The following is a 72,089-nucleotide window of genomic DNA, read 5'->3' as shown; positions in this document are numbered from 1 at the left end:
ACAACTAAAAAAGATAAAACCCAACTATAAATGAATTTGTAATTCCCTGATGATATAAATCAAAATAATTTAAATATTATTATTTTTGATATCTAGGATGTGTTAAAAATTATTACTATAGACAATGAATATATAATGGAATATTCAAAACATTTTATGGAAACTTTTAACCCTTGAAATTCAATACAATTTCACTATTTCCATTATTTTTTATTCAATTTCCAAGATATTTACACAATTTTTTTCCCACAGTTTTATGTTAATATTTTATTTAAAAAACAAAAAAAAAAACAGGCCGATAAATTAACGTACATCCCTAATGATGGTACACAAAATTACCACTTCTTTAGATTTCAATTAATGGGTGAAACTTTTGGACACTCAACTTGATGGACAAGCAATAAAAATTCAAGTCCCTAAAGTTAATAACCCAACGAATAAGAAAGCATTATTATAAAACTTTAATAATAAACAGTCAATTTTCCAACTTGTCCAATGTCTGCAGATTAATTTGACATGCTATTTGTCAACTGTGACTTTAGCTTCTACAGAACAAATTATTTGAGGCAGCAGCAATTGAATTTTCAGTCTTTAACCGACATATATCATATTTGGCGGCTATTTCTACAAAGTTTTTACAAAATAGTGGCTGGCTAGTCAATGGCTAAAGATTGCCCCAAATTGTTTTGACTGCAGGATTTAGAAATGAAATGACTGACCTACAAGAGTTAGCCTCATAATATTGAATTACTGACCTACAAGAGTTAGCCTCATAATATTGAATTACTGACCTACAAGAGTTAGCCTCATAATATTGAATTACTGACCTACAAGAGTTAGCCTCATAATATTGAATTACTCACCTACAAGAGTTAGCCTCATAATATTTAATTACTGACCTACAAGAGTTAGCCTCATAATATTGAATTACTGACCTACAAGAGTTAGCCTCATAATATTGAATTACTAACCTACAAGAGTTAGCCTCATGATATTGAATTACTGACCTACAAGAGTTAGCCTCATGATATTGAATTACTGACCTACAAGAGTTAGCCTCATAATATTGAATTACTGACCTACAAGAGTTAGCCTCATAATATTGAATTCTTGGGTCACAGTCCTCAGCTTTAACTGCACAATCACATTCACACTCCTTAAATATAGTTATCATTACTGGGTACTGGTAAGGACAGTCAGTTAAACAAATATCACTGCATATATTCTAAGCGAAAAACAAAGAAAATCATAGATATAGTGACGGAAAAAATGAGTTATAGTGCGAAGTTGTTTATATTGCCTTTAAAAAAATGATGTCATTCAATACAAACAAATGACCAATGATAGGCCAATACACCGTCTAAATTACCAATGGATGGCCAGTATGCCGTCATTTTTTATGGGCTCTATAAAAAGCTTCTCATAGAATAAACGTTATATAGGCATAAAAAGAGAGGGAGAAAAAGAAAGAGTGAGATAACGTTTTGTTAAATATAATATCTTTATCTCATACATCTAACATGGCAGACCAACAGACAAAATAAATTATATACTGAATGCTCATTGGTACAGGAAATCTTCTTAACAAATTTCAGTTGTTGCATTTTATATATAAAACTTACCCTGTCTTCCCTAACTTGTACTTTGGAACAAACAGTGCTATGCTCCCCATAGGGCCAAACATCCAGGGTTAACATCACATCTATGGATTTACTCGTGCTCTTTTTAGCCTACAAATATAAAAAATATATAAATGAAAACTAACTCAGGGATCTAAAGGGATAAAACAACGGCCGATAAATTGATATACATCCATAATGATGATTCACAAAATTACCCATTCTGTGGCGTGTTGCAAATTTTAGCAACATTGTGAGCATGCAAAAATGCACAGATTATAGATGAAAATTAGTGATTGAAACGTCTGAACACTCAACTTGACAAACCAACCAATCAAAATTCACTAAAGTCTCCAAAGTTGTTAAGCCAACTAATAAGAAAACTTTATTAGAAAACTTTGGGGATTAAACAGCCCATTGTCCCCTCTTTCTCTAAAACTAACTATTGAGGAGCTACTCTATATTTTACTTTGTCCGTCAATCCGTCTGTAACGGTTTCGTGGAAATGCAATTTTATCGGCTGCTATTTAGATTTTTTTTTTATTAAATAAGATATATGGGCGAAGAAACCTGTATTATATATAATATCAATAATTGTAAACTTGAATAACATTAAACATTTTAATTAACCTAAGTGGAATTAAAAATACAAAATGGAATTTTTTAATAAAATCAAATCAAATTTAATTGTCATTAAATTTAGGAATTAATGTATTTCATATTTTTAGTATTAAAAATGAAGCTTTTCTATAAATAGGGTCGGTCCGTCCGTCCGTACGTCTGAAACGGATAGCTTTTTACGTTAATTTAGGCGTGTTAGAATTATCCTATCGATTTCAATCGACTTTGCATGGTGATAACCAAAATGGTACTATAATGGTAACCAAAATGTCCGTACGTCAATTTTAAACATGTTGATTTTTAACTTATATAAAAACTAATTTTTATGTGATAAAATAATCCGATTGATGTTGTCATCCTTGTTTTTAAATATTTATTATTAAAAAGAGAAGAAATGTAGAAAATATTTTTATTATTTATTTAAAAAAAAAAATATGTTTTAAGCCTCCCAAAAGGACTAGAATAGCTATTTGTCGCATTTCTGCGGATAGTAAAATTAAAAACTATAAGGTTAATTCCTATTCTGTTGGCCCGGAATATCTATGTAAAAGCAGCAAAAATGGTGATGTTTTTTTTATCATTTTTATCATTCGTAAAAATTACATAAATACGATACCTTACGTGATTTTTCAGAAAAGCTCAGAACCGGTACAAATCTAGCGGATATTAATCGGTTTCATAGACATGCTGGAATATGGTTTACCTGGCAGGTGAAAGGAAAATTAGTTGAGCAGCCGCCAGAACAGCGGTCAACCACGGCATGAGATGGGATAACCTGCAAACATTTAGAACATTCGATCAACAATTAACCACAGTGTCTTTGTAAAGGAACAATGATGACAACATCCATAAAAGCGTAGGACAAACGAACATTACCAATTGAAGAGTCTAAGAACATTCAATTGCTCAAGGCGAAGCTTTTCTGTAATGTCCGTCGTCTGTAATGGATAGCTCTTATCGGTAATTTAGTCATGTTACAATTATCCTAGCGATTTCAAACTTGGCCTAATGATTCCTGTAACAGTCAGGTATATATTTTATGGCCTAGTTAATAATCTAATTCTTGAAGTATGATTACTAGGACAACAAGGTACAATTTTTTAAGCAAAGCATCTCTATAAACAAGTCCTAAAATTTAAGCATGTCCTTAAAGAGTATCCTATATGTTTATATATACCAATTTTGTTTAATGCTTAATACGTTTTGACACTCTACAAGTGCTCAAGTTCATTTGCTCTAAAAATACATTTCAGAGATTTGCTTTTTCTATTTTGTTAAATCCTTAAACTAAAGTAACAGGATGTCTATTTGTCTGTTTGTGTGTCTGTCTGTGTGTTTTTACCGAAGGATCTCGCTAACCGCTAAACCGATCGGGTTCTCCTTAACAAGGTAGCTTCTTATAGGTCCTGGGAAGGTTTATAACTATTTTTGGGGAGGGTACCACCACCCTCCCAAGAGAAATCACAATAAAATCGAAAAAAAATTAAATGTAGTGGCGCTGCGTAGAGACATGAATTTAACAGCTGATTTAACATAGACAAATTATTTCTCAAATTAGATAGTCAAAATAAAAAAAAATCATTTTAATGCCACTAGAGGCCTCTAGGGGCGTAGCCGCTAGTTTAAAATATAGGAATATAGAGGATCTATCACTAAAAAGCGTAAAGTATAAATAAAGAGTAAAATAGAGAAATAAAGTAAATTTTTTAGCAGGCGTTGTCAATAAATCACTAGGTATGACATATTGTTAATCGGTTTGAATAACGAATATAAACTATAAATTGTACCTTTTACTGCTACCTCAGGTGCTCGATATAATTGGTTGAATGCCTTGGTTCAAAACAGGCATATTCTATGTATTATAAATAGAGTTTTTAGATAAAGGTTGTGCAATCAAAGAGTAGATAATTGACGGAAAGGGTAAAAAATTCACCTGAACCACGTCAGTCATATTTTTGAAATATTGTCTGAGATCCACGACAGTCTGACGGACGGCACACTTGGGCCCACTAAACCACCTGCCATTTTACTAGAGTATACAGTAGCGTTGCTACAAGGGTGTTAGTCTGTGTATTTAACAACATGGAGGAAGGGGACATTGGGCTGTTTATAACACTAGTCCCCAAAGCTCTATGATTACTTGTACTTATTCGTTTGCTTAACATAGGGACTGATATTGAATTTTGATTGGTTGATTCATTTAGTTGAGTGTCCAAACGTTGCAATTACTAATTGTAATCTACAGACGGGGTAATTTTGTGTATCATCAATTTATCGGCCATTGTCATATATCCCTTTTGATTATGGTATTTAACAACATTTTAGAATGATCTAATTTATTTTAAAGAATTAAATATTTGAATTCATTAGAAATGAAAATTATTAAAATTTTGATCATATGAGAACGATGTAGAAAATGGCAATTTTTTTAATATATATAATTTTTGAATAGTTAGAGGTTCAGATTTATTTCCAGTAAAAGTGCATTCCTGTTAATAATACTGATTTGCTTAGCTCTATTGCACACCCCCAGCTCCACATAATCTCCCCAGCTTGGCATCAACATCGTGCTTGTCAACATCACAAATATCCTCACTAGGTACATCACATTCATCCTGATTATATAATATTTATTTATTGTATTATAGACGGCTTTCCGCGGATATTAAAATGAAATATAATAAGATCAAAACTGGTAATAATTGTATGATTTTTATTTTTATATTCGTAGAAAATTGTCCCTAATACAATGCTGTAAATTATTTTTCAGTATGTCTGAGAACCGGTTCTAATCCAGCGGTTATTGATTGGTTTCGAAGTCATTCTGAAAGAAATTATATTACTAAAGCGAAGGGTTGACTTGAATTATATGCATAAAAATTGTTTTGTAGAGCAGACGTTACGAGGAAAGGAAAGCAGAAACGAATTGTTATAAAACACACATTGTATGTTAAACTTACCTAGTTTAGGGAATCATAACTGTAAGAGTGGAGTACAATATCAGAAGCTTATCTCTCATCTGGAGTTTGGTTAAGGATCTTCAATGTCATTTATCCTCCTAAATACAAATCTTAATAATCAGGGACAATTGATAATTTCCCCATAACCCACTTTCTTCTAATTTCCTTCTCACCCCTTCCCCGTTTAACAAAATATGTTTAACGCCAACATTACGCCACAAAAATATTGAAAATTTAAGCAATTTCAAATGGAATTGATTTCCCGAATCACGGCCCTTGTTGATAATTAAGCGTCATTTTCGTATGTTACTTTTCAAAGCATACCCCTGTATATTTTTTCAATAATTATTTTTTTTTATCTGTTTTTGGTAGAATTTAAGATAGATTTTTTAAGTTTACTTAAAGAGGTAAATCTTAGAGTCTTCTTATTCCATGTACTTTAATTGTACAAAAACAATTGTTACTTGGGTCTTTTCTTTTGAGTTAACCTATCCAATTCCCATCCGGCCCCCATGTACAAAAAAAGCTTAAAACATGTATGTACATAAATTAACATTTTAGGAAAAGTTGGATTTTTCAACCCCTCAAAAAACCTATCCCTAGAGTTTAATTTACAAACATTAGGTTATTTACAAATAACTAAAAATCTCTACAATAAACATTTCAATCAATTTGGTGGGTAGCGAAATCTTAACTGACAAGAAAACCCAACCATAACAATTTATTCATTTAGCTTTATTTCATATATTTAAGAATCAAAAGAATTATTTTTTTTGATATTCTTTAAATGAATTTAATTACCTTGAAATGAATTGTTATTGTGTAAAAATGAATATCCGTATTTTTCAGAATTAATAATCTTATCTATAAATGTATTACAATACGGAACTTTTTATTACTATTACTACAACTTTTCACAAAGTAGTGTCGGCATGAATCACTTTTCTACTACTGAACTTACAACTAGCTGGCGCGCACACTTTTAAGTAAGTGTAACCCAGGCGATTCTGTTAGGCAAGAGAATATTTCCAGTATGTTTTAGAAACCGATTAATATCCGCTGGATTAGAACCGGTTCTCAGCCATACTAAAAATTTTGTATATCATCGAATTATAAACAGTTTTCCACAATTATTAACATAAAACTCATAAAATAATACCAGTTTTGTTAGGCCAGGCCTTCGGCCCATCTGGGCTACCACAACTAAATTTTATTTTAATTTTTCATATCCGTGGAAAGCTGTCTATGATACGATGCGATAAATAACTATTTTAATATATGATCTTTTTATTTACATTACACCCTTTCAATGCTTCCTTTGTGTGTGCGAATGGGGCGTTTGTCCATAATTAGGTATGGAGACCGCTCTTCTATGAGTACTACTAAAACCTAATTTTAATGCAATACACATAGACATTCTCATCGTCGGTTCGCTTGCTTAGAATGCTTAACCCTCTATTCCCACAAGTATAATACGAATTTGGTTGAGCTGGTGGAAGCTCAACAAAAGACCCACGCGAAGTATTATGTTGCTTTAACCTAAGAATAAATGGTTGGTTTTGATATTCGATCAGAATCATATAAGTATATTAAGGATTAAGGAGGGAAAACGTTTTTATAAAGTGTATTTATATCACAAGTGCATAAGTTAAGTATTGAAATATTTACAGGATAAGTGTTAAAATTATAAGTAGAGTAGGACAGAAATATGCCCTAAGTCCCAAGCAGTGAATTGTGCTAAGTGTTAGAGTTCTAACATAAGGCCTGAGCTCAATTCATGCTAAGTACTAAGGGGCCTAAATTTAAACTACAATGCATGCCAAACAACTAAGTCATTACCTTTTAAAGCCAGAAAGAGAAGTTGATGGTAGGAGAGTTAGTAAATAACTGAATAAATTCAAGAGGTACATGCTATAACATTAGCTCTGGACCAGGATTTTAGTGTTTGTCTGTGCAATTAAATATCTGTGTGTTAATATGTGACGTAAATCAGGCATGGTTGTAGGCATACATATATGTACTGGTTGTTTATATGATTACATTAACTATAAACATAATATCTTTAATAAACATATACTATTAGCAAATCACATACAGATTACCATGAATAGGCTGTCGTTACCTGTATATGGTGTCATATAGGTAGAGACAGGCCTATGAATGCATAAATTGATACAAATAATGCCTTGGGCCTAGCTAAAGTAATTGTGTCTTGCCCCTGAGTGCTACTAGTTAATTGCAGGGCACGTGTCAATCAAAGGTTCATAATATGATCTATAAAGTGTTGATTTTATATCAAGCATAGATAGATAGTTGTGGATGCGAAGCATTTCTGTAAAAGTCTCATATGTACGTTCAAAGAATTTGAAAATTGAGGATCGCATCTCCAATGGGGGTAAGTTATTAAAAAAGAAAAAAGAGAAAAAGAAAAAGTTTAGTAGTCCCAGTATATAGGCATATATAGTAAACTATAATGTATTCCAAGCTAAGTTAAATACGCTTTCCATTAAGAAGGTATGCTTTGCGTATTTTCATAGCTGGGTATACAAGATGATAAACCTCCCAAATAGAATACATTCTTTTCTTGAGGGGTTTAGTTTTATCTAATATTGTCACATCAATAAATGTTTTTGCGTTGGTTGTTCTGGATAGTTCAGCTTCTTCTGATGATGAACTAGGTGGTGAAGTGCTCTCGTTCGAAGTGTAGGTTGAGGTTGGGGGTGAGGTAGATATGTAGCCAAGGGCGTCCACTTGTGCTACCTCGTTTCCATTCTCGTCCAAGGTGATTGAGTGATTTTCCAGGTCATAGTAGAGTTGGTTGAGGTCATTGGTAGAGAGGGATAGTGTGCTGCTGGAGCTAGTGTCACTATCGGTCTCCACTCTACTATCTTCTCTGGTAGTCAGGGCTGTATTTAACAAGAAATTCCTGATAGTGATGGACAGGTTCTCTGAGAATCCATCGTACTCTGGTGTGGTGATGATGTTGTTGTTCTCGTCTATAGTGTCAAGGTGTTGACAGGAACACAACCGCAATCCGTCCAAGGTAGGGTGGTGGTAGGGCTCCAATACTCCATGATCATCTAGGTTATCTCCAGGCTGGTCCATGGTAGATCCTAAAAAGAGTTAGTGCGCGTGCTCCAACCGGTTCCTTGGGGTATCCTGGCTATGGTAATCTAAACAAAAGAAGTTTTAATAATCTTTTATTAATCCTTTTATCCCTGGGATATTCTAGAAATTCTTTCGTTACAGATAGACCTATAATGGATTGGTTAGTTATCTCTATTTCTGTTAAATATAACTGTTTCCTGAATATAAACAATATTTTATATAAAAATGTATAAATACAATTAGTATTTACATATCGTATTATTTTCTTTGGTTACATTACTCGTATGTATGTAAAAATATAAGATTTTACTAACAATAGTTGGTAACCCTTTTTTTGTATATTTTGTATATGTACATATGGTTTATACCATTGTTGGCATTAACTGTATTTATGTTATTTTTAACATGAATAAATTTTAATCATTTTAAAGACTAATATCTTACATTACGTCGTTGTCAAGTGTACCTTATAGACTTAATATCTACAAAATATATCGTTCGACGTCCGTAATTAAATTTTACGTAACAATAAGTTGTCAACCCTTTGTTTATGTTTGGGCGGTCAAAAGTGATAGGGGTTGGATTTGAGCGAGGTTATAAAAAGCTGGCGGCCCAGTAATTATGCTCATTTATATAATAATTGTCTTTGCGAGCGGAGCTTGCGTTCGAGTGTTTAATTTTACCGCTAAATTCCAAGAGAATTTATATAAAAGTGATAAAATATAGTAACCCGTTTGTTTTATATGAATGTTTTTATGTTATAGATCGTTGATATGCCCATTATTGCATTCGTTAGCCGCTATTTAAGACTCAAGATTCTTATTTTCTTCGTCGATAAGGCCTTTATCACTGTATTTTTAAACGAAAGTGGGTTAGAAGCAATATGGGTACGTCTTCAATATATGACAATTTTGTTTTATATAATATTTGTAGTTTTGATAGGACATATCTGAGTCATCAGGTAAATTGATGTACCTTGTTTTGTTTACGTTTTCCGTCTGCAAAAGTTAAATTCGTTCATCGTAAACAAAACTTATATTGACACAGATATGTTCCATCATTCTATTCGTTTTAACTTTTGATTACAGCGTTCCCCTTTCTATAATCAAAACTTATTGAGTCCTGATTCAACTCTTCTAAAACAATTTTACTATAGGTTTTAAAATAAGATTTTCTTTTTACTTAATTCAATTATAATGACGCTAATTGATAGGTTATTTACGTTACGAGTAACTCAACCATATTTATTTTAAAATGGTCGCTTGCAAAAATTATATTTAGCTAGCTTTATCTAAAGTGTTTTTTAAAACATCATTGAAGATATTCAGATTTAGCTAGTACATAAGTTTTTAATTGCTTGATACATCATAATGAATATGTTTTTGATAGCTCAGCGATAGCTATTTTTAAGCGTTGAATCATGTAAAATTAATTACATATTCTTTAACTTAATTGAATCTAATAAAACAAAGTTTTAATGTTTGAATAGCTTAACGATAGCTATTTTTAAGCGTTGAATCATGTAAGATTAATTACATATTCTTTAACTTAAAGAATTTTACTTTTAGATGATAAATCAAAGTTTAATGGTTAGGAGGTTCAACCATAGTTGCTTAAAATACTAAAAAAAAACATTCGTGTGTACAGTCTTTTTCATAAAATCAACTTTACTATATTGCTTTTCAGAATCACTAGTCCTCTATTTTAAATTTACATTCGCTCATAATGTATGTGCCTGACAGCCTGGACGCGCATCAGAATATTAAGGAAAGATTCGAGGAATCAATGAGGGCGGCTGCGGCCACTCTTGCCAATTCCTCGTTTCTTGAAAACTCCTTAGACGACTCGAGTTCAGTGTACAGCGACCAGTCTGGGATGCCAAGCCTTGCTGATGTCGATGACTATGGGAGTACAAGTACTGTAGAGTCCGAAAGGGATCAAGGGGAGATGTTTGGCAACGAGCATCTCTCACTGATGCTTAGTAGAACGATACAAATCATCTGGTCTCTCCTCAATTCGGTGATGCAGAACTCCTGCGGTGACATTGGTGACGATGTTGCCGGAGGTGATTCTGGGTCTGCCGAGTTGGGGAGAGACCAGAAGACGAGTCTGGACACATTCAACATGGATGGCTTAATTAACATGTTGTTGGGTTTAGGCTTGTTTTCATGTGCTCTCATAGTGGTCTTCTTCGGTGCTGTAGGGCTTGAGACTCTAACACGTATTGACAACACCTCAGACAGGTCGCTGGCTCGCTGGATAAGAGATGTATGTACGCGCCTCCGAAACATAGGCGTCAGGACCATTGAGCTTCTTCACTGCAGTAACAGGACCAACAGGACTAGATCTGGGGTTATGTCGCCAACTGCGGAGCCGTCGGACACCATGTATGAAGCCGCGTCCTCTGAGATTGATGATATTCTGTCGGATACACAGGTGAGTTGTCTTCTGTTGTATATTCTTTTTTTTTTGTTTTGTATAATTTTTTTCTAGCCACCCGTTTTGTCTAATAAAGCATCATGTTGTTGCAGGGTTGTTCTGTCCTATTCTCACTTCCTCAACGTTGACTTTCGGCTCTTCCATATATATCGCTCACCGTTTGTCGTCGTTTTATGTCGCCAGAGAAATCCGCTCGGTTACCGCAATTAAGTTGAGATACCAGTTAACATTTACTAAAATCTTAAGTAGCAACCTAATATTATTTCCCCCTGGGAAGGTTAAGAGTTTGCTCGTGCCGTACGTTTCTCATTGGGGGTTTAAATGTTAGATCAAGACTTTAATGTTTTCCTTTTGTTTTAGGCTCCCTCTGCTAGTCCATCGACTCCAGCAGAAGTAAGGTCCAGAATTGGCCTGTTTGCCGTACACTGTTTGTCTGCCACTGAGGATCGGGTTACTGGAAGAAATGTGCCTGCGGGCCTGGAAACCTCGACGGGAAGCCCTGGCTTCCGTCCGTTGATCGTTGATCAAACAGAGCGTTTACATGTAAGTATCCATGCTTTAGTTTTCTATTAATTTTCAGAAAGAGGCTGTACATTTGTACACGTATCTAGCGGTATTTGCAACTAAAATTCTTTTATTGGTAGAATATTAATCTTAAAATGTATGGTTGCATAAGCATTTTTGAACCGATCTAAGATTTTAATTCTAGTATAAAGTGGGTTGAATTGCTACCTAATCATATAGCTTTACAGGATTTTAGGCATTCTCATTTCCTGATTTTCCTAGACTCGTTGTTGGCGTTGCGATTAAACTAATAAGATTTATTATATTTTAGGCGACCAACTCAGTCAATCTGGAGGAACACTATACAAACATGCTAAGGTTTAGCCCACCCAGTTCTGGAGGGTCTGCAGAAGGATCCAGCTATAGTTCATCCCTATGCTTGAGTCGAATTGATTCCCCATCTGCAGCGGACCTTTCAGCGGTAAGTTTGCTACATTCGTTTAATATTATTAGTCGCCAAAACTACGTGACTTGAGGTAAAGAATTTGGTGACTTTAGCTATGCGTATATACAATAAGTTATTTTAATCATGGTGCTATTCCCGTTCCATTGGTTAGCATCATGACTTTAGCGGAGTTAATAAAAATTTTCTAAAAGTATCAAGGCTGCTCAATTATCTATATAGGTAAACATTATTATATTTCTCCCTGATTATTTGTTAAGATTTTCTATTTTAACTAATACTTACTTCCCTATTTTAGGAAGCGGAAAATACCCTTCCTCTGGTGAACGTGTTCGAGATCGATATACCATCCAGCCAGTTCGGTTCCATGGGTAGTGAGATTCGGTTCCCATTGCCAGAGAGAATGGTTGGAGGTTTAGAGCGGTTGCGTCTTACAGTCGAGACTCCCACCCCATCTCTTCCACCAGAGACTGCCTCAGAGACTGCTAGCCTGACCTCAGTTGCGCGTTCGTCGGATAACAGCAGAGAGGAGTCCGATGCTGAAGGTGTCCCTCGGCGACGGGGTTCTGCCGGCCCTAAGCGTACGCGTTGAAGTGGCGAATGTTAGCTTGGTCATAGACATTGTAAATTTTATTAGACAAAGACTGCTCAGACACGTGTGACAAAATTCTTAATCTATGTAACTAGTCAAAATAGTGATTACTATTCAGTAAAATATTAGACGTTATGACTTTCATACTGTACAAGACCAAATAATTTACACCATTGTTATTTTGTTATATCATTACATGTTAGCTTGTAAGGAACTTAGTATGTAAGGAAATAATGGTATAAGGTTGTATTTTCTTTTCCCCTAATTTAAAACTTCGTGTAATCTCAATTACTTTCGTCATAGTTGAACTAAATTTCTTTTCTCAATATTATATTAACAATTTTATTTTTCAGCCTTATATCACAATTTATTCATTCTTGTTAGCTTTTAAGGGTTATGTATATAGATATTTAATCGAGCTTGCGCCTCAGTACCTTTTCTCTAAATTTCATTTATATCCATCCCTGTGCATTAATCGTGAATTTTAATTGTGCTGTGATATATATAGAGGACCTGTAAATAGCGTATATTTTTTGTAACCAATATCTAAGTAGACTGAAGGACTGACGTTAGACAAAGCTATTCAAATATGCTTATTCAAGTACTTATAAGAGAGATATGTAAAGACTGTTTGTAAATTTTAATATTTGAGCAATTAGAGTAGTTTCATTGATCGGATAATTTTATTAAGGAAGATTATTTAACTTATTAAGGTTTAGAATATATATCATTCCTCTTCAAAACTATAGAACTTTACATCCCTTTAATTCTTACTACAATAGCCGTAAAACTTAAGTTTCGGGGTAAAATTTTCTTAGGCCTGTCATTAAAGTTAAATCTAAATTTTTATTTCCACCAAATAGAATTTTCCTGATTCAAGTAGAGTCGTTGATAGGCTGTGTGCCTATATATATATATAAGTTTTTGCATTTATTGCTCAATTATTTTTAATGATCTCGGAATTTTTCTTATGTGCCAGTATACAGCTTAAGTCCAAAAAAAAATATTAACTAAATTTGTTAAAACTTGTCAGAAATCTTTCTTATTATCACAATTTTGTTTTCCAAAAATTTTGGTAAATGAAAGTTTATATTCTGTTTTCGAAATTGTCTTAACTTTATAATTTTCACCAAAGAGAAATATTTATCAAATTTTTATACCTTTTTCTAAAGATTATCTACTTTTGTTAAAATAAATATAGAGATTTTTAAGTAACATACATATTTTGTTAATTACTGGTTTAACATATGTTATGTAAAATTACGTAGCTACTCTATAAGCGTTACTTGTTTGTTTGTCACGTTAGTAGTGATAATAATTAAATTGTTACCTTTATGAAGCGTTTAACCTAGTTTTAAAATTCGCTTATTTTATAACGATTAAATGAGTAATAACATTACCTACTATGTTCTTTTAGTATCATAGTTACTATATATGTGGTTCATTTTCTTACCGTTTCTATCATTACCCTTTTAGATAACTCATATAATAATAACGTGGAGATTTTTATAAGAACGTGTAAGAATATAAGTACAATATTGTATAGGTAAGTACGAGAGTATTATATTTTCCGTTTGGCAAAGTCTTTTATATCATTGGGAATGTTCGTAAGTCTTTCCATCTGGATGCATTAGAAGTTAAGTCATAGGAATCATGTTAACTTGTATATTTATCTAACTATTCTGTTTGAGTTTCTAGGTCGATAACTAGCGGTAGTCGCGGCGGGGTGACCTCTCCTGCCGTAGATTACCGTTAGGTTATGATGATGTGCATCTGGTCGTTGAGGGACAAGCGTTCTACCGCGTATACGCAAACTCCTCTGAAATACTCTTAATATTCTTTTCAAGAGTCTGACTAGGAATGTAGTGATCCTGTCTAATATTATGACCATGATAATTGTTATTGACACGTATATAGCTATTTCTTCTATATGAGCGAAGATAGTTCTAATGGTCAATGGTTCTTTAGGTTTTGGTGGGCACAGTGCTTCTGACGCAAATGGTAAAGTTCGTGCCGTGGTCTGTCGGTCATATCCTAATGCGAACTGTGCAATCGTATCTCCCAATGTGAGATTATATGATCCTCCTGTTATAATAAAAGGAGTGGATGTAATAGTTATTGATGCATTCTCTAAACTGCGATTAGTATTTTCGCTCAAGCTAGTAAAGACAATTCCATCTTGCACATGAGCGTAGGGATAAGTCTGTTTTGCCAAAGGGCAGTGCTTGGTTATCAATGTTTCATTAACGCTAAGTAGTCCCTTAAGGCACTGGTCAGCTTCAACCGGTAGATAAGCGTTATAATAAGATTGTCTGTAAACTCTTTTGGTTTTATCCAAGTAATAAATGGAATCGATATAGCACTCATCAAAAGGAATTGGTGCGTATCTGTAGATTTTTATTGGCTCAGAACTTAATTCCATGGATAGGATAGTGGTGAATGATGTGGTACCACCACTTAAACGACTTTGGACTTCCAATCCAAGATTATGAGTATAGTCCAAGTTAAGTTCTTGCCTTACAAAAGTTTTAATAGAGTCTGTGATGTCTGTCTTTGCAAGATCTTGAATTAGAGTAAGTCTGAAGTTCAAGTCTGCTTTAAGATCTTCTAAGTTCGTGATGGCTAAGTTGCTCAAGCTATCAACATAAGAGTATTCTGCTGTTTGCACAAAGTTAGCTGCTTTGGCATGAAGGATTATACCACTTACAATTTGTGGTACTATCTCCGCAAGCAATAACTGTGTAAAGTCAAACTTATCATGATCTAGCTTATAAGAAAGTTTATTTACGTTATTAGTCACTTCAATGCGGTTAGAACTTATTAAAGGAGTTACTGTTTCAATAGCTTCCTTGATGTTGCGGATAAGTTTTATTACTTCATTAAGCAAGTCCTTAATCTTTTTGGTATATAACTTGCCTATAAGTTTAGTTTGTGCTGAAGTGAATGTGCGTCCATCGTAGCTAATGTCTAATTGAGTCTTCAGGCCATCATAGATTGCTATTTCAGGCGCTGTATTGTCTACAGATATATCAACTTGAATGGATCGAATTGCTACAGCCGTGTAGCCTATATATTCTCCACTTTGATAGTGAGTGGGTATCAAGTCTGTCATTGTGTCTGCTGTTGTACTATAGTAGTACGTACTTAGTATTATTAATATTATCTTAGAATACATTGTTAAACAGTTAAGTTTATTTAATAGATGCTTATATCCACAATCAAAAGTTACTTTTCTGACTGGTACACTTACACTAATAGTTAAGGTCTTCACTGCTTGGAGTTCTATGATAAACTAACTTATTTTTCCAAAATCTATTTATTATCCCACTTTCGCTACTGCTAGATCCTGAGTGGGCGTTTCCGGTTTCTAACTATAATTAAAGTTTTTGACATATTTTTTTTTGTATGTAGATTGGTTATAAGCTTAATAACTAATCAAGTTCATCTCAATTCAAGGCATTTATATATAGGTTGTCTAATAATATTTTTATGCTTGTGTGATTTACATAGAAGTATTAGATATTTTAACTTTTAACTCAATTTTGTATATATTGGGTTACGCAGTGACATGCGTATATTTGTACAGTTTGTATTACTCGTTTGACTCTGTTTAGATTATACAGATTCAAAACTTATACATATACAATTTTCCTTTTATATATTTTTGTGTATAAATATTTTTGAAGGGATCGACTTATTTAGTCGACATGTATTGTATATGGTTGGTCTCCCCCTGTCAAGAGAGAAGACGTAAATTTTACCACTGGATATATAACCTTGAGTGGGAAAATTCTACATAAATTATGATATCTCTGTTATCAGATTAGAATAACATACTATTATATTGTTCCCGAGTTTACAGGGTAAACGGAAATGCAAGTGATTGTTATTGGATTTGATTTATATCTATCGAAATTTGATATTATAATTTATGTTTAATGTTTTATAGATATGAATTCTGTACGTGTGCAGAATTAAGGCTTTGTATTAATTAAATTTGCATTTTGTTATAATGATAGTCATTATGTTGCTTATTTGTGCATAAAGGGATGACTGTGTACATATTTTTAGTCGCAGATTTTGCTTTGGCCAAACTTATAAGCGGAAGCGTCTCGTTTAGTTAATTATCTTTTAGTCCATGACTTTATTGTAAGACTTTATAATTACTCTTTTGTATTCTCTATGAAAGTGTCAAAATATTAGCCAATTGGTTTGAAACTCTTTGATTTTGAAAGGGTATTTAACTTGTCTGTATTTATATCAGATCTCCTTTCAACCATGTTTATTTTGAAAACTTGCAATTTATTAATACTGTGAGAGGGTATGTGTGATATTAGGATTGGTCTCACGTGGAAAGTATTTAGTTAATTCCATGAATTTTCTGTAAGTTTACCTTTATATTTTTTTTTTTTTTTTATGTGATTTTTAGTTGTAATCTTATCTTTAATTAGCAATTAAAACAGGTTTTGGCATCTTTTAAAATAGATATAGGGGAGTTTTATTATTTAAACTTTTAAATATCCCTGTTTTATCATAAATTGCGTACAGCATATAATATTGCGTAAGGAAAGAAGAGCAATAGTGTTCCCTTCTTATAGTATGAGCTATAATTAGTTCATATGGTTTATAACTTAAATATTTTATGGCATCATTATTAGTTGTGTTGTTGTTGTAGCAGTTCAAATCTAATTTGGTTAGAACTGTAATATACCTGTTAATCATTTGTTGACAAGATGCATTGGTATTTGGGTTATATTATAGTTCTGAAGTTTAAAGAGTTCTGAAGTTTAAGGTTTTAAAGAAGTCTGAGTACAATATGCAAGAAAGAAAACTTAATCTTGTTTGATTGAAATTTTCTTTGAGGGTAGGCAATGGTTTTTGCTTAATTACTAGATTTTTAAATAAAATCATTGATGGGTGAAATTGTGGCATATCACAATGTATACTGTTGCTGTGTTCTTAAATAAGAGCATTAAAGATATAGTTTTGTTCGTACAGATCCTAATCGATAGTTTTTGTCTGTATCACAATTATATACAAATTAGATGCACTTTTGCCACAGCATGGTTTTGGGTACATGTTTCAGGCATTATTAAAGGCTGATGGGTTAAGTATCCGAGATGTGTTTCTTAGACTTAATGTTAACTGCAAGGTTACTTGGGAATTATAATTCATAGGGTTTTCGAGATAATCAAAATTTAAATTCAAGCAATTCAATACTGTTTTCCCTTGCTTGCAAATGCAACGATAAGCTTGGTATCTTATCACCAGGAGTGATATAGTATTGTATGCTTATATAAAGATTAGATCAGGTGGTAAAAGTGGTCTGTGAGTTCTAATAATGCAGTTTATAATAAGACTATTACATAAAAGCTAGAGGTGGTACTAGCTTTATTTGACAGGGTTATTTTACATGTCAATGTACTAGTTAATTCTACCAAAATTGGTCCAATTGCCAAACTTTCATAGTGTCCTCTAAGTTTCACCGTTGTGCTAGGATTGAGACAAAAGTTCATCCAACCCGAAAGTATAAATGAGATCGAATATGCTATTGGTTCATTTGTGCCTATTGTTGTGAATATGCGCATAAAAGTTTTTTTTTTGTAAAATCTGTAAGTCCATATATCTTTTGAAAACTGCTATGCTTGTTTTCAATTTATACTGCGATAGACATGTAAACCTAGAACCAAGGAAAAGTTACAACTTTTCAAGGTAAGTGAAATTTTCTCAAACTAAATTTTCTATCTTTTATGTGCGTATTCTCCACAACTTTCTTCAGAATATTCAAAATATATGTTCAGTAATTCTGACTTCGTTTTTAGATAGTTCAATCAATTTAATGATACTCCCTAAGTATACTGGGCTCCTGGGGTGGAGTGTACTATCTAGGTCATGTCCTTAATATATATTTTTGTTTTACAATTTTGTCTTGTCTGTCTTCGGGTGAGTTTTAGTGTAAAGTTTGCTTCACAAGTAATGATAGTCTTTAGACAAAGTCCCAGTGGTATTTTGGCACTGTTGATTGTTCAGGACCTTTTCTTTTGTCTACACGTGAATGTATGAAGATTTTAGAATTATGCCATAAAATATTAGCTATATTACTATTCAAGTTTCTCTCTCTTTTTTTTTGAAATAGTTGTGTGTGAAATTTTCAATCTTGACCATACACCTTAACCTAATTTCTACATCATCATCTATGTGTTCAATGAATTTACTGTATTCAGGAGTAGATGAGACTGGAGTTTTTATTTAGCATTAAGATGATAATCAGATTAAGATCACTCATGATATGTGAGTGCCCTGTTTGATAGCTGTATGAATGAAAGTGTATCTATCAGCTTAATAAGTTAATCAATGTAATAATTGATTTTGTGTTTCAGATTGGTATAAGAGTATTATTGGGTTGGCTACTAGTAACTAGAGTGATCTAATTAATAGCTGGCGTGTTTCGTGCTATGGCAAGTTGATCCAATTCGTCATCAGATTCGTCTACTTCTGGTAGCATAGGTAGTCCATATATGAATGATCCTGAGAAGTCAAAATCAACGACTACCTCTCTGACAATAGATTGGTCGCTGGACTCTATGTAACCAGTGATAACTGTGTTGGTGATAGTGTGATCGGAGTTGTTGATTATTAAAGCTCTGCCACTGAGTTGTCCATCATCATTGATAATGAGTTGTGTTTGTCCAGGTAAGATTTTGATTCCTGCATTTTCGTTTGAAATATGATCGTCGCTGAGGATTACTTGTGTTCCAGGTGCTAGGTTGAAAAAGTGGTTGATATTCATTACTATCACTTGGGTTTCTTTAGCTTTGATCTTTTTAACTACTCCTGTACAGAGCTGGAGCTCAAGTTCAGAACAGAAGATACTGCTCAGCGGTCCTTCAGGGTGAAGAATAGAATACAAACACGGTGCTAACCGGTATTTGTCTGTGACAGGCGTCCATGTTAGCTGTAGGCTTCTAATACCATTTAGTCCAATTATCATAGGTGCGACATCCTCATGGTCTTCAGCTACAATTGAGAAGGGAATTGGGTAATGACGGCTTGAGAATGATGTGGGGCGAATCATGAGAGTTACTTCTCTGGGTTCGGGGATCTTGTGATCTGCACATGTAACTGGTAGATCATGACTTTCTTCCAGCTGATTTTCATCATCGTTCATTACTATGCCGAACAACTTGCTATAGTACCTGGCTGATATGATGTTTTTATCTGTTGCTGAGTCAAGTAAAGCTGTCATGCGTACATCATAGTCATATTTACAATCTATTTCTTCTGGCATACAACCAGAGCAATGAAGGTACAATTTTCTTTCTTCCCCCTTTGCTGGTGTAACGTTATCTCTTAATTGATTTTTAGGCTCATTGGGAATTATTTCTGCTGTGGCAGCTGTGATTCCACCGAAGTTACAATCTCTAGATGATTCCTCAGCCTTGGCTTTAGCCCAGTCTTCATATGTTTGCCTGAAGACACCACTGGGTTTCACCTTACCACTATGGTATAATTCCATCATGGCTGGCCTTCCAGGACATAAGTGTCGAGAATGGTATAACTCTTTACCATATGTCTTATAACAGTTTGTACAGAAAGCTGATGTCAATACAGTTGGGTATAACCGCCCTGTATCATCACATAATAATCTACATCCATCAGATATGTTGTGAGAATATTGTCCACATGCTACACAGTAGCGTCCAGGTGATAACCTATAAGAAGCCTGATAATCCCGTTTGGTATTCCTCTGAAAATGCCTGTCCCTGTTATCCCTGTGATGAGGTTTGGGATTGGGTGACTTTGTAGCCATTTCTTTAACGGTGGATTTTCTTCTATGATAATTTGAGATGGCCTCTATTTTGGCAATTTGTCTGTCTCTGTAGTTAGCTCTTCTCTCTTTAGATTTCGAAGTGTTGGTGGTGTGGATTCTCTTGTGTTCTATACTCGTTGTACAGTTTGTGCAGAGATGCCTTCCAACTTCAAGTGAACCACTCGTGTTAGGTCTACCAAGTTGTATGGTGTTCAGTTTCTGCGAGAGTAGAAGTTCTTCTGCTGGTTCTGCTACTTTTGTCCGCCTGTGGGAAACAGTTTTCCATGAGTCTGATAAGTTAGCTTGTGTTGATAGTGAGGCCAGAGATATCGCATTCACTTCAGGGCTCATATTCCTCTTGCCAATTTGTTCTGATTCTTCTAAATTGGATATTTGTATTTCCTCATAAGCATCGGAGTCTCTAATGTCTGTATTAGCTGAAGGGGTGTTTATACCAGGTGTTGTCGAGCGTCCCCGACAAGGAGTGGTTTCCTTACCAGCTTCATCATCCTGCTGGCCTTGCTTGCGGGCAGATGACATGATAATAGTTGTAAAGTCTTAGAACTAATTGTAAGTTCTTTTAGATGCCAGTGGAATGTTATACTATTTTTATGATAAAAATAGCGGAAGTTCGAGAGGAGTACAAATAATGAGTATAATTTAAAACAATCAAGAATCTGTTTAAGTTAACAATTCTTTGCTTTAAATTGTGTTTAGTTATAGATGGGTATGATATATGCTTCACCTATAGTTGTTTCTACGTCGTATATACGTGCGTGTGAGCTTTTGATTGATATTCTAAAGATGTGCGCTAATGCACCCTTATCCTTAATTAGGCTCAACTGTAGAAACACTCCTACTTAACTTTTATATAGTTTTATTTATGGAGTCAACTTGAGCTAGTTAGCTATTCAAATTGGTTATTAAGTTAAGTAATGTTTGCAGCGGAGTTAATTTGGGTATGCTTATATACTATCGCAAATTAACTTTTAGTTTGCTCAGGAGTCGACTTTCCTAGCAAATTATGGTTGTCGAGAAAAAGAAACAGCAATTTATAATCCTTGTTGAACTCTTACTTCACTCTAAGGATATGTGTTTATAGCCTACGATCTACTTATTCCTGTAAGGCTATTATGAATATAACTTACTAAGGTTCACTCCCAAAGGATCGTCTATATTCTAATAATATTGCAACAATTTTGCCTGAATGTCAAAGATCTCGCCACCTCTTACTTATAGTTGTATTAGGGGTTTCCTTCCAATCCTATAACGTAATTTGCGCAAAATTGGGGCTTCACTTATGACTTCAATTCTTATAACTGTAGTGGGATATACAATTTAGATATACCTATATTTATATATGTAAAGATTGTTTTCAAAATTATCTGACCGGATGTAATCTAATTATAATTAGTAGTAATACAGTATTCAAGTGCAAGTTTACTCTGAGGAAGTGTGAGATCCTACACTAGGTGGCCAACCTATAATGTGGAGGTTGTCAATCAAACTTCAAAGGAGCCTATCAACTTTGAATTAAGCAATACTTATACTTTTTTTTTCTGAAAACTAATCTGACTGATTTTAGTGCACTTTTTTTTTCTAACTTATCTAAAAGTAATTTGTTAGGTTATAAAAATTCTGGGCTATATGTAGACACACTTTTATGTTACTTGGTTATAGTCTATGTGCTAGTAAGCCTAAGTAAACATACATTTCTCGATATAAAAGGTTTATGATTCCGGATATTTAAAGACAGTAGGGTACTTTTCCGTAGTACTTCTGCTACTTCTTTTAGAGACGTCCTACTCTCCCAAGGTAGGCTGCTGCAACCTCCTGCTGCGTTTGGTGTATAGAACTTTGTCTCTTAAAGTGTGCTATTCAGTACATATAGGGCCTATATTGTTGACTATACTTTTATATCACTAATGGTCACTATCACTAGTAATTAACTTGTCTTCACTTTCACTGCTGAATCCTGGTGGTACATGAAATAGAAATGTTAGCATTAGCAAAGCAAGTAAAAATTTAGTTTTCATGTCCTACTTATTGTTGAGTGAACCGTTTATTGTATTTATGTACGTGTTTGTAAGGAATCATACAAAAATTTTCTAAGTTAAGATTGAATTAAAACTTTCTAAGTCAAAATAAAGTAGAATCACTCTAAGTCCAAGGTTGGAAAATTTTGACTAAGTCCAAAAGTTTCTAATGAAATTATTCTAAGTACAAAAATCAACAAATTTCGGCTTAGGAAAGAATTCTGAAAATATTTTAAGTGCAAAATTAATAAATTTTTGACTAAATCAAAAAAAAATTTTCTTATTGAAATTATACTAAGTACAAAATTAGTGAATTTTGACTAAGTCCAAAATCTTTCAATGAAATTATGCTAAGTACAAAATTAGTGAATTTTGACTAAGTCCAAAACCTTTCAATGAAATTATGCTAAGTACAAAATTAGTGAATTTTGACTAAGTCCAAAACCTTTCAATGAAATTATGCTAAGTACAAAATTAGTGAATTTTGACTAAGTCCAAAACCTTTCAATGAAATTATGCTAAGTACAAAATTAGTGAATTTTGTTTTTTTTTTTTTTTCTTGAGACAAAAGAAATAGAATTACTCTAAGTCCAGACGTGGAATATTTTGTCCGAGATGAAATATCCTAACAGTTCATTCACAATGCTACTTTAGAGATTGCCTATAAGTCAAAAGAAATAGAATCACTCTAAGTCCACTATTGGAATATTTTGACTAAATGCAAATCTCGCTAAGTTAAGGATTTTAAAATTATAAAGTATTAGAGTGTTAGAATTATCCTTCACCAAAAGAAATAGAATCTCTCTAAGTCCATAATTGGAATATTTTGGCTAAGGCAAAAATACTCTAAGACAAAATTTTCTTTTGAGTGTGGAAAGTGAAATTTGTTAATCTAGTTGGAAAAATCGTAATTATTACAAGTCCGAATTTTGGTAAATTTCCAACCAAGTTCACAATTTCATAGAAATTACTATAAGTCCAGAAATTCGAGATTCTCTCTGTAACAAAAGAAATAGAAACGGTGCTAAGTCCAAAAGTGGAATATTTTGCTCAGAGTCTCAGGAAGTCTCTGGAGTTATTTCTCTGATCGCATACAGCAATTTGTCTACACTTATATCATTCCAACCGATCGATGTTGAGAATATCTTTGAGACTTTGAAATATTTTGTTTAACTCAAAATTTTTGGAGGCTATAGTTATTTTGATACATCCGCGTATAAATCAGAATTGCATTAAGAATATAAGTCCTAGGCATGTATAAGTAAGTGCAAATCTCAGAAAATCGGTTCTAACGGCACCAAAGTATTAGTACAGTTTAACTTGAGTATAAATGCTACAAGTTTGTAATAATCTTTTGGCCCTTTACTACGACTCAAGAGTACTAACTGCTTTCGGCATATTGTTTCAGAAACATGGCTCCAAAGACAATATGTATCCCAACTAACAGCGTTTCCCGTGTTCTATAGGATTTGCTCCTAAGTTTTCATTTAATAAGGCAGGTCAAAATGGTCCTTTACAAATAGTATTTTGATAGCTTATAAATGAAAAGTTACTCCATGCTTGATTCTTAATAAGTTCTGGTTTAAGTATCAAAGATTCAAGTATTTCAACACTTAGAGAATTTCCGAATAAGTAAAAATCATACTAAGTCCGAAGATTTATATATATACTCCGCCACCTAGCACAACTCCCAAGTTTCAAAATTCTGACTAAGTCCAAAAAATCAAAATTTTGCACATAGCTCAATCATAGATTATTCCATCCCAAGTGTTTTACTAAAGAGAGGCGGACATGGAGGTGCCGGTGTGCTGGTATTCTCTAGGGCCTCTAGAGTGTCAACCAGTGCGAGTGTCCTTATAGGGCGGCGACCAATGGCCACAAATATGCTAGCATTCTCTAGGGCCTCTAGAGTGTCAGCTAGTGCAACTGCTCGTACACGAGGCTCTCAATTGCATTTGTGTCGTGCCTTTCAGTCCCTATCTCTTCAAACGCCTCATAGTCCTAACCTTGCTCTCAAATAGTATCACAGGTTTTGGTAAATCCGATTTTGCCATAGCTACAATTATTCGATTTTGGTAAAAATACCTGCCTTAGGCGGTTCGGGTACGGTAAGGAAAAAGAAAAAAAATTATGAAGTACAATTTTTTCAAGATACAACCGGTAAGTTGCACCATTGTGTGTGCGAATGGGGCGTTTGTCCATAATTAGGTATGGAGACCGCTCTTCTATGAGTACTACTAAAACCTAATTTTAATGCAATACACATAGACATTCTCATCGTCGGTTCGCTTGCTTAGAATGCTTAACCCTCTATTCCCACAAGTATAATACGAATTTGGTTGAGCTGGTGGAAGCTCAACAAAAGACCCACGCGAAGTATTATGTTGCTTTAACCTAAGAATAAATGGTTGGTTTTGATATTCGATCAGAATCATATAAGTATATTAAGGATTAAGGAGGGAAAACGTTTTTATAAAGTGTATTTATATCACAAGTGCATAAGTTAAGTATTGAAATATTTACAGGATAAGTGTTAAAATTATAAGTAGAGTAGGACAGAAATATGCCCTAAGTCCCAAGCAGTGAATTGTGCTAAGTGTTAGAGTTCTAACATAAGGCCTGAGCTCAATTCATGCTAAGTACTAAGGGGCCTAAATTTAAACTACAATGCATGCCAAACAACTAAGTCATTACCTTTTAAAGCCAGAAAGAGAAGTTGATGGTAGGAGAGTTAGTAAATAACTGAATAAATTCAAGAGGTACATGCTATAACATTAGCTCTGGACCAGGATTTTAGTGTTTGTCTGTGCAATTAAATATCTGTGTGTTAATATGTGACGTAAATCAGGCATGGTTGTAGGCATACATATATGTACTGGTTGTTTATATGATTACATTAACTATAAACATAATATCTTTAATAAACATATACTATTAGCAAATCACATACAGATTACCATGAATAGGCTGTCGTTACCTGTATATGGTGTCATATAGGTAGAGACAGGCCTATGAATGCATAAATTGATACAAATAATGCCTTGGGCCTAGCTAAAGTAATTGTGTCTTGCCCCTGAGTGCTACTAGTTAATTGCAGGGCACGTGTCAATCAAAGGTTCATAATATGATCTATAAAGTGTTGATTTTATATCAAGCATAGATAGATAGTTGTGGATGCGAAGCATTTCTGTAAAAGTCTCATATGTACGTTCAAAGAATTTGAAAATTGAGGATCGCATCTCCACCTTTGTCATTGATTGCAGGAGGGAGGGGATATTGGACTGTTTATTACACTAGTCCCCAAAGTCTTATGACTTACGCATCTTGGGGACCCTTATCGAATTTTGATTGGTTTGTTTATTGATTTCAGATTCAAACTGTTTTAACCATTAATTTCAATCTACAGAAGAGTTATTTTTGTTTATCATCATTGAGGGTGTACATCAACTTATCGGCCATTGTCTTATCCCTTTGATACCTGCATTGATTGATCTATAAATTTTATTTACGCAAGTTGAACAGAAATACTTGCAAAGGACCTAATTTCTAAAAATAAACCATGAGAAATTTTGGCACGTTTCTACTTTTGCTATATTCAATGGGAAAGGGGGGGGGGCGTTAGGACGTAACGCAGGGGCGTCCAAGCCTTTTTTTAATTTAGGGGGGGGGGGTGCAAATTTTTTTACCCCCCCAAAATTTTTACCCCCGGGTAAAATTTGCTTGGGAAATCTGTTGGCAGGGGTAAAATGAAAAATATTTTTGGGGAGCCTATGGCACACCCAAATTCGTTTTTTTTTTTTGGGGGGGGGGTAATCACCACTTTACCCCTCCCGTTGGACGTCCTTGACGTAACGTCTTAAAATAGCTTAAAACCGTGCAATCTAATACAACTCACTAAAAGCACTAAAAGTGAATATAGTACGGTTTTACAATGTTTTCTTTCTTTTTTATTTAACGTAATCGCCCTAGCTATTTATACATTCAACAAATTTCAATGCTAAAAGTGCTAAAAAGGTGCTTTTAGGTAATTTGTTTATGCTAGTTATTCTAAATAACCTTTTAGAGACGGGCACAATATCTTAAAATAGATTTTTGAATCATTTTTTACTTTCAAATTGTTTATGCTAAGTTTTTTTTACACACATTAAACAAACATTGACAAATTCATTCATTAAAATAACCAAACCTATGATTGCACAACCTTTGTCTCTATGTCCCATCTGGGACGCCTTTTTGTGTCAACCTTTTTTGGACCTATGAGAAGCTTCACTATATGGAAGAACCTATCGTAACAGCGGTTAGCGAGAACGTTCGGTACTAATAGAAAGACAAACATCCTGTTACTTTTATATAAGGATTATTTCCTAAAGACTAAAAAACTTATGAAATATATAAACATCAAAAGTCCCGAACATTCTGAAAAAGGGAGACGTATACGTAAAAAAACTAATTGTAAAATATATCAAACATGAATTTTACAGCTTTCATAATCTATAATACAAAGTAGAACGATGTCTGTCTGTCTGTCTGTCTGTCCGTCCGTCTGTCTGTCCGTCCCTTAAGATCTCGGTAACCACTGAACCGATCGGATTCTACTCTTCAGGGAATATACCTACTGGTCCTGTGGTGGTTTTAGGCTATTTTCTTGGGGGGTGGGACTCTCCCAACCCCCCAAAAAACAAAAAATCCCCCCCCCATTTTTTTTTTAGAAGATTTCCTTGGTCCTTTTACTTATTTCGCCAAAAAAAAATTTTATCACCTCTTGGGGCAAAGCCCCTAGAGGCTAGGGGCGAAGCCGCTAGTTCATATTATAAAGTATTAGGATATTTTTGTCTAAAGCTTAATATATAATTCTACTCGGAAAATGCCAGTCCTAATTGATTGAACTTTGTAGGAAAACCGCTTTAATGACGTGGTTTGGTTTTAACCTTTTTACCAGGGTTCGGCAGCCGCGTCTCAGCCGCGCATAAGCCTCAGTTTTAAACCTGCTCCTGAGCAGAAAAAGAATTTTAGCAGGAAAGATTGTCTGTTAAAGAGCAGTTTTATACATCCAGCTGATTTTTTTAGTGATAAAATGACGATTTCACTGAGGCTTACAAATACACGCGGCTTACGCGCGGCTGCCTATCCCTGCTTTTTACTGACCTCTGCAGTCCTCCCCTAGACGCTGGGGGCAAAGTAACTAGATAAATTTTTTTTGAAAAACTATCCAACAAGGCAACAAATCCCATAATTCCTTATGAAAAAAAACTGAACCTTTTTATGCAGAAAAAAATTTGCGGGGTGCCGACTCCTGCTAGAAATATATATCATTTTTGTTTTAATAAATTTTATCTATGTTTATGTAATTTAATTTCTTATCTTTTTAAAAAATATGTTTAGTATTTGGTCAAATGTAATAGTCATGTTCATAATTTCCTTAAAATTATTTATTCTTCAAACTTTCACCCCCCCTTTTCCTTTTAATTTGCTGCTGTTATCATATCAATCAATATGAGGCCCAGGATCTAAATGGATAAGACATTGGCCGATAATTTGATCTACGTCCTCAATGATGATACACAAAATCACCTATTCTGTAAATTAACATTAGTTGTTATAACGTTAGATGCTCAACTTCATAAAACAACAAAAAAATAATAAAAGTCCCCAAAGTTGTTGAAGCATCGAATAAGATAACTTTATTACAAAAATTAGGGAACTAGAGGAATGAACAGCCAAACGTTTCCTTTGTCCCTCTGAGACTATCCTAATATAGAAGTGTTAATGTCATAAGATCTCAGAACCTTTAACTCATTAATTGGACCATATCCTATTATAAAGTTGGAAGTTTTTTTTGTCTGTAGATTAAGATTTCGATAAATAATGTACCGGTTAGAAGCGTCTTATAGGTCCCTTGATGGCTATCTTATTCTTATATATAATTTTGGTTTAAGGCTATTTTTTATTCTTTTGAATGCACATCTCATAGATGCTAGGAGTGCAGCCGCTAGTAAATAAATCAAGAAAAAATCATTCCCATATAAACAACCCCTTAAATAGTGGATGTAAATATTCATTTATTTCTCGGAGGTAGTCATTTATTTCCCGGAGGTAGTCATTTTTAGAAGATTTTCAAATTTTTTTGGAAGATTTTTGAATTTTTATTAATTATTAAAAGAAACTTGATATCAGGGATATAAATGATCATAGCCGGGAAATAAATGAAAATTAAAAACCAAAATTAAACCACATTTTAGCATAAAAAAATGAGTTTTTTGTTTAAATGAGAATGATATTCCTGTCCAGTTTTTTGTTTAGGAATGAATATTTCTTACCCGAGGGAATAAATGATGGACCGATAGGTCATCATTTATTCCTAAACAAAAAACTGGACAGGATACCCCATTTATACGGCGGAGGGGGGGGGGGGGACGGTTGTAATTTAGAACAAAAGAAGTTATTTAACTTATATTGTAATATTTAAGTATTTAAATATTTCTACTTTTTGAAGAAATAACGAGTCTTTTTTACATTTATAATGTGTCTGTAACGGATGGCTCTGACCGTAAATACAAACGTGCAAACCTTGAAACAGTTTATTTTTAAAAATTTTAAAAGCTAAATTTAAAAATTCCTAAGGAGACATCTATAGAAAATATTTGTAAAATTGTGGTTGCTATAATAAATAGGCATATTTTCTCTAGAGTTGTTGAATGTATGTTATTCTATATCTGACATTGCTTTCATGGATGTCTGTTTATTCAATTTCTGTTTAATTAAATTTACAACTGACTAACTACTACATATTTGTATTGATAAGAAGCTTATAATAATTATTCTGTATTTCACTCAAGTATTACATATTATGATAATATTATAACGCTAACTTAATATATAACTAATGAAAATAGTTTTGAAGTACGGCATACTAGAGACGTTTTGAATTGTGTTTTTTTTTTTTTGGGGGGGGGGATGGTGGGTTAAAAATTTACCTACACTTATAAGTTCGTATCGTTACGCCAAATTCATTCAATTTCTTAGGCGAGCCTAAAAGTTAGAGGTTTCTAATTCTTTCATATTCCTTAAGCAAGGCTACTCTAGAGAAACCCTAACTCTTAGGCTAGCCTAGAAAATGATAAAGGATGTAGCCTATTAAAGAAATCAAATATAACTTAATGTTTACTTAAGAAGGTATTTATTATCATAATCTAGAAATTCCTTAAAACTTTGTTAAAAAAATGAAATAACTTGACAGTGGATAACCCAAGCATTCCCCATACCCTAAAAAATGTTCTAAAGTGGCGAAGCTACTCTAGAAATAATCTTGATTGTCTGTCAGTCAAACATTGTTCTTCATTTTATAGATAAACTCTCAGTGGCGTACACAGAAATTTTTGAAGGAGGGGGGGGGGGAATAAAAAATAGGGAAGTTGGATCATGTTACTTGTAGATGCAGCGCTTATCACATGTTACTTGTAGGTGCAGCAATATCCCCCCTCCATTCCCTATAGAGATACTAATATGATTATAAATAGAAACAATTAAGATTAATTCGTTAGCAAAACATTTATTAGTAATGGTTTTGAATATATGCAAAAATATTATTAAATAATTGCACATGATATTGAATAGCAATCTGGTTGCACAAATTGTAAAATGCATTATCATTATAGCGATCCTTCCACATTTATTCATTTAAATAACTTTGTAAGAAGGTTCTGGTTTAATTTGGTTCAAGATGAAGGAAGTTGTTTGGGTTTTTGAAGTTCTTTAGAAATGCCTAAAAAGCTTATTTTCAATAAAAATATAACTAACATTGTCTGCCTATCTCCTTTTTTGTTATCTCCCTTTAACATGTCACTTGTAGGTTTAGCAAAGTTAAACATGTTACTTGTAAGTGCAGCGCTGCATCTACAAGTAACATGATCCAAATATTCCTCCCAAATGTATGTCGACATATTAATGCTTCTCTAGCGAGAAAAGGGTGCTTTCCCCTAAGATTTTTTTTGTAAGTATGTGAATTTTCATAGGAATTACTTATGATGTCATTGTTGATTGTATTTATGTTCAAAAATTAATCTTGCAAAACAACAAAATTTTGAAATAAGCATATTTTTAAATAAATATGTGCGAATTGTGATTTTTTTTAGTTCAACTATAATACTCTAAGGAATATACATAAAATGTTATGTAATGAAATTTATTTTAAAAGTTGAAATTCGATTATAATCATTTTAATGAACTTACAGTATTACAAATAAACAAAAAATATTACGTCCTTTAGAAGCGAATCTATCTGAAATTGTAAGCTAAACATAAAACATACATATAGAGAAAACGAAATAGAACGAAAGAAAGAGAAAATAACAGAAACAGAGAAAAGGCAAAAGATTAAAAAAACTAATAAATGAATTAAAAATAAAATTACGTTGACAGTTTAGGTGAGGCTAACTATAAATTAAAAAGCTACATTCTCTATTTTACCTTTAAAGAACCTCCTACGATTATTATTTTGCTATTACTTAAGTCTATTTTGATGTTTTGTTTGGCTGAAAATTTTAATTTTATTGCTTTTATATTTGTAAACCATAAAACTATTCTACAATTTAAGAAAAACAGCTACTCTATAATTTAATTAGGGTTTAAGAAGACTTCAATTATACTATTACTGATACCCAAAGTTTTTTAAAATATGCTCTTCAAAATGAGGGGTTAGTTTTTATTGTTTTACCTTAGGTTTTTTAAAGTAGGATTTGGAGGGGGTATTTTGTGCTCGCTAGTAACTTTGAGGGAGAGCAATGACATTTTTAATGCTTACAAATAAGCGTAATTTCATTAAAACATTACATTTACCAGATATTCAATAATTTTTTTTAATACTTGCTGCCCTACTTGTGTATAATACAGTCCTTAGCTATATTTATACACTTTAAAAAAATTGAAAAAACAAATATATGGAAAATGACCTCATCATATGTTAAAAGTAAGCATTATGGATTTTTACGGTAAGGAAAACCATTATTTGAAGCCTACGTCATTCTCAAAATACAAAACATATTTTTAAAAGCGAAGCTTTTCTATAATTAGGGCCGGTCCGTCCGTACGTCCGTCACAAACGTATAGCTTTTTTCGTTAATTTAGGCATGTTAGCGTTGTCATATCGATTTCAAACTTTGCATGGTGATTCCTTTAGTAGTTAGGTACGATTTAGAAAGCGTAGCAACTCTATAATCATAACAAGAATGTCCGTCCGTCCATTTTAAACATTTTTTTTTACTTTTTTAACAACAAATTTTTAAGTGATCTTATCATCCGATTGATCTGGTTTTTGGTATGTTTATTCCTGGGACAACAAAATATAATGTTATAAACAAAGACACTCTATAATCAAGTTCTAAAAATGTAAGTATGTCCATAAACATCATCCTGTATCAAGCAGTTTTTAACAAATTTACTTACAATTTTGCTCCGATTCAAATACATTTATATTCTGATTATTCAGTTCTGACACTATATAAGTGTTAATGTTCGTTTGTCCTACCATTTCAGTGCTTCGCTTTTATGGATGTTGTCATCCTTGTTTTAGTAACGAAGCTATTATATCTATTACACAATTGTGGCGGCATTTTCTTTCCATTTCAAATGGTCATCTAGGGAACCTAAGGGCATTATCCGCTTGAAATGGGATGCAATTCTCAAACGCCCACTATGGATAGTAAGGTTAAGTAGCATCCAACAGACAACCAACCCTTTGATTAAACGACCTTTGTCTGAGAAGTTCTAACTGTGCATGGTAGTAATGAGTGGTTCTTGTTTATAAGCCAAGGCATTCTCTCTACTCTACCTATATTTGTCACGCACCTGGCATAGCTGCAGAAGGGGCCATTTTTAACGTCTTTAATTATGACGCGTTGTCGGGCAGATGCGCTACGTGATGAGCCACGGTCGCGGATTGAGTAGCGAAGCTGTGCTACTAAATAAAATTTACGACTATTTAAAGGTTATGCGATGGGGGGGGGGGGTTGGGTTATGATTTTAGACTATTTTAGAGATGCATCTAAGGTTTATTATCAGGGATCCAAAGGGATGCGGCAATAGACAATAAATACACCTCCAATCATGATATACAAAATTTCACTTACTGAAGATTATAAAGGTATTGTTGGTTTGTAACACCAAATCAAGATTTTAAAAATCCCCCAAATTAGTGAGCCAACTAATTACTAAACGTGTTGGAAAACTTTTTTAACCAAATTGAATTGAATGTCCTTATGGGGGATAATTAGTAGCCTTATTTAGAGCATTTTAAACTGAACAGAATAATAATTTTATTTTCTCTGAATTCGTTAGATATTTAAAGTTAAAAAGGTTTCGACTTAATACTTGACAATAAAATTATATTCACATTTAAAGGACATTTGTTTTTGTATAACAAGGGTAATTTTATCGAACAACGGTTCAATGCAAAAAGAAAGTATAAGTGGTAAAAAATTCAAATAAGGTAGTATTTATTTTAGATTAGATTCTTTCTGTATTTGCTTACCGCGCAATCAAATTTTTATAAAACATTGGGGATCATACTCGCAGAGACACAACTAAAATATAGATTAACTTTAAATTAATTAAAAAACACTGGACTTCATAAGAAGTACATATGAATCTAATAATTTCACCTACTTTTTAATTTGCCAATTACAGATTTCGTTCATGGAGATTTCTCTCATTCTCAAAATGCTTTTAAATTATCACCAGAGTAGGAGAGTGGATCTCATCATCCACAAATCTTCTCGCACATCCCCGAGAAATAAAGATTAACTGATTTTCATTACACTTTAATAACGATTTCATGATGGTTTGGTTTAGACTGCCTAAGTATATTTTACTTAAAGTAAAACATTGAGTAAGGGTTATGAAATAAAATAATTGTACATTATTCTTATATTTTACAACCGGATGTGCATAAATTAATTTTCAGTTAAACAAACAAAATTTTTCTCGGTAGTGAAATACCTTTTTTCTAAAATAACTTATCTTTGAACTCATTGACGCTGACTGCTGTATGAATGATGTAAATGAATCACGGATACATAGATAGGACAATTGAGGAGATACAAAATAGATACCTCAATTCTTAACCGATTTTGGATTACCTACAATCACCTCTCGGGGGGCAAGGTGACACTTCGGAAATTGATTCTCAACAAATCACTTTGAACAATAACATACTCTGCGTTCTTAGATTGATGTGTAACGCGCTAATACGCTCAATAAGGTAACACAACAGACATCCAATCCTTCGATTGCACGATCTCTGTCCTGACTGTGCATGGTAATGAGTTGCGCCTATTTTATGGGCAAAGGCATAACCCCCTACTCTTTCTATTGATGTCACGTGGATATCAAAGCAGAAGTAGATATCATCTAGTATGAGGCAATATGGTGTAGACTCGAACCCGACGCCTAACAGACAGCAAGTAGTTAGTAATTTTTTTCAACTTACTTTAAAATTATGAATGGGAGTGGTCATCAGGCCCTTTATGTTAAAGCACCCAGGAGTGATTGTCTATTTAAGCACTTTGTCCTTTACCTCTGTGAAATGAATAGTTTAAATGTCAATTTAAAACAAACAGTCTTGAAAATTATTATATCTTTACAAAGCAACTAAAAAGTTATTTCAGAAAAAAAGATTAATTTCCTTGCTCATTATAAGGTCTTTTATAAAAGCGAAGCTTTTCTATAATTATGATCGGTCCGTCCGACCGTCCGAAAGAGTTAGCTCTTTTCGTTAAATTAAATATGTTAGAATCGTCCTATCGATTTCAAACATGGTATGATGATTCCTATAACAATTATGTAGGTATGATTTAGGAAGCGTAGCAACTCTATAATCGGTACCAGAAAGTCCATTTAAAACATGCTGATTAATTGCTTTCTTGACAAAAAATTATTATATGATTTAATCATCCTATTCATCTGATTTCCTAGAATTCTGATTCCTATTACAACAAGATACAATGTTATAAGAGAATCATCTCTATAATCAAGTCCTAATAATGTAAATATGTCCTGAAATCAAATAAGGGTAAAGCAAGATTTAAAGTAGTTAGTTATGAATATGGAATAAGGCCACAACCCCGAGACCTAAATCAAGAGGGGGAGGGGGGGGGGGGGGTGTGCTCTTTGAGGGAAATTACAGAAAAGTGAAAAGAACTTGTCTAAATTTTGTTGTTTTTGACAAACACTATAATTATTTGTTTTAGAACATCCCCCTATCTTTGATCCTTTAACTTTTAGGATGTGCTAATATTGTCAATGTTTTTAGCAAACAATCTTAAAACAAATACAAACAAGGATGACAACAGCCGTAAAAGCGAACCTCTAAAATCTGAGGGAAGGACAATGAACAATAACGTTTGTAGAGTGTCAGTACTTAATTAGCAAAAGATTAATTTTTAAGTGTAAAGGAAATGTTACATAATTTTGTTGCAAAATTGCATAAATACAGGATATAGTATAAGAACATATTTTTATTTTTAGGGTTTGATTATAGAGATACCTCGCTTATTGTTGAGTAAATGGACGTACGGACTTCATAATAACGACTACAGAGTTGCTACGCTTTCTAAATTGTACCTAAATTTTATAGGAATTATCATGCAATTGATAAATTGAAAAGGACAATTCTAACATGTCTAAATTAACGAAAAGAGCTAACCGTTACACGGAAAAAGCTAACCGTTACGGACGAACAGACAGATTGAAAAAAAAATTGTGGCAAAAACAATTAAAAAGGAAATTAAAAAGGTACTTTGTAATATTGCAAAACTTAAGTTATTGATTTGCAAATTAGCTTTGCTAATTTTAAAGTCGGATGTTTTATTCTCTACTTATATGTATTTATACTAAAACAGTTAATAAAAATGTTATCAAGTACGATGCATCTTTAGAAAAATAATAAAGTTTTTTTTTCTTTCTCAAGTAAAAACTATCTGAAATGCTGGAAAAAATTTGATATTTGTCATGGCATGGTTTTAGACCATTTTCTTATTAGAATTACGTTGGAGGATCAAAACTACACCTGATGCTCACCCTAACATTTTGATTTCCCTATGAACTAAAATCGAGGAGGATGTAGAGGGTGTGAGCTTTAGGGGGGTATAATACAAACAACAAGAGGGGTGTAACATTCTTATTGTCAAGTTTTTTATAGTGTGGTGTAAATCAAAACAGTCAATATGCTAGGGGGGGGGGGGGAGGATACATCCCCCTACACCCCTCTGCAAGCTAAAAATTTTCAACATAATTAGATTACAGTTATGTAAAGGGATAAGACAATGGCCTATAAATTGGAATACATCCCCAAGGATTATTCACAAGTTACCCCTTCTGTAGACTAAATTTAGTGGTTAAAATGTTAAATCACTCAATTTGATTAACCAACTAATCAAAATTCATTAACGTCCCCAAAGTTGTTAAGCCAACGAATAAGAAAACGTTATTATAAAACTTTGGGGACTAGTGTAATAAACAGCCCACTGTCCCCTCCCTTCCTGATTAGGTTATGCTTAGACATAAAAAACTACATATACTTTTAATGTTGTATACTTGTTACGTTTGGACTTAATTTTCATTAGAGTAAAGGGTTAAATAAATGTATTTCCCCATCGCAACATCCTTGTGCATCCCTTCTATTGGGTCATTAAAAATCAACCAATGGTGTCGCTTATATTAACACAGCCAAGTAGCAGAAAATAATTTAAAGTAGTTGTCTGTAAATACATCTATACTATAGATCTGCTTAATTACCGAATTGTTTCCAAATATTATACATTTTTAATTCAAGTTCATTTGTAATTATGTAAGAAATGAACTTATTTTAATAAATGATGATTCATTTATATTAAATATTAATCAATAAATTCCTTTTTTCCTTTTCAATGTTAATTAATCTTTAGAAATGTTCATAAATTATTTATTAATTATGGTTGGCCACTATTAAAATTGTTACATTTTAATTTTATGTTGTAAATGTTTTAAAGGAAAACTTCTATAGTTGTTATTATACATATTCCATACTAAACACATAAAATGTAATAATTTTGTAGCGGACGGTCGAGAGATCTGTGGAAGCGTTTGGTTGAACAAGGTTAATTGAAGAAAGGCTTCGCTTCAAAGTAAAAGGTTATGTAACTACTACGCTTTAGAATAAAACACAGATGGTTTGAATAACAAACTCCGCCCCTAACCTCAGTTTATAATGGTGCTACAGTCCCCATTAGCCCACCCCATCCCCAAAGTTGCTAAGCCAACGAATAAGAAAACGTTCTTATAAAACTTTGGAGACTAGTGTAATAAACAGCCCATTGTCCCCTATATCTCTCTGAATCTAACCCATGAAAATTAACCTCATGATGGCTTTGAAAAAACAAGGATGACAACAACCTTATGACGCGAAGCACAAATAAATTTGAAAAAACATAATTTGGCTCTAGTGCAAAGCATTTAAATATCCATTTTTTTGCTTAATTTTAGAGATTTTAGTTTTCCCAAGATTAAAAGATTTAAATTGTGTAGGTAGGATGCTGTGAGTATTGGTGCAAAAAATGGGGACAATTTTTAAATTGATTTGACGGGGCTGTTTATTTACGTCACAAGTGCGGGGAAAGAAAAGGGAAGGAGGAAAGAAACCCCCTAGAAAAGAGATGGGGGTATGACGTCACACGCCAAAACAATTTGAAATTTGTCCCCATTTTTTGCACCAATACTCACAGCATCTGTAGGTAGGGTCATTACAAAATTCTTGATATGAAATAAATAAGATTTGCTATGCTATAAAAGTCTACTAACTACTTGTTAACAAATAGGTAAAGGTTTAATCATTGTAATGTCCTTTCAAGTATGTAAATGTATGTGTACAAGTATTTGGCGGTTTTTATAGAATTTCAATGAAACTTTGGTAACACAATGCTTTTGTATTACATTAAGTTTATTCAATGTCTATATGAATACATTATTGTGTAAGCAATTATGTGTGGAAAAGAGACCATGGTAACATTGGGTTGAAAATACACACATACAAAACTTTTATAATCATTTACTATTAATAACCTAGACTGGATATCAAATATTTTATCAACTACTTTAAACTTTACTTTGTCTGTGCGAAAGTCCGCCAATCAAAATGCTTAAACAATAACTTAAAGAGGATGTAGACTTGCATATAAGCGATGCTTACTTACTTACTAAATAAATAAAGGATTGTCATATGACCCTGATTAGAAGCTGTTCATAGTGCCTATAAAAAATCACATCATACACTACAAATGACCAATGATAGGCCAATACACAAACTAAATTACCAATGGCAGTAAGTATACATTTTAAAAGAAAAAGCGTCCCCTAATTATAAAAAAGCTAGGCTTTTAAATTTATAATTATCATAAAAAAACAATTTAAAAAAAAGAATATTGGTATAAAGAATAATGCCCCTTCTTTAACTTTAGAGGGACATTTGAAGTTTTTATATTATGCAATAGAAAATTAACACAACCACCTGGCAAATCCTTATGATTAAGTGTAATTTCATTTGCTAGATGCTAGGATAGTGTTGGCTTCAGTTCACGGCAAACAATCTATCAAAGATCTTGAAGATGTTAAAACAGTTGATTCGGAATTTTTAGATATATTCAACATAAATTTTCCAAAGAAGTACAGTAATTAAACCAGATATAAAAGGTTCTTTAAGGGATACATAAATCAGAAAATTATACTAAAATTTGGCTGTTGAATGAATTCTTCAGCAATCTTCATGCCGCCCAGCCTCCTATTAGTTGATTCTATCCTGTAAATCTCAGGCATATTTTGAGTACACTAAACTTCTGTATATTTTTATCCTTGTTTATTTATTTATAAATAAATAATGTTGACATGCAGTGTGACAATATAAATCAATCTTTTTTGCACAAATTTTAATCAAAGGTTTAGTTTGTGCTGTTCATTCATTATAGAATAATACATAAATAAACCTATTTAATTATTCTTTTCATTGTTTAAAGTTACCTAAATAACTAGGGAAGGAAAATTATGCGTTTTGAATTTATAGAAAATAAGGTAAATAGAAAAAAATGATCTTCCCACTTTATATTTACAAAACAATCTCTGAAAAGCTATGCAATAGCAGCTTTCTATCCAACCTAACCTAAATTATGCTTAAATACATTATTTTTCGTTTTTGATAACTGCTAAACTATTAAGATATTTGTTTGAAAATATAAAAGATTTATATATAAACAAATATAATTTTGGTAGTGTTGCCCAACCCCTTTTCCCTTACCCTGTCTATTATTACACAATGATTTATTTAGCTAGATGAGAAACAAATTGGTCCAGTGGTTAGATATTATGGACAATCTGACAGACACAATAATTACCATAACTTATAAGTATCTTTTATATCTTAGTTGGGTAGTAAATTATTGTTTTCCAACAAAATGCCTATCAAAATAAATTGAAAGTAAGGGAGGGACAGTTTTTTCCCTGTGCATAATACCTAACTCTGCGGGGCTGTCCATTATCCAATATAACCTAAGCTAACCTGATCTAAAGTAAAACAAAAATAAAATAAATGAAAATTAGGGGTAGGGGGTCTTTGACTGGCCACATTGAGAATAGAGGCCAGTAAATTTCCAATCTATATATATAGTTTATTAATGATAATTGTCTCTAAACGGCAGTTAACTATGCACAAGGCAGCGTAAGGCCACGTAACCTTATCAAAATTCATTGTCCAAATTATTTACTTTCAGAGGCCGCTCAAAAATTATAACACGACGCGGGGCTTTCACACACAGTGGGTCAGTGTGGCAAAAAAGTTCATATTTTTGTTTTTAAAATGTTTTTAGTAATATTTTTAAAGCGTCCTTGTTTCTTAAAATTTTAATAACTTAATATAACTCATAATCATATTCATTTACTTAAACATCTAGTGATCATAAATTATCAAGTTTAGTTAAAACATCAACAATAACATCAACCCCCAATCCCCGAAAACTCGTTTTTTGTTGTATTTAGTCAAAAAAAAAAATTACAACCAATTTACGGCCAAAAATAAAACCTGTAGATTATGATTTTAACAAAAATACAACATTTTGGTAAATTGTGAATTATATTATGTTTTCTCTAATAATGCATACTCATAATGTTTGTTCGTGAAAAACAGCTAAAATATTTTCATTAAAACTTGACTTCATTTGCAAACATTTTCAAACTGCTTTTTTACATGTTTATAACTATGAAATACTGTTCTGTCAATTGTTACAACAGCTGTACTGGTAAAATTCTGTCATTAGTTGGCATGTACTTTGTAGGTTTTACAATGTTTCCTCTAATAGGAAAAAATAGTTCATTACATAAATGTTAAAGACTTCTATATGCTAATGTAGGAAGTTTCTTACTTTACCCGGCTATAGTATAGCTTTGCTTCCAGCTCTAAGTTTGACTTTTGTTGATTCCCTTGAGTTACGGGAGAAGCCATTGTAAATATACCAATATAATTTATTAGGTTTCTGTATAGCTATTGTGCCCTTAATTGTGTTTATTTGATTAGTTATGCATCTGCTGACCCCCTCCCTGACGCAGGGAGGGGGTCAGCCTTGCATAACAACCATTTAATGTGATATATTTTGCCATGTAATTCTTATTTATATGTATCCCTGAATCCATGTATTATTATTTGTTGTATAATGTATTTAGTATTTGAGTTGCCTTTTCCAAATAAACAGCAAACTGGAATTTACCGTTAGTTACATGGTTATGAGCAGATCAGCAAAGCTGATCTATAATACGAGGTCCTAGTCTGTCTGTCTACTGAGCTCGTGGTCACGAACCCCTGGAGGCTTAGCAGGGACCGTCCCACACTAATAATAATATCTCTTTTTAGCTATTCTCAAAATCAATTTTGTTTGTTTGTTTGAAAGAACACTGCCATAACTATAAGTGTGTAAACCAATATAAAATGGACACTGGAGAGAAAGAGAAAGAGAGGGATAGAAAAAGGGACAGAGTGAGAGACAGTGAGAGACTGAGGGACAAGTAGGGAGACAGAGAGACAGAGGGACAAGTAGGGAGACAGAGAGACAGAGGGACAAGTAGGGATACAGAGAGACTGACACGTTGGCCTTACTTCCTTGCCATTAGTTGTCAAGTAGACATAACACCTTTTTATAGTTACATTAATTTCATACATAAAATTAAACATTATTTGTCAATTATCTATCCTCTATCCTATTACATAAAGTAATAAGATTTTTTGGTTGTAGCTCAAGATTTCGATAAATACTGATCCGTTTGAGTTCTCCATTTTATGATAGCGTCTTATTGGTCCCTGAATAGTTTTAGGCTATAAAATTTTTATATCTATGTTTGCTGCTAGTATATAGTATAATTCAGGAATTCATAAAATTCATAAGTCTTATCCTTTATACATAGATATGTAAGGAATATGTAAGACTTGTAAGAACAAATTTAAACTCCAATGCTAGCCTAAAAATTGCGCAGGATTTTGTCAATTTTATTAAGGTATATTAAAGAGTTAGATGATGACTATATATAAAAAAACAAAAAAATTTTCGTTACTAGCGGCTACGCCTTTATCATCTAGTGGCTCTATATTTTAGGGGCTAAAAAAATAGCTTAAAACCACCTCTAGACCTGAATCTTGAAAGCCTAAAACCACCAAAGAACCAATGTTAACCTTATCTAAAATAAAAATATAGGAAATAAAAGAGCAGTGTTGCCCTACAAAATAGTAATGCGTTACTGACAGGGATGTACAGTACACTTCCTTTGATCATACCCAAAATTACCCCCTTTGCATATTACAATTGGTGGTTGAAAAGTTTGGACATCCAACTTAATGAACCAACCAATCCAAATTGATTTAAAATCCCCAATGTTGTTAAGCCGATTAATAAGAAAAACTTGTTATAAAACTTTTGGGACTAATGTAATAAACAGCCCACTGTCCACTCCCTCTCTGTGTTGCCGACCATTAGATAGACCGAATTGTAACTTGGGTGACTTGTAGACTCTAGAGTACCGTCGCTACAAACAAAAGTTTCTTTTTCTTTAACATTTTATAAACACAAAAAGATATTAACATAATGATTTCTTTAGAAGAATATAATAGAAACATCAATTAAGTTAAAAGTAATATATTTCTTTCTATTCTTTTATTTTTTAATATTTTTTGTATGTATTATTTAACATGACCTTTGTCAAAGGTCAAAACATATATTTTATAAAGCAAAGATTCCATTAAATTGATGAGCATACTGTGTATCATTATTGGGTCCGTTGGTCAGAATTTTAAAGAAATGAATCCTTTTATTAAAGGTTTCGTGACTTTATGACTTATCTCATATTTTCTGGTCTTTTTTCCTTTTTATGTCAGCTCAATGTCTATTATATAACTCACTTTGTCCGTTTGTCGATCCATAGTTTTCTTTACTTCTCGTAAATGGTAAATATGAAAAAAAACTTAAAACTTAAAAAGAGTTCTTTGATTGGTAAATCGCCGCAAGAGGCGTGGATATTTTTCACACCCCCCTTACATTTAAGGTATGTGTGACTTTTTCATCTTGACCTCCCAAATTATCTATTTTGTGCTTATATCAGGGGAATGTAACCCTTGTACAGGGGTTTGTAGGTGTATCAACCCACCAACAACCCCCTTCTGCACGCCTCTGTTTAAAATGACATAATAATAAATCTATAAATACATCCGGACAATTACCTGCATCCCCCTGTTGGGGGCCCTTTTCAAATAATAACAATTTATTTTCTGCTCTTTTGTAGCGACTTGGCTGTGGTAATATTCCCCACGCTGTTGGTTGATTTTCAAAGACCCGATTGAAAGTCGGCACAGGGTCATCGGGGTCGGGACTTAACCCATTGCCCCTCTATTATTTCACTCTAATGACATAAATATATTTTATTTTCAGAAAAAGATGGTGACCTAGTAGCATCTAGGATGCTGCTTACAGTCTAAATCTTAAGGTAAATAACTGTATAGCACTTTGCGAAACCGATTAATATCCGCTGGATTAGAACCGGTTATCAGCCATACTAAAAATCATGTATAGAATTGTATTGCAGGCAATTTTCCAGAATATTAAAATAAAAATCACAAACTTGATACCAGTTTTGTTAGCCTAGCCTTCGATCCTTCAGGGCTAACAAATATGATTTTAATCTTATAATTTTTCATTTTAATATCCGCGGAAAAAAGAAAATTTCCGCTACAATGCGATAAATAACCATTATTAACTTTCAAACCAATAAAATAAAACTAAAGCATAACAAATTAGAAAGTTTTATATATAAAATATGATCATTAAAATTCATTATAAACTCAGTTAGATCAAATATCATTAATGACCTATTCATTAAACCTATTTTGCAAAAATGTATGTGATTTATGTACATACATAAGAAAGAGCCTTTGATAACATTTTTATAACTCTTTCTGATGTTTTATCAAGAAAATTTAATCATTTTTAAAATAACCCTATCCAAAAATAAAATTCTATTTTCAAAGACAGATTGCAGCGGTCAGTTTTCTATCTAAATCAAATGTATCATTTGATTGCTGGGGCTAATGGTGGCTTTGGGAAGCTGTGTATAGTGCCTATAGAAAATGACGTCATATTGGTCTACCATTGGTGAATTAAAGTGTATACTGACCTGTCATTGGTCATTTAGTCTGTATTTTCCTATCATTGGTCATTTGTATTGTATGACGTCATTTATTTTATAGGCACTATAAAAAGCTTCGTGGTTGATAGAGGCTGGAATAAAATTTGATGGCTGTAACTGAGGGTTGTTAACACAGAGTTTACCTGAGGATGGCTGCGGCTGATGGTGACTCATTTTTCCATTCTCGTTTTTTTGCGGCCGCTGCTTCAATTTTGTCTAAGCTTTTTGAATGAGTATCACAGCTCTTAGAATAACTAAAAACCACTTACTAAATATTTTCAGATGAGGTTTATTTGGCGGCTTACGATGTAGTGCGGCAAACGTCGGGGCTTCTGTTTCGAAGGCAGATATTGGCTGGGCTTTTTTTCAATTAGGACATAAAAATTTTAAAAAGTAGAATGTCTAACACACTTTATTTCATTAAGACGTACATAGTTTCTATAAAATAGAAAAAAAAAGGCAATTTCCATTTGGACGCCAATAAAGTATTCAAAACCACCCCATCAAATCTACAAGTTATTATTAGGCAGTGGGGTACACAGCGATGGGTCGTTGAAAGCATTGAGATTTACTGCAAAAGCCACTATTAACATGGAATAAAGGATGGGACGAATTTGATATTTTTTAATGCTATGTTATACTAAATGTGGGTAAGAAGCCACAATGATAATAAGTTTCTGTGAACAAAAACATAATATGGGATATGTGTTGTGACTAGAAGGATTTTACCATGAATGAAAGAATATTGATTTTCAATGTTTGTATAACTATTACAATGAAGGCTTTACAAACGTTAAATTAAAGTTATTCTTGCCTGAAATTACGAAATTAAGGATCAATACAATTCGCTTTAATCAACATATTATTTATAAAAAAAGGGTATAGAATAAATGAAGAAAAGGACTAAAAATCCAAAAATAGTGCAAAGCACACAAAAACGCGCGAAAAATCTTTAAAAACTACGTAGTAATTTGGTCTAGTTTTATTAATCTATAATACAAAGTAGAATGATGTCTGTCCGTCTGTCTGTCCGTCCGTCCGTCTGTCTGTCTTTCTGTCTATCTGTCTGTCTGTCTGTCCGTCCGCCCGTCTGTCTGTCTGTCTGTCTGTACGTCCCTTAAGATCTTTGTAACCACTGTACCGATCGAATTCTACTCTTCATTGTATATACCTATTGGTCCTGTGGTGGTTTTAAGCTATTTTCTTGGTGGGTGGGACACCCCCAACCCCCCCAAAAACAAAAATCCCCCCCCCCATTTTTTTTGTTTATGGGGAAGTTGGTTCACATACACTACGGGGAGCACCAGTAGTACTTAATTTTATTTTTTTAAATTACCTCTTGGGGGAAAAGCCTCTAGAGGCTAGGGGCGAAGCATGTAGTATTTAAAAAAGTAAATATAGCTACAAGTTTTAAGGCCTACTTAAGTTAATTGAAGACCGATAAACATTTTTTTCTGATATAAAAATTAAACGAAGAAAAAAATATATATTAATATATTATTTAAGCCAAAAAAAATGTGAATGATAATTAATTACATTTGTTTAACAAAATAGCATAATAATTATTAATTTATTGGGTTAATAATTAATTCAGGAAGGCAGAGAACAATGTGGGTTTTATCAATTTAAAACCCTTTTTCCCCAGAAATATTTTTCAAGCAACCAAAGTCAGAACGCATAAAACTTTTTGTGAAGGTTAATTATAATTGATTGCCCTATCCCTGAATCCCTGTTAAACCTTCAGTTTTCCTGTTAATTCATAATTTATTTAATATTCTATATGCAACTTTTTAACGGCTGTGCTGCTCTATAAAACAAATAGTGTCTAAAACGTGAATTTCTTGGCTTCTATTTGAAATAGACGTCTAATTTTTTTATTAGTATTCATATGACTATTGAGTATTCAGTCTATAACTCGCTTGGTCCGTTGGTATGACGGTAATGCAGAAAAATAACTAAATTTACTCGGCTGCTATACCAAATAGACGGTTGAAATTTTGTGTGATGATATTGTTGGCCACTGGGTATTAACTCTTTTCATTTGTCCCATGCGCTGTAATGTCTGTAATGCTCTAGTGGTTTTTATCAGCTAATATTACAGATAGGTGGCTCAATTTTTTCGGCGTAGATTCTGCTGTCCTTTCGGAAAATCTAATACATGACTCACTTGGTCCGTATGTCTTATTGAACGTAATTTTCCCCTTTAATTTCAAGTATAGTAAAAAAAGATTTTATTACCTAACACGGAAAAAGAGGTAAAATCGATTTGTCTTTTTATCTACTTTTAAATAGTTTTCATCTTATTTTAAATATTATAAAATACATAGTTGCTCTAAATAAAAAGTTAAATATTAAAATTAGAATAAATATAAATATATCTTTTATATATTTATTCTGTTAGATGGGTTTGTACTTGTCGTGGGATTAACACATCGCATACACGATAACATTATTAAGCAAGTTAATAGGAATGGTAAAATGTATACTGGCCTATTATTAGTCAGTTGTATTGTACGACCTCATTTTTTTTATTAGGCACTACAAGCAGTTCAGAAAACGTCTAACTTATAACTTATATAAAACAAGCGAAGCTACTTTATAGCCTAAACTTTATCAGTATGGCTATTATAAATTTTTTTCTCGTATTCATTTGAATCCGGTGGATAGGAACCGGCTCTCATGAATACGAAAAAACTATGTCTAGCATCGTATTATATCCAGTTTTCTACGAATATAGAAATGTACAATCATAAGATTAAAACTAGTTTTTTTAGCCGGTGCCTTCGGCACCACGGGGCTAAAAAAACTAGTTTTAATCTTATAATTGTACATTCTATATCCGCGGAAAGCCGTTTATAATACTGGTAGTGCGAATGGGGCGTTTGTCCAAAATTATGGTATGGAGACCGCTCTTCTATGAGTACTACTAAAAACCTACTTTTACTGCAATACACATAGACATTCTCATCGTCGGTTCGTCTATTTAGAATGCTTATCCCTCTATTCCCACAAGTATAATACGAATTTGGTTGAGCTGGTGGAAGCTCAACAAAAGACCCACGCGAAGTATTATATTGCTTTAATCTAAGAATAAATGGTTGGTTTTGATATTCGATCGGAATTATATAAGTATATTAAGTATTAAGGAAGGAAAATGTTTTATAAAGTGTATTTATATTACAAGTGAATAAGTTAAGTATGAAAATATTTACAGGATAAGTGTTAAAATCATAAGTAGTGTAGGACAGAAAAGTGCCCTAAGTCCCAAGCATTGAATTGTGCTAAGTGTTAGAATTCTAACATTAGGCCTAAGCTCAATTCATGCTAAGTACTAAGGGTCCTAAATTTAAACTACAATGCATGCCAAACAACTAAGTCATTACCTTTTAAAGCCAGAAGAGAACTTGATGGTAGGAGAGTCAATAAATAACTAACTTATTTTAAGAGGTACATGCTATAACATCAGCTTATAATAAGGATCTTAGTGTTTGTCTGTTCAATAAAGTGTCTGTATGTTAACTTGTGACGTAAATCAGGCATGGTTGTAGGCATACATACTTGTACTAATTGGTTACATGATTACTTTAACAATAAACTAAATGTCTTAAATAAACATATAATATTAAGGAATCACATTCAATTTACCATGAATAGGCTAGCGTTACCCATATATGGTGTTATATTGGTAAAGGTAGGCCTATGAATACAAAAAAGGATACAAATAATGCCTTGGGCCTAGCTAAAGTAATTGTGTCTCGTGCCTGAATGTTACTTGATAATTACAGAGGCACGTCAATCAAATATTTAGATTCTACTCTTATATAGTGTTAACTTTATATTGAACATAGATAGATAATCTGGATGCGAAGCATTTCTGTAAAAGTCTTATATGTACGTTCAAAGAATTTGAAAATTGGGGATCGCATCTCCAATACGATACGAGAAATAACTATTCTCGTATTTATTCTAAACCGGTGGATTAGAACCGGTTCTCATCAATTCGGCATCTTGGGGCTAAAAAACTGGTTTTAATCTTATAATTATACATTTTATATCCGCGGAAAGCTGTTTATAATACGATACGAGAAATAAATATTATTTCCTCGGCTGTCATTAAAATAGAAGGCAGCAATTTTCGTAAATTTATTTGTGAAGATTTCTCAGATTTTTACAACGTCATTTTTATTTTATTTCAGAGAAGAAGACAACTTCTAAATAGAAACCTAACTAAGAAACTCTATCAACCCAATCATCATGGCAGTCATGAAGACCTTCTGTGGCTGCTTGTCAGTCAAGAGCGGTTCACAAGGCCTTCTGGCTTTTGATCTGGTACGTTTTTTATAGATTAAACTTGGTTAGTAACGCAACAACTCCGCAATTAAATTAAATTTGTGCGTATGTCCAACGGTCTAACTTTTCATAAAAAAATCTTTACAACTACCAGTAAAATCATAAAAAATCTGTATTCTTTTTAGAATAATATTTTGATAATATAAGTCATTCAGTACACAATTTTATGTTAATAATACTTAAAATTTTTAACACGTGAAACACTAAAACGTTTTAAAATATATAAATGTACACTTTAAAAGAATTATAAATGAATCTCTAAAATATTTTACCTATTTGAACTATTTTGACTAAATAAAAGTGTTTGGTAATCATACTGTTCAAATATTTTAAAACTTTTTATATAGTACTTACTCAAATATAGCTACTTTAAAAAGATGCTCACTTTTGATATACATATTAGGTGTGTTTATCAACCAATTAATATCCACTAGATTAGAACTTGTTATATGCCATTCTGAAAAATCACTTATCATATCATATTAGAAACCATACTTTGTATTATATTAAACAAAAATTATAAACCATTATAAGATGTCTATAATACAATTTAATTTATAAGTATTACGTCACCTAAAAATTGATAATTTACTTACCAACCAATCAAAAATCTTTTGATGTCTAGCTGCTGTACATTGCCCTGGTTGTGTTGTCCTCAATGAAGCTTGCAACACCAACAGAAAACTGGGAAAGTACTATGGGAAAGGTTAGTTCAAATATTGTGATTTTTTGTTTAATGTTATCATAAAAAGTATTTTTTACTAAAATTTAAAAAATGTTTATAACTTGTTTTAACCATTGATTTTTTTGTGGGTGCGATGGGAAAGTCAGGTGAGTGGCACCAGGAATAAATATCAAAATTTAACACATGATACTATCACTAGAAAGAAGATAGTCCTCGGAACTGCAATGAAACAGCTGATTACAAAGATACTTGGTGGTGTCAAATGGTCATCAATATGGATACAGGTAATTAAGTCAGCTGGTTTACTTTAAACAGGTAGTTAAGTCATCTGGTTTACATACACAAGTAGTTAAGTCAGCTGGTTTGCATGCACAGGTAGTTAAGTCAGCTAGTTTGATACAGAATTAGATTTATTAGCTGATTTGCTTACAGAGGTAGATTAATCAGCTTATTTGCATACAGAGGTGATTCATCAGCTAATTTGCATACAGAGGTACATTCATCAGCTGATAAGCATTTAGTTTGATACAGACTTAGATTTATCAGCTGATTTGTTTACAGAGGTAGATTCATCATCAGCTGATTTGCATACAGTGGTACATTCATCAGCTGATAAGCATTTAGATTAGAGTTGACTAAACAGCTGATTTGCATGTAGACTGATTAGCTTATAAACATATAAGAGAAGAATACAAGTATAGGTAAATTTATCAGCTTATTTGTATATTTTTGTTTAGTGGAATTCACATCAGCGATTGTGACCTTGGTTTACCACTGCATCATGCTGATTGTGACAATCATTGGCATCTATGGAGCTACCTCAGGTAAAAATTAACATTTTCAAAAATAAATGCAATTTACTTAACAATTAGTACAAATTATCATCATTATTGTTAATTTATGTAAACAGCTAAAGTACTTTCTTTATCAGACAAATCTTGCCCTCTGCTACCTTGTATCATTTTTGGCTTTATCAACTGGTTGATGTTGGCGGTTGGATTTGGAATGGTGGCCATGGTTCTATTGGTACATTATTATTTTATCAATTTTTCATTTACTAGAACAAATTAAATACTCTCGTGAGAGTTTTGTTCCTAATTGATTTAAATAAAACTTTAAATTAAATTCATGCAAAATTTGAAAATCATATTCATATTTCAAGAGAAATTCATGTACTAACAGTTTTCCATGAATATCATAACAAAAATCATAAAATTAATATCAGTTATGTTAGCAATAAATAACTTTTTCAGATCTACAATCCTGGAAAGGTTGAGCTATCAACAAGTTTGGCTATAACATCTGCTGCTCTAATGTTCCTAGGTAGCTAATTCATATTATGTTAGAAACAAAAAGTTCCTAGGTAGCTAATTCATATTAGATTAAAACAAAACAGTTCTTATTATTATTTACATCTATAGATTAACTACATTTAACCTTTTAGGTTTCATGATAATTGCTATATTTATAGTTGCATATTTTGATGTGAACTAAAATATTGTCAATAAAAATACAATCATAATTGATTTCAATTTTGATACTTTAGTTTGGTTTCATCTTTAGTAATTCACAAAATGATAATTTATTATCATTTATTTGTTGCTTTGATTTTGGTTGCACATTTTGAGACGTACTAAATGTTAAATTTAATATAATGCTTTTCATGTTGTATTAATATTTTTTGTGCTTATTTTGAAAAGTTTGAAAATACAATAATTTTTAAAATAAATCGAAATGTTAAACAGCTCTTAATGTAGCTGAATTGCAAACTTTGAGAATGATTTTTTATAATACGCATATAAATCTTTGAGTTTTTTTTGTTGTTGCATATATTGAGATTTAACACATATGTACAATTTAGCAAATCCTTATCATATGGCTGAATTTTTGGTTGCAAATTTTGAGTTAAATCAGACATCTTCAAATCTTTCAGTTTTGTTGCTCTACTTTTGGTTGTGTATTGTGAGCCACTACCAGGCACTCAGAGAGATTGAATCACTGGCCAAGGACAAGGTTCACATCATGCAGGTTAAATTTAAATCAATAACAATTTTCGTATATAAAACGATAATATTTATTAATATTATAGACAAGCCTTCCGCGGATATTAAAAAAATTGTAAGATTTAAATTAGTTTTATTAACCCCAAGGAGCCGAAGATCTGGGCTAACAAAACTGGTATTAATTTGATTCTTAATTTGATATTTAAGGAAAATTAACTATACTACAATGCTTTACATGATTTTTCAGTATTCTTCAGAACTGGTTCTAATCCAGCGGATATTAATCGAAGCTATACCGGAATTCATTAATTTCAAATGCATATTTTGATTAATTTCAGGGAGATGACATGTATGGGTATCCAACAGATATGAAATCAACAGATCCTCATTATGATGATATACCAACAGACAGGTACAAAACTTTAGAGATGCTTCAGTTATTATAAAGTCTATAATTTCTTCTGAATTAATTAAGAGAAAATCAATGCATACAGAAATTAGCAACAATAACTTTAGTTTTTTTAACTCTAAATTGTTTGAATTAGAATAATCTGGAATAGCTACAATATAACTCTTTTGTATGTTTGTCTTCCAATAATACATATCTTAAAAATGCTAAACAAATTGCGGGTACCCCAAATTGCTTACATTTTTAATAAAGACACTTATTTAGCTACCAAACTTTACTTTCTTAAATCAGCTAAATAAATCTAAAATAATATTTGAGGGACAGATTAAAAGGTCGTCAATTTTACTAAGTGTTGCCCCCCCCCCACGACAGCTGAAAATCACCTATAGGTTTCGTGATTTTTTCCCAGAATTAATTTCGTTGTTGGTATAAGCTGGTCTTAAATATTTCTTCTATATTAATAGATTCCGTAATAAAAACAACAAACGGAATAAAGAAAGGTAAGTGAGGCAAAATTAAATTTTTGTATCTTTCAAAAACATTTGAATGCTAACTATGTAATTGTACATGTTGCTTTTTAATGTAAAATAAAGTACAAATTGTCAGTTGTAAGACATAAGTAGATTACTGGATTTAATGTAATAGTAGAGCAACACAAGGACTGTCATTTTGGTGATGTTTTGTTGTACAATGAATTGCAAAATTTAATAGTAAAATTGTGTCAAAAAGTTATGAAAGATTTGAACTTGAATAGGTATTATAAAAAAATTATATATAAAAATTAAGATACCATTAAACTAGCTCATCCAATACATATAAATCCATTGGACGTATTTATTTTTAAGGAAAAAAAAAGTATCTTTCTTTCTGATGATTGCAGAAGCTTGAAACTCTGAGTAAAAGAAAATAAAAGTTTAAGATAAAATGTTGTTTTACTTTTAAGTATAAATCCATTTATGTTAGTAACCATAAGAGAGCTCTATATGTTGATAACTATTGTCAAATTTTTTAAGAACTGCGTTGACTCCGCCCCCAGCGTATTCATCACCTGACATGAGCAAGGAACACATGGACAACGACATCCCAGAGGTAATGACTAGAAGGGTAAGCAGATAGAAAAACCCAAATATTTACAACTAAATATTAGTTGGACTGTAAATTACACTTGTACCCAAATTTTTGTCTCTAAGTTTTATTATTTGTTGGCTCAAGAACTTTTATTAAATTTTGATTAATTTGTTCCAAACTAGTACTGCTCTAACTTTTCAACCAATAATTGAATTTACAAAAGGGTTGATCTTGTTTATCATCATTAGGGATATACATTGTCTTATCCCCTAAGAAACCTAACATGTAACTGACCTATTGTATTTAAACTTTTAAAATCAATAAACAAACTAGATATTTTTATAAGTTATAAGATATAAGTAATTTTAAGTTTTAACACATTTGAATTTATAGCATTTAGCTATATAAAGGATATATATGCATAAATATAATTTTTATTTAGATTGAAGATATCAAGCTGGATGAAAAATTGGAGTAAGAAGACTCAAGTTTGAACTTACAATTTTGACTGGAATTTCTAAGATTTTTTTCTGTTTTATTGATAAACACAAAATAGACTCAAAATGTGATATTTAACATTTTTTAATGCAATAAAAACAAAGTTTTTTTTACAAATATAAACTGATTAGAATTAAGGATTAGATTAAGATATTTTGTATATAATTTTAAGTAATTGTTTATCATTTTTATTTTAAAAAGGCTTCAAATGTGATCTTATGTATTTGTCAATAGAGTTCATATTAATGCTATTAGAGTTAAGGAATTAGAAAGTAAGGAAATATTAGTCTGTAAGAATTGAAACATCATTTTAAATTTATGATATCAAACATAATTGATTTGATACCAATTTTTGTAAATATGATATACTAAAGAGCTTTCGAAATTTCAAAAATTTTTCAGATAATTTGAAAATTAAAAACAATGACCTAAGATAAAATAAAAACTTTTTTGAAAAATTCATACAGAAAATTCCTAAATTAAAAAAATAATTTGTTTGATTATTACAGTGTGTTATGTTTAAATAACATATAACTAATATTTAAAATAGTTGAAATATGATTAATTTATTTACTCTCAATCTTTTAACAACTTTTAGAATGTAAGGTTTAGATTTAAGAACAAATGCTGGAAAGAAATAAAGTTAGGATTTATAATTTAACTTTATTCCTTTTTAGTTTTAGATTTAATTCTTATTAATAATTTTATTGATATTGTAATTTTAAGTATATTAGATGTAGCAAAGAAATATTGAATAAATGACAATGTGTAATTTTTTAAAAGACCTCTTTCAATTATGTTAGTAAGTACCCAGGGGTTCTAAGCGATAAGACAATTTACGTTAAATTGATATATAATGTACACCAACCATTACAATAAAGAAAATCACCATTTCTGTAGATTAAGATTATTTCTTGAAAAGTATGGACACTAGTTTGCACATTCCAATCAAAATTTCAGAGAAGTCCCCAAAATGTTTAAGCGAACGAAAAAGAGAACTTTTGGGATCAGTATAATCATTCCATAACACAGTGTATTAAGTGTTAAGGCATTCTAATTAGTACAGATAACCAATTCTTTGATTGCACGATCTTTATTAAGAAGGGTTAACTGCAAATACTCATGAGTTGCGCCTACCTTTGACATTCTCCCTCCTCTAGTTAATATTGTCGTAAATCCGACATATTTAGTTTTGACGGGGAGAAACCTTATGTCAAATCAAAAGTCATGCAAGTGAGACCACATTGTGAGATGCTAAGCAAACAGTTCTTACTGGCCACACAAACACAGGGCCACCCTAACAGGATTGACCTGAATACGCCAGCGCCAGGACGCCAGATGAACGAGACCTTGCAGTCAAAATTCGGAGCTGAAATTAAGGATTTATCATATCCTAATCTCTCTGAAAATGACTACAAGACTAACCTGAAGTAAAATTCACACCAATACAGTGAAAAGAGTAATCAGGAACAACGAACCAATTAAGGTCCTTAGAACCCGCCCACCTGAAATCAACAAAACAAAAAAGGCCCTCCCACGAACTACCAGATCCACCCTCGCTCAACTTAGATCAGGTTACAGTGTTTATCTAAACAGTTTTAGGGCCCGTATAGATAAAACTGGCACGGTCGTAGACAAATGCCCTAACTGCGACAGTTCACATACTTCTGAACATCTGTTCAATTGCCCCAACAACCCTACTTGCCTCACAGTCCGAGACCTATGGAAAAACCCTCCGGCAGCCGCCAGAGTCCTAAATCTGGCAGCAGATGATGATCATGGTTGAGAGTTGGGCTAAAAGAAGAAGAAAAATGTCAAATCCTTTTATGAGGGGATGCGCAAGGCTACAGAAGAAAATTATTTCTGTAAAAGACTTTAATTCAAAATTTTCATTTAAGTTAATTAATAAAAGTTATTATAATTGTTAATTGAAATTCCGTTTGTCATAGGATGCAAAACGTAGCGTCCACCAAAGTATATTAGGTTCCCCCTGCTCTCACAATTAGTGTCACGTGCCAGACATAGCAGTAGTTAGGTATAGAAGACATACAAAATGTTAGTAAATAACTTCTTTATAGGTATACATATAACCTTTATATCCTAATTTATGTAGTTTTAGTCAAAATATATTTTTTTGTTCACTGTTTTGTGGTTACAATATTTTTAAGAGTCGGTCTAATAATCCTATTCCCGTAAAACATATTAAATTTTAAAAACATTTTTTAAAATTATCTATAAAATTTAGTGAAGGGTTTTCGTATTAAAAATCTTATATTTTACTCAATAAATAAGGAAATATCATAGCTTTTAATAATGTTTAAAAATATTATAACAATTATGATACATAATTACATAGTTAAACAATGACAAGTATGTCCAAAGTAGTGCAACAATGTGCAATAAGGAAAATCTAGAGACTATGAGATTTATCATATTTAACTAAATCTTCAATGACCTCCATGGCATGTAGAACAAGCTCCTCTTGATAATGTCTGCCAATAACCTACAAAAAATAAATATTAGATGATGATATATTCTAAATCTTCAGACTTACAGGCATTTTTGTGAAGTAAAAATTATTCTTTTCTGTATTTTAGGTCTTTAGAAATATATACAAATAATTGTACATTGATAACTGGTTATAAAAGGAGCAACAATAAAAGGCTAAAATAATAACAATATTGATTCAGTAAAATAAAGAAATTCTTATGAGAGAATTAGTATTTGCACAATGCGCAAATAGAAAATGAGTCGAAACTGTCGAGTCTACAATTCGTCGAAACTCTTTAAATGATTTCCTTCAGCTTAATTTACCTTAGTGTATTATTTTTAAAAAAATAATTACTTTACCTGGATTCCAATTGGCATTCCAGTTGCCCCTTTAGTTGTATGACGAGCTAACCTAAACAAAAAAAATATTTTTTTAGGAAAGTAAAAGGGTATTGGACTCTAAATTACACTGTCACTGGTACCCAAAGTTTTTAACCACGTTATCTTATTTGTTTGCTTGAAAACTTTGAGTAATTTATTGAATATTGAACAATAAATTTTAATCTACAGAAAAGGTAATTTTTATCAATGAGGTTGTATATAAATTTATCATTCATTGTCTTATTCAGGAATCTAAAGATATAAGACAATGAACACTAATTATTAAATTAAATCACTAATTATGATAAGCACATTCATTCTTCTGTAGATTATGTTAATTGGTTGACACTACTGGTTTGGAACTAACTAATCACAATTTAGTTAAAGTATTCAAAAATTTTAAGCCAACTAATAAGATACTGTGGTTTTAAAACCTTTGGTACCAGAGTAATTTATAATTCAATGTCCCATCCCTGTCTTGTGTAAACCCCTAAGAAACCAGTTATTTTTCTATAAATGTAAGTTAAATGCTACTATTAAGTCAAACTGCTCAAATAAAAGATTAGGTCTTTATTATCTGACATCAGGGACAAGAGACCAGGGGTTTGACAAACAATTAGAAATTAAATCAATCCACTTATTTAATTTTTCCCCTTCAGTTAAAGCCTAAACTATTTTTAACCAGAGTTTATCACGACATATTAACAAAAATTCGGTAATTAATACTTAACAAACATATTTTTCAATTCCAACATGTACTTTTTGATTGTACAAATAAAGAGAAAGAGTAATAGAGTAGCTAAGATCTATTAGATACGCTTCTAAAGACAATGACAAGTGATAGTTAACCATAAGAAAAACTACTTTTGCCAAACTCTATGTCAACTTTTCGTAAGTCAATTAAAACAGTTTGTATTAAAAAAATTAATTACATCAGATTTTTGTACGATTAAATGCAAACAATTAACCATTGAAAATTCATGACTGTCGAAAAGTTGGACTAAAAATACGACGAATCGCCCCTTATGGAGCGATGTTACGAAAGGGACTATTTTCAAAAGTTTTCCTTCTGATGAATCATTCTGTTTTCCTGTAACTATGAAAAGCATATTAATTAATCAACTCAAATAAGCTTACTACAGTCATGCACATTTAACAGGTATTGTATCTAAACTGACCTGTGAATGATATCACCTCTGACAGGATATTCTGACAGATTTTCTTGATCTTCAGAGGATTCCCTAAAATACAAAATAAATAATAAATGAATTTAAATAATTGACGTCATATTTTGAATTTGTTGTTAAATTTTTATTTTCATTTTGCAGATGGAATTCTATTTATTTAACATTCTTTTTTTAACAACTATCTGCGCACAAGCACACACAGAGCATCCTGAATTTAGAATTAAAATGAAAAACCTTCCAGATACCTATGTGTAGCTTTCCTTAAATGAAAAACGAATTCGCTTAATTAATTGGCGAGATATTAGTGGACAGACAATATCTTACTACTTTATATACAATCACATAGAGTAGAGTTTTCTTTGCCATTGAGTAGGAAAAGGCCAACAAGTTCGGCTACCTCCACCGAATCATAAGTGCCAATAGCAACACCAGATTTTTCGCTTTTCTTTTTAACCCAGGCTTCAATATCAGCAAATAGGAATGTTTGGCTAGAATGCATGATGATGTCTATTTCATCTTAGTTGATACAGGTGTGTTGTTTAGCAAAATTAATTGCTTTTAGGAGGGTTTCTTATGAAATACTTGGATAAAATGATTCAATATCAAATTTGTTTGTTGTTTAGTTCTTTAAACCAATTAAGAGCCTCTTTTGTGCCAAACCATTGATTTGAACCGGTTTTGGCTTTTTTCTTTGTTTTCTTTTACCAGGATGTGTATGCTTATTTTTCGATTCTTAGTTATTGAAGGATTAATTTGTCTGCATTTGATTCGACCAGGAAAGTTTTCTTTATGGTCTTTGATTGTAATAAAGCTTGGAGTGTCTGAAAGAATTATGTTTTTAAGCCACATCAAATTTATTGGCTTATGTTTTGGCCTCTAAGTTAGTGCTATTCACCTCAATTACATATACTTTCTTGTAATCCTTTGTTGTGTTGTTCAAATGTTGGTTCTTATACTGAACTATTGACTTTGTGTACAAATTTGCTGTTTTGTCTGCACTAATAATGATGTCGGGTGAATATCTTATTCTATTGCAATCTTTTTTGGGGCGTTTTTGAAACTCATTTGTTTGTGGACGATATTTTATATATGTTAAAATAAAGATAAATTGAGTATGAAACTCTGAAAAACTAACTTTGTTACTGGTACTATTCCAACTGGACATCCGATACTGTTATACACTCCAGTATAGCTGGTGGCTAAAAATAAACAAAATATTATTTACCACGCCCCTAGAGGCCTCTACTTAAAGTAGAACGGGATGAATTCGACCCCCCTCCCCAATTTTATTTTAGTTTGAAAACGAAGCAATTTCCTCTCCCGCAAATAAATAATTTTTTGGGGTAGTACCCTCCCTAAACATGGTATTAAACCTTCCGAGGAAGGACCTATGAAAAGCTGTATTGTAAAGGAGAACCATATCGGTTAAGTGTTTAGCGAGAGCTTTCGATAAAAATTCACACACAGAGATCCTTTTACTATATTATAAGGATGAATATAAGACGCAAAATTTAAAATTGGTCCATTACTAAGGTTCATACAGACTAGTACAAACACACAAGACTTTTAAATATTACAAACATCAAGGAACAAGATTATTTAAATCCTCAAACCTCTTGATGATTTAGATATTCAACGAAAACATACGGAGTTTTAAGTCAACGAATAAGAAACCGTCGTTAGAAAACTTTGGGTACTAGAGTAATTAACAGTCGAATGTCAGCTCCCTCCCTGGTATAACCTGAAATCATTCTGGCGGCATGCGTAGGCTTGGGGGCTGGGAACGGAAATCCAGGACAGATGACGATATCAAAATTTTGTTTGTCCCACTCCTCATAGAATTCATCTGTCAGTCTGTCTTTGTCTGCGTTTGTCATCCATAAATCCCTAAAATAGTAAAAGTATTTTAAAAAACGACAAAAAATTGTTATTTATTTCGTTAATGGCCTCATGGAGTCTGAAAATGTGTAGTTATCAAAACTTTCCTTCACGAAAAGCAAATTTCACGTGTTCTAATATTATTAGTTAACCCTTACAGATCGGGGGGGGGGGGTCATATTGACCCCCCCCTCTAGTTTTTTCAATGTAATTTTTTTTGTAGGTAAGATGGAGAGCTGTGACTTCATGACTTTTTAAGTTTAGTAATTATACGTCGGCAAGAGTTGATTTTATTAGGATATCTGGTCTGTGTCGGTCGTGGTGTCCGGTCAAAGTCGGTTGGGTAGCACCAAAATTTAAAAAATATTCTAAATAAATCTTAATTTCTACATTATGACTTTTGTGTATAAGGTAGAAACCTAAATTTATTTTGGTGAATACTGAGATATCAATGACCTTATGAGAAATGTGGTGTTATGACCGTTTGACCGCACCCTGACCGACTTTATGACCGATTTTTGTCCGGCTTTTACTACAGACATATATCATGAATATCGTGGTTTCTATTACAGCTAGAGACCTAAATTTTTTTTTGGTAAATCCTTGAGCAACAATAAACAGATAAAAATATTAATTGGCGCCGCCAACCGCCGTTTTATCGCCGTAACCGCCGAAAATGGCGGTTTCCGTTATTTGCCGTTTTTCGGCAATGATCAGAACAAGTAATTTTTTTGTTATGAAAAATAAAAGTTCGTCCTAAAATTTGGTCATCCTAGCTGCAAAATTGGCCGCTCTACAGCTGTTTTAAAATTTAGCGGCTGGCCGCTAAAAAGCGGCTAAGGAGCGGCCTGACCGCTATGACTAGAAAAAGTAATTTTCTCTAAAAATACACATGAACCACCAGAAAAAAATTTTACGTCTTTATCTGTAACAGAAGCCGAGATAGAGGGGGGGGTCAATATGACCCCCCCCCCGATCTATTAAGGTGGGAATAGGGGCCCGATCTGTAAGGGTTGGGTGGTCTCCTTTAAACAATCTAGTCGCGCAAAAGACACCAACTCTCACTTAAAAAAAAATAAATTGTGGAAAAATTATTGGGTGTACTTTTTTATTTGTCTGTTTTCTACTTTAGTTCAATTTAGGTTAGGTTATATTTTGTAATGATTAGCCCCGCAGGGTTAGGAAACCCTACAAAGAAAGGTATAGGAAAACAAACTAGCCACCCCTTATTTTTAGTTTATTTTGAAAATAAGGAGTGGGTTTTCTGTGCTCAGAAGTCACTTTAAGGGAAGGAACCGAGATATTTAGGTGCTCGTACAAACGTATCCTAATTATAAAACAGCTACGCTGCTACTGCAATAGCCGAATCCATACTTAGATTGAGTTGGGTGAGTGTCCCAGACTAACTGGAGTTTCCTAGAGACCAGGCCCATCAAGAAGGAATGGATCCATCTGATCCAACCAGGAGTAGTGAAGGACAGAATATTCAACTAATAAATATATTATTTGAATTGAATAAAATCTTATTAAAAAATTCAAATGAACAACAGTGATATTAATTTAAGTATAAGACAATGAACAATAAAATAATGTACTATTTTTATCCTTTGTGGTGATGAAAACTTTAGGTACCAATGTAATATACAATCCAATATCCCATTAGTCCTTCATGAACAAGAACAATAACGTCATTAGAAGCGCTGATAATCAAGGAAAAAAAACAGCCAATTTTCAAAGGATCAACACACAGCTCCTTTTAGAACCCAGTAATAGTGTCGGACTGATTATGACGTAAAAAAAATTATCCAATGAGAGGCCATTATTGACCAATTGTAAAATTTATAGTGGCCTCTCAATGGCTAATTATTTTTTTACGTCATAATCAGTCCGACACTTTTACTGGGTTCCTCCTTTTATTATGATGATTTTTCTGATTTCTTATATTTATATTGATTTTCAAAAGAAATTTTTAGAATTTTACTGTTTTAATCATGCAAGGTTTGTATATATTTTTTTTTATTTGCACTTACTCGTACCTCAATTGCTTGATCTAATATTTCTCCTTTCCATGCTTTCAAACTGTGATGTCCATTGTCACTTAGTATACTGGCTACAAATACTTTGTAGATCTCAGAATTGTCTAAAATAAATATATTGTGTACCAAACGATGTTGCTAAATGCTAAACCAACCCTTCTCTTTTACAGTGTAGCTTCTTATAGGTCCAGGGAAGGTTTATAATTAGTTTGTAACAGGGTATCTCCCAGTTCCTCCCTTCCAAGATAATTTAATTGATGACCATTATCATTCGACATACTTTATTGATTTGTGTATTTTCTAAAAAAAGGCTGAAAAATATATAGAGGAGGCTATTATATTAATATCAATATCCCAACTTGTAACTTTGCGTTCCTAAGCCTTATAAAGTAATATAGCAAAATAGGAAAATAGTGATTACCAAAATTTTTCCATTCAATAACTTCATGTCCTGCTGCTTCCAACAGTTCCAATGTTTCCCTATGAAAAAAAATAGATTCTCCAAATTGATGTTTTAAAATATATATTATTCTCGGCTTTGATTTTATCTGTTTGATAATATACCTTATTTTTATGCTTAATATGTATGTAAAGCGGCACTATACCAACCAATTATGTTTTTATGTCTGCCCTAATACACCCAGAAGTGGGTGGAAAGTATCCATCATGGGTGTACCAACCAATTATGTTTACCTGACTGCTATATTACACCCAGAAGTGGGTAGAAAGTAGCTATCATGGGTGTACCAACCAATTATGTTTACCTGACTGTCCTAATACACCCAGGAGTGGGTGGAAAGTTTACATCATGGGTGTACCAACCTATTATGTTTACCTGACTGCCCTAATACACCCAGGAGTGGGTGGAAAGTATCCATCATGGATGTACCAACCAATTATGTTTACCTGACTGCCCTAATACACCCAGAAGTGGGTGGAAAGTATCCATCATGGATGTACCAACCAATTATGTTTACCTGACTGCCCTAATACACCCAGAAGTGGGTGGAAAGTATCCATCATGGGTGTACTAATAAACTATGTTTACCTGACTGCCCTAATACACCTAGAAGTGGGTGGAAAGTATCCATCATGGGTGTACCAACCAATCATGTTTACCTGGCTGCCCTAATACACCCAAAAGTGGGTGGAAAGTACCCATCATGGGTGTACCAACCAATTATGTTTACCTGACTGCCCTAATACACCCAGAAGTGGGTGGAAAGTATCCATCATGGATGTACCAACCAATTATGTTTACCTGACTGCCCTAATACACCCAGAAGTGGGTGGAAAGTATCCATCATGGATGTACCAACCAATTATGTTTACCTGACTGCCCTAATACACCCAGCAGTGGGTGGAAAGTATCCATCATGGATGTATCAACCAATTATGTTTACCTGACTGCCCTAATACACCCAGAAGTGGGTGGAAAGTATCCATCATGGATGTACCAACTAATTATGTTTACCTGACTGCCCTAATACACCCAGGAGTGGGTGGAAAGTATCCATCATGGGTGTACCAACCAATTCTCAACTTCCTGTCTGGTTTATATAAATCATTCTAAATTATAAAGAATCATTTTTCAGTATAAGATTTGAAAATTTTGATTCCTTAAGCATGAAGTTATGATCGTCCAACTGTGTATAGAAGCTTCGAATATTAAGATGAAAATTGATAAAAAGCTAAATAGATATATAGCTAGATAAGATTTGGTGTTAGATATTGTCAGACAGACAGAGAGATGATCTCACTTAAAAGGTTGCTTTGTTGTAAAAAAAAGTGTTTTGAAATTTTCTTAACCAAATCCCATATTAAACTAATTGGTAAACGAGATCCCATTAAATCTAGTACCCCTGTGAAACTCTAAAAGAGGAAATAAAAATTTACCTTTTGTTCCAAAAGAATTTAAAGCAAATAATATTGTAAAATATGATATGTCAATTGCATTTGATTGAGTTAGACACGTAAACAATCTAACCTGCCACTGGATCGGAGCTACTCTATGATCTTCCATGTTCATTCGCCTTGAAAGAGAAATAATAAAAAGAAATTAGTAATTATTATAGAAGGTGTACTGGATCAAAGATTTGTTTATAGCTGAAGATTTCAATAACTACTGAACCCATTGAGTTTTCCATTGCTGGGTCCCGGGTTTAATTTAGGACCTTTTATCTTTAGATTTATCATTATGATATGTGACTGGATAGCAAGAAGGATTATACCTTGAATTGTTGATACAAAGCTCCATTCCCAGCCTAACTCCATAAACTGAAGAGCTCATAAACCCAGCCACAGAAGAAATACAGGGCCTAAGCAAAATGAATTGTTATTAGAATTTTCCAAATTTAATTATGATGGAACCCGATATAGCTTGACGTTGGAGCTAGAGCTGGCCCTAGCTTGGTTATAAAAAAGTGTTTCAATCTACTCCATAACAACTTACGTCCAAATACAAGAAACTGTGGCTAATCAATCAATCATTGATAGGACCTGCAATAACTAATAATCAACTGTATTAAAAAAAACACTTAGTCTGGAATTAGATTTTACTGACATTTAAAGGCATTACAGACAAAATATAAATATGACAGAACTTTACAGTAAGGATAATCCAAAATATAAAAAAATTGTATGCTAATAAGATTTTTTCTATAACTAACATTACCTTAGAATTTTAGGTCTTGATCCTTGGGAAAACACTCGTCCGCCTGTAAATTAAAACGTATTTTTTTTGTTAAACTAGTTGATTTACCCCAAGCCTCTAGGGAAGGATGGTGGAAGTCTGAAAAATTTAATAAGACCAACCCAATACAAATATTAGGCTTTCCTAAAAATTACAAGCCATTCGGATCAACAATTTCCGAGATCTTTAACTTCAGACATAATAAACCGGTATTACCCTCTCAGGATTTGTTTTTCAATTTTAAAAAATTTTCTTTCCATAATCCATACAAAGAACGTGTCCTAACTTTTGTGATTTAAAAAAGTAGCTAGTCGGTGCTTTTAATAAGTAGTAGATGTAAAATGATCCATAGAATTTAGATATGCAATCGTTTTTTTTGTAGACCTATTATTTTTTAATGAATTTAAGTTTAAAAAAAATTAAGTTGCTTTTAAGGTACTAAAAACAATTGCCATTATAAACAAAAATAGTAAGATCTTTAATTTGACACCTAACTTTTTGAATTCTGTTAAGTAATTATTGAAAAAATCTATTTTGTGGAACCCTGGTGAATCAAAACTTTGAACTTTGGGAGGTCATCACGAATGGGTTAAAAAAATCACAAAAGTTAGAATACATTCTTTTGACGTCTTTGATATAAGATTTGTCTAGCTATCCAAACACCTACCTTCATAAATTCTGCCAGTAGTTGGTTTGAGTGCAGCTATTCCACAACAATGGGCAGGAATCCTGTAGAAATTATTGTGTCAATTTAAAATTCTCTACAAATTGGGCCTGCTGAGATGGGTTTTTGAAAGATGCCGCGTTTTTTCGACAATTTTTTAGACATTGATTGATTGAACGAAGACGATGGGATTTCAACACAGAGTATACAACATAAGAATTCAAAATTTTAAAATTATTATTTTAGCTATTTGTATAATGTCTAATACAACTTAAATCCATTTTCGCTGCATATTTATTAATGCATCTTTTTAGAGCTGTGTTAGACATTATACAAATGGCTAAAATAATAATTTAAAATCTTGAATTCTTAAGTTATATACTCTGTTAAAATCGTACGGTGCATTGATCTTCAAGATGGAATAAGGTTTTTAACAGAGTATACAATTTAAGTATTCAAAATTTTAAAATTATTATTTTGGCCATTTGTATAATGTCTAATACAGATCTAAAAATTAATAATTAATAAATATGCAGCGAAAATGGATTTAAGTTGTATTAGACATTATACAAATGGCTGAAATAATAATTTTGAAATTTTGAATTCTTATGTTGTATACTCTGTGTTGAAATTTCATCGTCTTCGTTCAATCAATCAATGTCTAAAAAATTGTCGAAAAAACGCAGCATCTTTCAAAAACCCATCTCTGAACTTTAGATCTTTATGTTTTATCAACTTTTAGGTCAGGAGTAATTTTTTTCAATCCAGATGAATAAATTTTTGGCAGGTACTGGAATTATATCAATGAATATGAAATTTTCATTGTGAGCATACTTTTGGTGCTTCCCCGCAAAGAGCATGTAGAGTAATGAAATTAGGGAGGGGGGGGGGGGGTGGAGGCTTTTTTACTCTTATGCCTGACCCCTGCAGAAGCCCAAACCCTTTGGGACATTAGTAATAAATTAGTAATAAACAAACAAACGAAATAGTACACTTTCTACAAAATATTTCAAAATAAAAGGAGTTTCAGAGCTCGACAATGAACTTTGAGAGAAATTGCAAAACATTCTTTGAAAACTGCAACAGCCGTCAATAAATACAAATTAATATATATAACTACGGACATATCCTAATCATAGAGCAGCTGCGCTGTTTGTAATACCTGAGACTTCCACCAATATCGCCTCCAATACCTAAAAAGTTATCATATTATTATAGCATGCTTAGAATTTAATTATAATTACCTTACACTCCCTCCAATATCTGATCCTAGACCTAAATAATAACATACTTGTAAAAAAAACCTTTTCTATAATTAGGGTCAGTCCGTTTGTTGGTAACGGATAACTCTTATCATTAATTTAGGCATTTTAGAATTATCATGAAACAATATTTTGTATTTAAGCAATCTGTATTTGCAAGAAATTTACACAAAAATTGTCCCTTATATAAAAAAATATAAACATTTCTACCTAAAGATTTCCAACCAAGACAATTATAATAGGTGACCTTTTTTTGGTAGATAGATTCACCGGTGCATTTCCTTCAAGTGCCTGTCAAACACTGAACCCCCCCACCCTTGTCCCATTACCCAATATAACCAACCTTACTATTGTTACCTAAAAGTGAAGCTCCAGCAGCAATAAGAGCAGCCTCTCCTCCAGAGGATCCTCCAGGAGTACGTTCAAGGTTATGCGGATTTCCTGTCAACCCTGAAACAATTATCAATGTATGGAATACACTAGCCGTTGCTCCCCAGAGGCATCTAGCAGAATGTAAAATGTTTGTTGCGGCCGCTAGATGGGATTAGTTATAATTTTTTGCGTTTTTTTTCTTGGGGGAGTGGTGGTAATCTCCGACAATATAGTTATAAATAATTAAATGAAGGATGCCTATCTATGTAATCTATTTGGCGTTTCTTCCCTCAAAATATGTATAAAGGGAAGGAACTATTGTTATCCTATTTACCCCATCCTTATTCTGTAAATATCAGTAGTGTTTTGTTTTTGCATAAATATTAATAAAATTCTATATATTTAGAGACTCTGAGTTATTAGGGGTTGAAGCAAAATTTTTCTACAATTAGAAATCCGTCCATCGTGTCCTCCATAGACGTACAAGCTTTTTTATTTGGGGGGGGAAATTTTTTTTAAGGGGGGGGTAATTTGCTTTTCGGGGGGGGGGGGGGATAAAATGGCGCGCGAAGCACGCCGCAAATTTTTTTTCCCCCCCAAAATTTTTACCCCGGGGGTAAAATTTGCTTGGGGGGGGGGGGTAATTACCCCCCATGAAATCTGTTGGCAGGGGTAAACTTTGTTTACCCCCCCAAAAATTTACCCCCGGGGTAATGTGATTATAGAACATTACCGTAAATAGGGTTGCTGCAAGCGTATGAAATCATTGTTTGAGGGATATTTGTCAGACAGAAAGGTATTCCATGTTGGGACTGAATAAAAATATCAAATTTTATCAATGATCATTAAGAGACAGTATAAATGTTGGATGGACGGGATTGAAAATCATTTATAATTATCCAAAATGATTTTTTTAGAAACAAGGATGACAACATTCAAAACGGGGACAATCTTATTAATAGAGCAGATGTCATAAAAAGAGAAATAATGTGATAAATCATAGAAAATCACGAAACCTTTAAAAAATAGTAACTACATACATCTTTTGAATCAGGACAGACAAACCGAAGGAACACGGAAATTATATACGGGATGCTCAATGGTGCAAGGAATCTGCACACTAAAAACATGCTGTCGATCTTAAATAGCAGTCGAAAAAATCAGAATTTCCCCATATCGTTACGTACGGACTGATAGATAGACAAAGTGAAATATAAGTAGCTTCGTTAATAGAGAAATATTTGTACCTTGATAAATTTGATGATAGGAGCATCATCTTTGGCTGGCTGTCCAATAAATCTCGCCAATCCTTAAATAAATTTTCATTAAGACCTATAATTACATCTTTACCAGAAATAAGGTATAGCCAACAGGCAAAATAAATCTAAAATAATACTTGGAGGGCAGATAAAAAAGTCTCTAATACTAATAAGTGTTGCCCCCCATCCACAGCTAAAAATCACGTATACCTAGGTTTATAATTAAGTTTTTTTTACAGAAGCTAAAGATATCGGAAAAAGCTTGCCCGAATTGGTTGTACTTTTCAGGGAAGCTTTATAAATATATTGGTGTGACCGTAAGTATTTTTTTCTAAACCTGCCCGCCCTCCCCCAGAGGTTACAGGTGAATTTAGGAATCGAATAAAAGTAATCCTAATGGGGTTCTCAACTAATAGATTTTCTTTTTTTGTTTATTTTTTAAATAGATAATTGATTGATTGATTAGCCATAGTCTAGTCTCTTAGGGTTTGGACCTAAGTAGTCATGGAGTAGGCTGAAACGCTTTTGTATAGCTACTAGGGCTATCAAGCTCCACGTTCAAGCACATTATGACTTGACCCGCTATCTCATTAGAGGTACTCATTATTACCTCACCCTCGCCGAGTATGGCAGGTGTCCCAAATTAAGTCACCGTAATGAATGACGCTCTCAGCAGAGGAGCTTGGGATAAGGGTAGTACCGATATTATGTACGTGACTATTAAGTATCCAAACTTACTCAATAATCCCCTTCTTACACAACCAGGGGAAGTTGCGTGAATGTATTCAACTGAGAATTAGATAATTGTTACCTATGGTAGCATCATATCCTTTGACTAAATAACATTCTTTCACAGATATTGGCAGACCGTACAGTGGTCCTCTAAAACATCAAGAAATGCATTTAAATCAAAATGAATCTATTAATCAAAGATTCGAAGTTAATAGACTTTGTTCAATAGTATAATAGTAAAATAAACTTTTAAAAACTTTAATCAGAGTAAAATAAAATATTTATAATATACATACAGAGCTTAGAAAAAAAACCTTGTTTCATAAAATTGTAATTACCACCAGGGAGGGATGGGATATTGGGCTGGTTATTACACTAGTCCCCAAATTGTTTATATAACGATTTCTTATTCGTTGAATTAACAACCTTGGGACTTTTATTGAATTTTGAATGTACATCAATTTATCGGCCATTGTCTTATCCCTTTATATCCCTGGTAATTACCTCTCTTCTTTTGGTAAATTTCTAAGTTGTTTAGCCCACTCTGTAGCCTCGAGGATGTAATCACAAACTGCATTTAGTTTCTCATCTACAGATAAAGCTTTGGCCTTAAATATTATGAAAATGTATTCTAACAAGGATGATAACATCCACAAAAGCAAAGCTCTGTAACGGAAGAAAAACTTAACGCTTTTAGAGTGTAAAAGCTTCATATTTAGAATATAAATGTATAAAAGTCAAAACAAAATTGTAAGCAAATTTGTTGAAAAACTGATTGAATGCAGGATAATGTTTACAGCTTAATCAGTATTCCAAAGTCAGATCAATCTAATAATTATATCACATAAGAATTTGTTGTTAAAAAAGTTAACATGTTTAAAGTGGACATACGATTGGAGAACTCAATCGGTTTAATGGTGTGTATCTATCTATCTATCTATAATAAACCTGAAATGTTTCTAACACATCCAAAGGATCAAGCATTCCCTCCTTTAACTTTTCCAGCAGTTCTTCCAAACCTATATTAAGAATAAACAAAATAAGAAACACAAAATCCCATTTCTAAATTGATGAGTGCCATTTTCAACCTTATCAATTTTTTAGCCAATTTTTTTGATCACCTGGTCAATTTTGAAATGTCCATCAGTGAAGTTTTGGTAATGTGGTTTCAACAATGACATTTAAAGTATGAAGTCAGGATACGATATTAATATAGCATTATATTAAAAACAGAAAAAAAGTGACAACTCTGTTTGCCTAGATGATTGTCCCTTAGAATATGGGGGGGGGGGGTGGTCGTAGACAACGCCCACGAGAAATAAAAAAAAAATTTTACTGTTTATTTTAATTTATACTAAATTTTTGAGAGTAAAGTAATTTACCCACCCTTCTTTTAAATGTGCCCCTAACCGATAGGGGCGTTTTAAAAGAATAATGAAAAGATAGCCTTAAAGATACCAAGTTAAACAAATATTTTTAGATTTTTTGTTTCTAATAGACACTTTAAAATAAAATATAAAACTTACTTAAATCCAGAACACTTTGTCTAAACTCTGTCAACAAAGATCCCTCAACCATCAAGCTAAATATGAATAGATATTTTTTAATTCTAAGTGTAGTTTACAATTTTTCTTATAGTGCTTCTATTTTGTAAGTCCCTTCGCCTATCCGTCTGTCTGTATTTCTGACAGGATCACTCACATCAATTGTTGCACCTTTTTAATTCAACTGTTGTTGAATATATATTATATTCAGCTGAGAATAGTAAGAAAATATAATCACCTTTTGGCCAGATTGCCCTTTCTCTCCTTAAGTTCCTGCTTCTTCTTGTTAATCCTTTGCCTAAATAACATTAAACTGAGAAAAAATACTATAATGTAATACACATCCTTATAATAAAGTAACAGGATGTTTGTTTGTACCGAAGGATCTCACTAATCGCTTACAAGGTAGCTTCCCCTAGGTCTCGGGAAGTTTTACAACTATTTTGGAGGCGGAGTAACCCCCTCCATCCGATCCGAAATAATTGCCCCTAGAGGCCTATAGGGGGGGGGGGGGAGCATAGCCGCTTGTAGAATTGGTGACCCCTACGGTCATGATGGCTGCGGCTTCCCCTTAATTAACCTGCAACTGCTGAGGGTGAACTCGGCTGATAATAAATACCATTAAAGGCTGATTCATTTCTAAGCCGCTCCGCTGTTTGTTGCAGTTGCGACTGCATGTTTGCTTAACCCTTAACAGTCGGGGGGGGGGGGGGGGGGGCGTTGAACGCCCCCCCATCCGGTTTTTTCTATCTCATTTTCTGTGTGTGAAAGATAAAGAGCCCAAACTGCTTGACTTTTTAAGTGTGGGTATGCCACATAACTGAGAGTTGAATTTTTTTGAATATCTCCATCCTGGCGGGCACAGGATGCCAGCAAACCTGGCAGGGTCATCCAGGTAAAGAGCAAAAATATTTTTTTTGACTTAAACAAAGCATTTTATCTTACCAAACTGCTTGACTTTTTAAGTGTGGGTATGACACATAACTGAGAGTTGAATTTTTTTGAATATCTCCATCCTGGCGGGCACAGGATGCCAGCAAACCTGGCAGGGTCATCCAGGTAAAGAGCAAAAATATTTTTTTTGACTTAAACAAAGCATTTTATCTTACCAAAATACTAAAATATCCTCTAGTAGTACATACTTATATTAAATGCAGGTGTTCAAGTCAATTTTAGGTTCCAGGTATGATCCTGCAGGTCCTGATCCTCCAGGTCTCCAGAAATCTTTAAAAGGCTCCTGTGGCCGCAATTTTTGACTTAGAGACTTCAAATTTTAAACTTAAGCTTATCTTACATGTCTACATAATGTATTAAAATTTCATAAAGATCCGTTTTCCCGCCGACCGCCGACTGCAGCGGCTGGCAGCTGCCAAGTACAGCTGCGGCCGCTGAAATTATATTTTGATATTTCAAATATAAAATTTACATAAAGATAAACATTTTCTGCTAAAAATTTTTTATTCTAGCTTCAAAAATAAAAAAATTACAGCCGTTTGAAAATTAAATTAGGGGGGGCGTTGAACGCCCCCCCCCCCCCCGACTGATTAAGGTGCGGCAAGGGGCCCGACTGTAAGGGGTTAAGCAACATGGGTGAGTGCAGATTTAACTCCAGCTTTTGGCAGCGGGTGGCTAAGACTAAAAGTAAGGCTTAATGGGACGCTGATAAGCTGCGTAGCTGACGGGTAGCTGAATTGACATTTTGGTGGGTGTGATTCAGGCTGAGGTTTATTGGGTGGCTTAGAAAGTCGCGTGGCTGAAAGTGGCTGAGGCTACTGCCACCTGGTTTAATTAATATTTGTTTACTTCTAATCTGGCCTATATTTATTCCTATATTTCAAATGGACGTACGGACTTTCTTGTAACGACAATGGAGTAGCTATGCTTTCTACATCGTACCTAACTGTTATAGGAATCATCATTCAAAGAATTGTAACACATCTACATGAACGCGGTACGGACGGATGGAAAGACCCTAATTGTAGAAAAGATAGGCCATCACAGAGAACTTCACCATGATTTGTATTTTCTTATAATTTCCTTTCTATCTTATATCCTATTTGATAACATTATATAATATTATAATAATCCTTCAAGTCAACGAATTGACTCAATCCGCACAATGGATATTGAATATACGTGGATATTATGACAGGGAAAAATTGTCGTAAATCTAGGTTGCTAACATGGACATCATTTAATGGTCAGGTCGTTCATCCCGAAGGAGGGGATTGGATTGGATGGAGGTTATCGTTATTTTAGCAAGCTACGAGTTTTACTTTATTACAGTACATGGCTTTCATTCCCATACTCAACTCATTTAAAGCATTGCATAAAAATACTTTGAGGTCCACTTTCATTTGGAAGGAAATTGCCAATAAATCATAATGTCAAGAAAAATATACGCATAAGATAAAATTCTCGAGCAAAGCTACTCTATATTTAAATATGTAATTTTCAATTAAACTTGTCCATGAGGAGCCTGTTATAGAAAGTTAACTCTGTGATTTTAAGTTTATTAGATAAAGAAATTGTGTTAAATGAGCTCTAAATGAAATTAATAAATAATCACCAAACCTAGTGAACTAAACTGCCTTGAGGTTGTTTCATACGGATGAACAGACAAGTGTTCGCCCACACATAATTATAGAGTAGCTGTGCTACTAAACATTTACCTAGTTTTATATTTTTGACACGCATTGTAAATTTTCTTTGTAACAATAAAACCAACTACTAACAAAGCGGCTTTTCTACCAAAGTTCCTAAAATATATATCTTGAATCAAGGAGAAGAAAAAGAAGTAGCGGGTTACTTCGTATTTTCACAATAGCTTTTGATAGATTTTTAAAGGTTAGGTTAGGTAAATTAGGTAGTCCCCTGTAGGGGCTAGAAATATGAGAAAAGCTACTGTGAAACCCGCTACTTCGTTTTCTTTCCATGGTCCTACATTTAAGTTAAGTCTTATGTATTATTATGCTTGAAATTTACATATTGATATGGTATAGTTTTTAGATTAGAATATTTGAAGAAACTAACAAAGCACTTTCAGGGAAAGTATCTAAGTTTATTTTTACCTAGTCTTACAGACGTCCGTTACACAACTACGAACCACTTCAAATTTTTCCTCCATTTTTTGTCCCTTGAAAAAAATAATATTATGAAAAGAAACACAAATGTACTTTCAAGTACAATTGTGACCAAAGAGAGAGAAGATCGAAGAAAAAATTTAAAAAGATAAAAATGGCAAGTGAGATAAAAAGGGGAAGAGAGGGAGATTGAAGGAGAAGGACGGTTATATATAGAGAAGAAAAAGGAAAGAGATGAATATAGAAGAAGGAGAGAGAGAGAGGGGGGGGGGGAAGCGAAAGATAAATATAGAAGGAAAAGAAGGGAGATAGATAGAGAAGAAGAGAGAGAGTAAGATAGGAAGGAAGGAAAAATAAGCAATTTTTAGAAATAGATAGAGAAGGAGAGAGAGTAAGAAATAGAATGGAGATGCGATCCTCAATTTTCAAATTCTTTGAACGTACATATGAGACTTCTACAGAAATGCTTCGCATCTATAACTATCTATCTATGCTTGATATAAAGTCAACACTTTATAGATCATATTATGAATCTTTGATTGACACGTGCCCTGCAATTATCTAGTAGCACTCAGGGGCAAGACACAATTACTTTAGCTAGGCCCAAG

The 72,089-nt window shown here is 32.9% G+C and overlaps 3 protein-coding genes across 5 annotated transcripts in view; 1 reads left to right on the top strand and 2 right to left on the bottom strand.

The window, feature by feature from the left end:
* LOC145326778 (uncharacterized) overlaps positions 1 to 6,153 on the bottom strand; it is an 11,625-nt gene extending 5,472 nt beyond the window's left edge. Inside the window, exons 1-8 of the mRNA XM_080170187.1 lie at positions 6,002 to 6,153; positions 5,201 to 5,298; positions 4,732 to 4,855; positions 4,174 to 4,251; positions 2,944 to 3,015; positions 1,623 to 1,730; positions 1,080 to 1,156; positions 1 to 4 (exon numbers count right to left, since the gene is read on the bottom strand). The exon at positions 1 to 4 is cut by the window's left edge and continues 112 nt beyond it. Of these exons, the coding sequence (XP_080026313.1) occupies positions 1 to 4; positions 1,080 to 1,156; positions 1,623 to 1,730; positions 2,944 to 3,015; positions 4,174 to 4,251; positions 4,732 to 4,854 (462 nt within the window). The 5' untranslated portion in view covers position 4,855; positions 5,201 to 5,298; positions 6,002 to 6,153. The remainder of the gene's footprint in view (positions 5 to 1,079; positions 1,157 to 1,622; positions 1,731 to 2,943; positions 3,016 to 4,173; positions 4,252 to 4,731; positions 4,856 to 5,200; positions 5,299 to 6,001) is intronic.
* A 35,978-nt stretch (positions 6,154 to 42,131) lies between these two features.
* Positions 42,132 to 52,683, top strand: LOC145325528 (uncharacterized). Of its 2 annotated transcripts, XM_080168508.1 has the most exons (12): positions 42,132 to 42,189; positions 47,085 to 47,217; positions 47,864 to 47,944; positions 48,123 to 48,207; positions 48,661 to 48,747; positions 48,855 to 48,949; positions 49,177 to 49,246; positions 49,857 to 49,951; positions 50,265 to 50,338; positions 50,800 to 50,835; positions 51,349 to 51,424; positions 51,846 to 52,683. In XM_080168508.1, exons 2-12 carry the CDS (start codon positions 47,143 to 47,145, stop codon positions 51,879 to 51,881), a joined length of 810 nt encoding a protein of 269 aa, XP_080024634.1. In that variant the 5' UTR covers positions 42,132 to 42,189; positions 47,085 to 47,142; the 3' UTR covers positions 51,882 to 52,683. The 2 variants fall into 2 exon arrangements, with proteins under 2 accessions (XP_080024634.1, XP_080024635.1); XM_080168509.1 differs by lacking the exon at positions 50,800 to 50,835.
* Positions 52,684 to 54,153: 1,470 nt separating this feature from the next.
* Positions 54,154 to 71,606, bottom strand: LOC145326777 (fatty acid amide hydrolase 1-like). 2 transcript variants are annotated; one of them, XM_080170185.1, is made up of 24 exons: positions 71,470 to 71,606; positions 71,071 to 71,157; positions 68,637 to 68,696; positions 68,381 to 68,436; positions 67,803 to 67,873; positions 67,359 to 67,462; positions 66,934 to 67,004; positions 66,111 to 66,172; positions 65,597 to 65,675; positions 64,849 to 64,941; positions 64,392 to 64,422; positions 63,233 to 63,294; positions 62,548 to 62,590; positions 62,105 to 62,191; positions 61,861 to 61,906; positions 61,348 to 61,442; positions 60,295 to 60,353; positions 59,874 to 59,977; positions 59,212 to 59,327; positions 57,701 to 57,846; positions 57,095 to 57,158; positions 55,951 to 56,013; positions 54,752 to 54,803; positions 54,154 to 54,404 (listed from the first exon to the last, which is right to left on the bottom strand). In XM_080170185.1, the coding sequence occupies exons 1-24, from the start codon at positions 71,523 to 71,525 to the stop codon at positions 54,312 to 54,314; spliced, it is 1,800 nt and encodes a 599-aa protein (XP_080026311.1). In that variant the 5' UTR covers positions 71,526 to 71,606; the 3' UTR covers positions 54,154 to 54,311. The 2 variants fall into 2 exon arrangements, with proteins under 2 accessions (XP_080026311.1, XP_080026312.1); XM_080170186.1 differs by lacking the exon at positions 64,392 to 64,422 and adding an exon at positions 64,474 to 64,504 and having other exon boundaries at positions 71,470 to 71,563.
* Between the last annotated feature and the right edge of the window lie 483 nt (positions 71,607 to 72,089).

The sequence above is a fragment of the Acartia tonsa genome, chromosome 8 (genome assembly GCF_053477335.1).
Source record: "Acartia tonsa isolate MP-2025a chromosome 8, ASM5347733v1, whole genome shotgun sequence".
NCBI classification, from domain to species: Eukaryota; Metazoa; Arthropoda; class Copepoda; order Calanoida; family Acartiidae; genus Acartia; species Acartia tonsa.
The sequence above is the reverse complement of the archived record's forward strand: the minus strand, read 5'-3'. Positions and strand labels throughout refer to the sequence as shown.

Bases quoted from the DNA above. Each gene is read 5' to 3' on its own strand.
- LOC145325528 (XM_080168508.1), top strand. From the start codon at position 47,143: ATGGCAGTCATGAAGACCTTCTGTGGCTGCTTGTCAGTCAAGAGCGGT. The intron at 47,218-47,863 runs GTACGTTTTTTA...TTTGATGTCTAG, and splicing joins GCCTTCTGGCTTTTGATCTG to CTGCTGTACATTGCCCTGGT. The intron at 49,247-49,856 runs GTAGCTAATTCA...CAAATCTTTCAG, and splicing joins TGCTGCTCTAATGTTCCTAG to TTTTGTTGCTCTACTTTTGG.
- LOC145326777 (XM_080170185.1), bottom strand. From the start codon at position 71,525: ATGGAGGAAAAATTTGAAGTGGTTCGTAGTTGTGTAACGGACGTCTGT. The intron at 66,173-66,933 runs GTAACAATTATC...AATTTATTTAAG, and splicing joins AGGATATGATGCTACCATAG to GATTGGCGAGATTTATTGGA. The intron at 57,847-59,211 runs GTATGGATTCGG...TTACTATTTTAG, and splicing joins ACTCACCCAACTCAATCTAA to GGATTTATGGATGACAAACG.